Below are 70,001 nucleotides of genomic sequence, written 5' to 3'. Positions count from 1 at the left end.
GCTCTATTCCATGCCCTGCACACCCATGTTCAAGGCAGCTTCCAAAATACCCTGCAGGGAATAAACTGTTGGGAGAGGTCAGTAGGGAGGGAAGTATTTAGCAGGTCTCTCTAGATCCCTTCCAAATTCTGCAGTGCCTTCATGATGTTTGCAACCTGTGTGCACAATCAGGTAAGTGTCTAGGGCAGGCCTGCACAACTTGTAAAGCGGCGAGGGCCACATTACTCCAAAGAAAACAGCTGAAGGCCGAAACCTCCCGGCCCCGCAGAAACATCCCACCCCAGGGCTATCCAGCCCTGCAGAAACAAACTCTCCTTCCCCAGTGCCACCCCACCAAAACAGCTCTGGGCCAAAAAGGAAGGTTGGGGGTGGGGAGGTGATACTTTGTTTTAAATCAACCAGGGGCTCCCAGCTGAAGAGGTGGCTGGGAGTCCTCAGGGTCAAATTAGAGGGCCCAGGGCTCTGGCGGCTGGGGGAACCCGGCAGGGCCGGCTCTAGGTTTTTTGCTGCCCCAAGCAAAAAAAAAATTGGCTGCCCCTCGTCCCAGCCCTGGGCTCCCCCCTGTACCCTCCTGCTGCCCCAGTCCTGGGCTCTCCCCCAACCCACCCACACACACCCCCTGCCGCCCCAGCGCTGGGTCACTGGTAACTCGCTCCCAAGATGGGTCATTCAGCAGGAATTTTGGATGTGCACAAAACACAGACAGGACTGGTTCCCATATGGTTACAGAGCTGCAGTAAAGTGGAACAATTTTCAGCTTGTGTGATTGGAGGATATCTGGATGCATATTATAAGGCTGTCCTCCATAAATGAGGAAAAGTTGAGGTGCCTTTATTATTCTTTTGTTCCACTCTTTCTTTCTATGGGGTATTTGCCAATGCAATATCACTGTCTTCCTTTTAAACAAACAAAAAAGGCAATGGCTCTTGAAAATAGCAATTACAGTCCTAATAACCACTGGGAAACATTTCTTGCTCAATTTTACCCTACTTTTTCTATAGCAAGTTACAGGGGATCAGTATATTTGATTTGAGAGAAATGAAGTAACAGCTGCCCAAAATGAGCTTGAGCACTCCTGAATTTTGAGGTGTTCAAATCTGGAAGGCAGATGCAAGCATGGCAGCAACGTGTCTGGAGCTGCACAGAGCCAGACACGCTGGTCTGAGTGGCACGGTAAGGGGGCTGGGAGTTGGAGAAGGGGTAGGGGGTTCCAGGGGGCAGTCAAGGGACAGCGAGCAGAGGGGGTTGAATGGGGCAGAGGTTTGGGGGGGCAGTCAGAGTACAGGGAGCAGTTGGATAGGCATGGGAGTTCCAGGGGTTCAGAGGACAGGTAGGGGGTGAGGTCCTGGGGTGGACTTGGTGGGGGTCTCAGGAGGGGGCAGTTGGGGACAAGGACAAGGGAAGCTTAGATAAGGGCTGATGTCTCATGGGGCAGTTAGGGGCAGGGGTCTCAGGAGGGGGCAATTGGGGACAAGGAGCAGCGGCATTTAGATAGGGGATGGGGTCCTGGGGGACAGTTAGGGGCAGGGGTCTCAGGAGAGGGGTATCAGGGGACAAGGACCAGCAGTGCTTAGATAGGGGGTGGGGGTCCTGTGGGGCAGTTGGGGCAGGGGTCTGGGGAGGGGGCAATCAGTGGCCGCAGGCAGGGATTCAAAGGGCTCTGGGCTGCCAGTCGCTGCGGGGAGCCCTGAGCCCTTTAAATCCCAGCCGCGGCCCCGCCGCCAGAGCGGCGGCTGGGATTCAAAGGGCTCTGGGGTGCCCGAAGCCGCGGGGAGCTCTGAGCCCTTTAAATCCCTGCCTGCAGCCATGTGCGGGGGATTTAGAATCCCCCTGCAGGCTGCATAGTGAGGATCCGCAGGCCACTGTATGTTGTGCAGGCCTGGTCTAGGGGTTTCTTCCTTTGGCAACACCGGCTGCTGCCCCTTGCTGAGGGCAGGATGCCAGACCAACCAAACTGATGGTCTAAGCCAGCAAGGCAAATCTGAGGTCACTCCATTTCCCCTTTTAGCCTCTGAAAACAATTGGCCAGTGCAGAGCCACTGATGGGAATGAAGTTGAGATGTGACACTTTGGACAGGTTCCAAATGCTTGGAGGCAGCTCCAGGCAACAGCTGAGGCAACGCATCAACAGCAGCAGCAGCATTCAGCTGGCTGCATTGAGGAGGAAGGCAGCAAAGAAGAAAAATGTTCCCAGGGCTGAGGCTTTGTTATTGAGGCCCATATGGGTGAGACTGTCCTGGGAGGCTTGTTGTAGGTGTGAGAAAGGAGGCAGCATGGTCTTGCAGCTAGACCGCAGGACTGGGAGTCAGGTCTCTTGAGTTCTATTGCTTAGCAATAAAAGTCTCGTGCCCTATGATTAACGCCTCCCACCCCAAACCCAGAGCAGCCTCCAAGCTTTTCAAATGCAGCGGGGGGTTGCTGGACCAAGAGAGGTTAAGACAGCCTCTCCCTCCCATTAGACTGTTTTTATTGGTACATGACAGGATGATGCCCAGTGAGACCCCATGTGACACCATATGAAATCCTCCGCCTGCTTCTCCTCCCAGCCCCAGAGCCTGGCACCAGGCCCAGTGTCTTCACTGCCTGCCAGCTCCTCCAATCCTAGATTGGCACAGCCCGCTCTTGAGTTGGCATCGTGACTCTGGCAGCCAATGGCCTCTAGCCAGTTCAGAGGGAAGGCAGCAGCTTAGCTACTCCATCATCCCATAAATAGAAAGCCCTGGGTACTCTGGTCCTGCCAGTGTGGCACTGATCCAGCAGAGCAGAGCTGGAACGTTGCCCCTTTGCCATGAAAGGGGGTGCACAAGTGGGCTGAAGGCTTTGGTGACTCCACTTCTTCCTTTGCTTGGTTCACAGTGCTCTGGCCCCATTAAAATCTCCCCAAATGTGCCACCTTCCAGGAGGGAAGCCGATGATGTAGTGGCCCCTCCTACATTGGGAACCCATGGGCAGAGAGGGCTCTACATCTGCAGCTAGTTGTTCACATAGTCAGGTCGTTGGGAGGATCTGCAGGGCTGCTTTGAGGTATTCTGATGCACGACCAACTCACCCCAGTTCCAGTGGACCCAGGAGTCTCAGCCCAAAGCTGCTTGACCTGGGTCTCCCACTCAGGAAGAAGCAGCTAGATTTGTGTGTGAGGCAGGGAGTCTCTGAGCTGATTGCTTATCACTTGGGGAAGGGCTTGGCAATACTCCCATGCCAGGGTCACCTAATAGCATATCCACTATTTACAGGACGGGACCGTGGGTGACAGCAGCAGCAGTGTTATTGACCACTGGGATGCATCGTGGGTCTCAGGAGCTCCAATGGCTTTTATGTCCAGGTTCTCCAGAAGCAGCTCCAGGTCACCCAGCCGGGGGTCTCAGGAAGACACCAGCAACCACCCCATCCTCAGTGTCTTTGAGTTGGAGAGGCTGCTGTACACAGGGAAGACGGCCTGTAACCATGCAGATGAGGTCTGGCCAGGGCTCTACTTGGGAGACCAGTAAGTAAGGGTCCAGGGGATGGAGGCACAGGCCCCCAGGTCATGAGGGGAAGTGGGAATTGGTGGGAGTGGGAAGGAAGAGGGAAAGGGACTCAGTAGCATAATTGTGGAAAGGGGCACGGACTGGGGAGGAGGAGACTGCAGCGCCAGTGTGTGTGTCTATGTGTGTGTATGTGCGCACACGCGTGCAGTATTCCCAATGCCAAGCATTCAGGCAGCCCCCTTCCCCCCAACCCCCAAATCCTGAGCCATTTAAAATAATAAATTTGGGTCTCTTTTTATTAGCCTTCTGGTTTCCGAGCCTGTGTAGCACATTCAGATCACGTTTTCAAGCTTTTCTCTGCAGCCACAAGGGCTGAAAACTTACTTTTTGTTTTAATGAAAGCAGGGATTCCCCAGTAATAAGCTGATTCCAGGAGCAGGGGTTACAAGAAAAACAATGTGTGGGTGTCCCCATGCTTTCCATTTGGGATAGTGGCACTCAAAAATGGCTCCTGAGAGTAAAGGTATCCATGTAAAAAGACCCACCACACACAAACTGGACACAGCAAGCACCCTAGTTTGCAGCAAGGAAGATTTAGGTGGTATATTAGGAAAAACTTTCTCTAAGGTAAAACACTAGGTGATTTAATTATTAACCAGTTTAAATTATTAACTCATCAGTATGGTTTTACTATGTTATTAACCAGTTGTCATTGATAAAATAATAATACTTGGTCAGAATATCCAAGAAAAAAAATATAGTAAATGAAACAATGAATTCACACGACTGTGGCTCTTTTGGGTAATGTTGATTGCTAATTTGGCTCCTGAATCACTGAGGTCTGAGTATCATTGCTCTAAGGACAGTTAAGCATTGGAACAGATTATCTAAGGAGATTGTGGAATCCCCATCACTGGAGGTTTTTAAGAACAGGTTAGACAAACACCTGTCAACAAAGGTCTAGGTCAGGGGTCCCCAACGCGGTGCCTGGGGGCACAGTGGTGCCCACCAGAGCATCTAAGTGTGCCCGCGTACTGGCCGGCGGACGAGCATTCACTGAAATGCTGCTGAAATTCAGCGGCATTTCGGCGGCTACGCCCCTGGATGACATCGCTAGTCGGTGGCATTTCAGAGGATGCTCGTCCGCCACCACAGTCCTCCATGGCTCGTCGTCTGACGCCCGCCAGACAAAAAAGGTTGGGAACCACTAGTCTAGGTTTACTTGGTCCTGCCTCAGCATGGGGAGCTGGACTTGATGCTCTGGTCTACACTGGGTGGAGCTTGGCCTAAGATACGCAACTTCAGCTATGAAAATATGTATTTAGGTTGACTTACCGCAGTGTCTTCATGGCGCTGAGTCGACTGCTGCCGCTCCCCCGTCGACTCCACCTGTGCCTCTCATGGCGATGGAGTACCAAAGTCGATGGGAGAGCACTCAGGGATTGATTTATCGCATCTAGACTAGACACAATACATTGACCCCTAATAAATCGATCATTACCTGCCAATCCAGTGGATCATTACCTGCCCGATGATTTCTTGAGGTCCCACCCAGCCTGACATTTCTATGATTCTATGTTCAAGAGGTTTGGGATACCAAGGGTACATGATTAAGGGGCACTAGCGGACCTGTAAAGGGGTAAGGGGAACCCAGACTGGTATAGCAGGGAGGCCCATTGGCAGGAGCTGCGTGGGGAGCCCCAGGCTAGAATCACTTGGGAGTGAGAAAGTGAGAGAAATGTGTTTCAGAGTGGTAGCCGTGTTAGTCTGTATCAGCAAAAACAACGAGGAGTTCTTGTGGCACCTTAGAAACTAACACATTTATTTGGGCTTTCATGGGCTAAAACCCACTTCATCAGATGCATGGAGTAGAAAATAAAGTAGCAGGTGCCAATACACAACACATGAAAAGATGGGACTTGCCTTACTAAGTGGGAGGTCAGTCTAATGAGACAATTCAATTAACAGCAGGATACCAAGGGAGGAAAAATCACTTTTGTAGTGGTAATGAGAGTGGCCCATTTCAAACAGTTGACAAGAAGGTGTGAGTTACAGTAGGGGAAAATTAGGTTTAGGTTTAGGTTTTGTAATGACCCAACCACTCCCAGTCCAGAGAAATATGGGTTGCTAGCTGGGGAATGACAGATTTTCTTATTTTTTATTTTTTTTAGTGTACCCACCAGAGGACTGCTCCTCCCCCCTGGCCTGTTCCCTGCAAGCCAAAAATCCATGCTCACCTGGGCCAAGTAGCTCTCCCCTCCCTAGAACCAGTTCTAGCAGCCAATACTTGCACAGTCCACGGGCAAGAAACCCCCCCTGCTCAGCTGCCACCACATAAGATCCCCCATTTTAACCCTTTGCTCCCTTCTCTGCAGAGATATAGCAGCCAATCGGCGTGAACTGGCCCGCCTGCACATCACCCACATACTCAATGCCTCACACAGCAAGTGGAGAGGAGGTGCTGAGTACTATGAGGGCACTGGCATCCGCTACCTAGGCATCGAGGCCCACGACTCGCCCAGCTTTGACATGAGTCCCTACTTCCACCCCTCAGCTGACTTCATCCACCAGGCGCTGAGCGAGAGAGGAGGTGAGGGGCAGAGGAGGGTTTGGAGGAAAGGGAGCAGGGGTTGGGATGAGGAGCTTGGCTGGGCAAGAGGAGAGTCCGGGTCCAACACTCTCATCTCTAGTAGCCTTCTTTCCTTATAAGCACGCCACCCAGGGTTCTGTGCTGGAAGCAGTGGAGATACCATTAGCAAGACATGGGGATCTTCACTCTCACCTCCATGTGATTGGCTCAGAGAAACCTCCCAAATCCATCCACTTCTGGAGTCTACGAAACTGCCACCATAACACCAGGGTCACCATGTTGGACCAGCACAATGGTCCTTCTAGCTCAGTATCAGACCTCCTGCTGCACCAGAACAGAGCCACCGCCATCTACGCTGGGATCAGCTAGACTAGAGCAAGGGTCCAGCTAGCCCAGTATCCCAGCAGCCACCATTGTGGAAGGGAGCCAGGCCCCAATTATGGGCCATGGCCTGACCCTTTCATGCCACCCTGCTGCAACATATAGGCCAGATCTGAGGTGGATCCCTTCCTCTCACAACACTGGGAATTCCTGTGGTGCTAGAGGGTATAAGCAACCCCTAGCATAAGGGTAAACCAGGGCTGCGGGGTGGATCTAGAGCACGATGGGATGGATCTGGAGTCCTCAGATGAGACCAGGATTCAGGAGGTGCCTAGTGGGGTACAAGCATCTTTGGCCTCCCACACTCAGGAGACGCAGCTCAGACTCTGGCTCATAGGGACCGTGGAGTATGGCAGGTTGAAAATGTTGCTGTCAAAACTGTTGTTCATGAAAGATTGTTCATTGAAAGATTGTTCATTGAAAGATTCAAGGAAGATTGTATTTTTGACTAAACAACATTTTTCACTAAAACTAAAGTATCTGCTTTCCATGCAATGCTTCGTTTTCTCACTGAAAAAAAACAAACCCGGAAGTTTTTGATTTTCTACCAAAAACAGAACTATTTAGTCATACACTGGAATACATTGATTGGAAGTGCTGCAGCAGAGCCTCATGGGAGTTGTAGTTCAGTGGCCTTATGTTCCCATTCTCCTTGTTGGAGCTGGGCTACCTAGCCAGACATCATCTCCCATGATTCACTATGGCTGTGGGACTTTCATGATGCATCACCTCCCCTGCCCAAAATGAGAGACTGTGGTGCTGTTATGCTTATAAGAAGCACTACAGTGCATCCTGGCAGATGTTATCTGACCTGTCCACCCAGCTTAGAGAGGAAAATGAGGGCATGAACCATTCAAACGACCACTCTCACAAGGCACCACAGCAGTATGTCTGAATCAAGATAATTCAGATTTTGATTTTTCAATGAAAAGTCAACTTTTTCCAAGGGAACCCTCCTCCCCTGCCATTGTGTGACCATTTGTCCCATCTAGCCCTGTATCCTAACTCCTGCACTGGAGTGACCATCTCACCCACACTATTATAGGACTGTTTCCTGGACTTCCCTAACCCCAGGAAGTGGGGCCTTGAGGCTGTAGCCCCTCTGTGACACAGCTCCCCTTCTCCCCGCAGGAAGGATCCTCGTACACTGTGCTGTTGGGGTGAGCCGCTCAGCCACCTTGGTCCTTGCCTACCTCATGATCCGCCACCGTATGACCCTGGTGGAAGCCATAAAGACGGTCAAGGACCACCGCGGCATCATCCCCAACCGGGGTTTCCTGCACCAGCTGGTCTCCCTGGACAACTCCCTGAGGCTGAAGCGGCGAGCATGAACGGGGAGGGGAGAGGGCAATGTGCAGCGTCTGGTGCTCAGCCCAACCCTACTGCCAACTGAGCAGCAGACACAGGGCTTTCATCATGGACCAGGCACTTGGCAGGTGCAGCGGGACTCCCTTGGCCCATGTCCACCCTATCCAGGGAGGTCTTCAAGGAGTGGAAGCTATTCAGAGGGGCTCCCAACCTGAGGTCCTGTGGTCTATGGAGGCCTAACATGCAACCTCCTTCCAGGCTGCAAGACTTAGAGGTGTACCCTGGCTCTGGGAAGCCCACATGGGTTGGTTCTGCCAGAGGGCACACCCAGGTAGCAAGCCAGGCCTGCCTGTTGGTGCTGCGTGCATTTCTTGGTGGCAATGAGAATTAGGCATGGCCCATGGAGTCGTAGTCTAGGGGTGCCCTCAATGTAAAACATTTACCTGTCAGAATAAAGTTACTGCAGAGGAAAAACATATGTCCCCCCAACCCTTCTGTGTTTTGGATCATCTTTGCCCAGACCCCAAAGGAGGTTGAGAGATAGATTCTAGACTGTGTGTATTCAGGGATCACATCCCACCAAAAAGCTGAAATGCTGCTGGGGCAGTCAAAGGTCCAATCAGCCAGGGCTTAGAGATCTGAAAAAAGTGTGTGTGTGTGTAAGTAAGACAGTGCTTATAGTGCAGCCCTCAGCAACCCTACTCAGATTAGGGTAGGTTTTTTTGGGGGGAGAGGGTCTGCTACGCCTCTTGTGACCCTTCCCACTTTAAGCCTGCAATCAACTCTTCATGATCCTCTCCCAGCCCCTAGGCTGAGGTCAGGTTTGTGAGAAGGAAGCAAATCCCATCTGCCTAAAGCCGTGTACCTGACAGGATGGGGTGGGCTGGGGGAGGGAGTGTTGTCTCCCTCCTTATCTCTGCAGTGAAGGATATAAGAATTGTGCTAAGAGGCCCCTCCAGCCCTTTTCCTCACTGGGACATGGGGACCCCCCCACAGAGCTACTGGAGGGAATGAGCCAGCAAAGGACTAAGACTTAAACCGAGACCCTAGGGATGGGCCTGGAACAAAATGCTTGGGAGAGGTGGGATCCTGATCCAATGGCAACAGCCAGAGTACCCTGTATGTCCGAGGGACAGGCTCCATCTTTGAAGCTTGGGTTCATTTCTAGAACAGTGTTTATACATGGGCTTTGGAGGGAGGGGGGTTGAGTGCGATGACCTTTGAGGAGCGTCTGTCCCGTTTTTGGTGAGGGGCAGGTGGCCATATCTTAAAAAGTCTACTGACATCAGGGCAGTCACTAGCTAACTTCCAGAGCAGCAGACTCTGAGCAAAGACTAAGTGGGCACAGAGCCTGAGCGCCCCTCCGCCACTGGCACATCAAACCAGCCCAGCCTCTGCCATATTCCATATATGCCATATACTCTGCAGCATGGGGCATGGGTCACTTGCTGGAGGATTCTCTGCACCTTGAAGTCTTTAAACCATGATCTGAGGGCTTCAGGGTCTCAGACATAGGTCAGGGGTTTGTTGAGGGAGTGGGTGGGTGAGATTCTGTGGTCTGCGTTGTGAAGGAGGTCAGACTAGATGATCATAATGGTCCCTTCTGACCTTAAAGTTTATGATTCTATGACTCTATATTCCCAGGATTGCTGCCAGCTGCATTCATTGCTACCCTGCTAAAAAGTTTCCCTGCATAAAGAAGACTCAGGGAGCCATACTACCAATGACCACAAGGGAGCAGCACAAGATCAAAGAGTCATCCTCCCTCACCAGCATTTCAGGTGGCTTCACTGTGACACAGTTTTCCATCCCTGCAGGAACACATTTGAGATTCAACTCTCAAGATAACTAGGCTCCATATTTGGGCCCAGCTATCTCCCCATATTACTAACTTGAAGCTCCAGACTCCCATGTTGCAAAGGAACCGCTTCCCACCCCTCCCACTTTTAGGATTTTGGGATGGGGACTGGGAGTGGTACCAAGCAAAGGTGGGTGTAAAGTCCTCTCTTGAGGAGCTCCAATTCCCCCTCCAGATTCTATGCTTCACCCAGAGGTATTCTCCTCCCTGTGCCAGTGGGCTGGGTTTCAATGGTGCCAGCAAAGCTGGTGCCTTGGCATAGGAGTACCTGCATGAGGTTACCTTACCGCACAGCACCACTGGCCAGGTGCATTATCATGGGGGTTCTCCTTTTGCAGAGGCACCAGGTATTGTCCAGTTCTGGGCTGGAGGGGACCGACGGCCTGATCTGCCTTGCCAAATCCTAGCTCAGTGTGAATGGATGGGTGGCCAAGTAGGAGGCTGGCCATAAACTATGTAATGCATTGGGGGGGGGGTCCCTAATTTGGCATGTTTGTTTCAGTGTTACAAAATGTTACAAGGATAACATCTGGATCTCAATAATCACCCAAAAAGGGGTCATGTAATGGATGGACCAGTCCCATGGAGGCAGAAAGCAAAAGAGAAAGTCTTTTCCAACTGAAGGAAGAAAGCAGGTTAAAAAACCCATGAGATAAAAGGCCTGAGGCCCACAATCTACAGTGGAGCTGCTGGGGAGAATCAGCCCCAGGATATAATACAATACAATGGATTAGAACACAATACGAAGAAATGCTTAACCCACTGTCATGAATTGTATCAACCACCAGATGGTGATGTTGTTCTCTGCCAAAAGAAGGCAGGCCACGGAAACCAGGACGAGCAAAAGTTAGCTTCCCTGACAACTATGCAGAGACAAAAGTCTCCTTTTAACCTCTAGGAGCAGGCTGTACCCCTAAACACGCTGAAGGCCCACGCGGCAGCAACAGCAGCTCTGAGAGCATCAGGAGTCTGGGAAGGTCAAGGGGAGGTGTTTCTGGGTTGCTCTCCAAAGCACCTAAATTGGGTATGCCTGGCACATCCCAAGCAAGGATGTCAGTGCTGGTTCTGCGGCAGTCATCCTGTCTGGCTGCTGGTACTATGCGAGGGCAGCTCATATATCCACTAAGGAATCTCCTGCTTGGTTTGATCTGAGCCCAGCAACCAAGACAGACTATTACTGGTACATAAAGGACTCACCGAGTCCTCACCCTTCATAGCTCAGGGCATGTCTACACAGCATTTTGGGGACAAGCCTCCAGGCTGGGTTGACAGACTCAGAGGTTGGCACAGTCAGATCTTGAATTGGCAGACTCAGGCTAAGGGGACTCACACAAGCACTCTAAAATAGCTGTGTAGACAGAGCTTTGACATTGTGCTGCGGCTGGAGCTCATGCTCTGAAGAGCACCCACCTCCCTAGGCTTCAGACCCCAGGTTGCAACTTCAACGCACTGTTTGTACAGCTATTTCTGTCAACCCGGCCTGGGAGACTCACTCCAAAATGCCGTTTAGACGTACATGTGACTTGGGGACTAGAAAGAGACGAAGTGAAAAGCGGTCCCTTCTTACCCCTCATCTCTGATCCCTATAGGTCTCTAGTTCACACTTGCTGACCTCCCTGGCTCAGCCTTTGAACTATGCTTATGCTGAAACCTTTAGAACGATGGGCCTCTGTCCTAGCTCCTTGGAAAGCGGCCCTTCTGGGGTTCATCTAAGCAACTCAGGCTGGTCCCATCTGCAGTTATGTTCCACTTTGCTCCCAACAGTCGCAGGAGGGCACGCAAGAACAAATTTCCAATGAGCCAGGCAGGATTCAGAGTCAAGTTGTTCTTACCCAAGTACACTTGATCTGGAATTGTGGAAGTGGCCATGGTTGCCAGAAGCTTTATTGGGGTGCAGGGCCCTGTTTCTTCATGTCTGGGGTGAGGTCCCTTCTCCCCATGGCTGCCAAAGGGAGGGGTGGTGGTTTCAACCTATAATTAGAAATGAGGTCAAGCTGCAAGGTTTGGGTCCATATTCCCAGCCCCATTCAAGCCCCCAAGCCAGGTAACATGTGACCATTCTAACCACGTTTTCGCAGGTTGATCAAAGCTGAAACTCAAAACAGCCCCCATAGATCAGACAAGTCATGTGCTGGGAACCAGTCAGTTTGCATAGCTCCCAGTCAAAGCTGTCTGGGGGCTGGGTTAACCTTGCTACCTACACACATACAAGTGGGAGCTAGGGTGCTGCACAAGCCTGCAGTGTAGGAGTGGGGAAACTTGCATGAACGGCTATGACGCAGAGACCTGAGAGGTGCGACCCCACCTTATAACTGCAGCGGGCATTCTGCACTTATAAATATAACTGCACCCCAGCTAAGTATTCATCCTCGGACACCTGCTTCTAAAACCACATGCCTATAGTGCCTGAGCTAAAATGTCAGGTCCAGAGAGTAACAGCTCCAAGCTATTTATGAGTCAGTTACTAACAGGGGACAAAGACACACTTGGCCAATGTGTTACATGAGAATCGGGCCCAAGGTATTGTAAGTTGTGCCCAAAAATGGAGGATCCTGAAATCAGTGAAGGGTTTTGAAAACCCTTTGTGCCTCAGTTTTCCCATTATTTAAAATGGACATGATCATGCTTACTCGCCTCTGTAATGGGCTCTGAGGTCTATGGCTGAAAAGCACTATAGCAGGGCTAATTAGCGGTGGCTATATTATGACCCACAAACACATCACAGTTCAGACCATATTTAGCTGCATTGAACTGCCCTATTATGTTCCGGGGGTTGTTGTCCATCTGCTCCTAACATAGCTCCATTCTTCTTCCACTTCCTGACACACTAGCTGGCTGGCTAGGCAGCTCTGTGTATTTAGAACTTGAATCTTGTAAACATGTGTCATTGAGGGCTCTGATAGCCATGCAAGAGCGATTGGCTCTGTTTGGATGGTAGCCAGGTCATCTGGGACTCCATAACACACCTGGCCCAATGTCCTGGCAAGACTGAGGGCCCAGGCAAGCAGTGGGCTGGCAGGGTGCCCATCAGGCTCCCAGGGAAACATTGAGAAATGCTTCGCTCCCCCTTTGTCAATGAAAGAGATGTTTTTGAGAGGTGGGGGAGGAGAGGAGGACTAGGAATTGTGGCAAAGCCTCCTTAAAAAGGAGTTTGGAAAGGGAGTATTGCATCCCACTTCAAAGGCTTGTATTGTAGACTCTAGGTTGCTCAAGGCATGGTAGGACAACACATACAAACTGCCCAGAAAAGACACCAAGAGTATGAACAATAGAGGTGGCTCCAGGAAGCAAACCAAGGGATTTCTGGGTAACAGAGAATGTTGTGCTGGGTCTGGGCAGGGGCTCCATAGGCTCCTGGGTAACTGAGACTATGTAGTTGAACAGGACTCTGGTGATGTTCTGAAAAGTCCTTGCCTGATTTTGTAACTTCACTGCACGTGTTGTGGGCCCTGCTGATGTGTGGCTCCCGTTGTGGGTCCTGCTGCTAATTAAGCCTTTAACAGTGGGCATGGCCATTGTTCAATAAAGCTGGGGTCAGGGAGGTGAGGGACACAAGGGGAAATTTGTAGGATGGGGGATCAGCAAATGAATCCAGTGGGTGAAATCACAGATGCAGCTGTGATGGTGGAAGGTGGAGTGACAGGAGACAGGCCTCAGGACAAAGGGGATGCTGGGATTTTCAGCTGGTGGAAAGACAGAGAGGCTCAAATTCATGCCTGCTAAGCACAACAAAGGGCAGGGCCCATGGGGGAACAACAGCAACTTTACTTCATCCATTCTGCTCTCCTGTGTTAGGAGCTAGGGGATAGTTTGTCCCTGGTGTAAATTAGAGCAGCCCTAACTTGCAGCAGGGGATAGCTGCCTCCCTCCCTCCCCCGGGAATGCCCCTGACACCTGGGACTTCTGCAGGCAGGGGCGGCTGCAGGCACCAGCACGCCAAGCGCGTGCCTGGGGTGGCAAGCCACGAGGGGTGCTCTGCCGGTCGCCGCGAGGATGGAAGGCAGGTTGCCTTTGGCAGCATGCCTGCAGAGGGTCCGCTGGTCCCGTGGATTCAATGGACCTCCCGCAGGCATGCCGCCAAATCCACGGGAATGGGGACCTCCCCCAGGCAAGCCACCGAAGGCAGCCTGCTTACAGTGCTTGGGGCGGCAAAATACCTAGAGCCGCCCCTGCCTGCAGGAGATGGCATAGATCCAGTTACACTAACTGCCAAGGGCAATTCTGATATAATTGGGGGAACTCCCCAGGGGGAACCGTAGAGTGGCTTCACAGCCCCTTTGACCTTAGCTCTACAAGCCTGAGGTGGCCCTGGGTCAATGGAGGAAGCAGATTGAGAGTTATTTTGATGTTGAGCCTCTGTAGCTTCCGACAGGCCCTAGGTGTGTTGCCCACATGCCATCCAGAGGAATAGCTTTGAGGGATGGTGCAGCAAGAAGTCCCCATTGCTGCGCCTTGCCTTCAAATCTCTCTACAGCAAGGGGAGCCTTTGCCACTCCAGGAGAGGAGGTGCTGGCTCTGTTGGGTGACTACCAGACTTTCTAAGGTATGGAACGTATCAAGCTATGAGCAGATGTGGTTCCTCTAAACCGCTAGTGGTACCCAGAGCAACTGACTTCTTAGAATCGCTGCCTGGGGGTGAGGGTGACTGATCTGAGAGCCAAGAGTGTACAATAGAAAAGACAGAAGCCCAAACATAATGACACAAGGAAAGTCAGGAGGGGTAGAAATGGGAAACTCTGGTGTTATTGTTGTAGCACCTAGAGGTCCCACTCGGGGATCACCGTTGTGCTGAGCACTGTACACATATTCTGAACGTTCAGCCCTGACCCAAAGAACTTCCAGTCTAAGTAACTGTTCTCTTTTGCATTATAAAAACACTTGATGTCATCTTAGTTCCATGAGCCAGCATTTCTGGGGTTGCTAATTTAGAGCAGAGAAGCTGAGATAATACCAGGCAAGTGTGAGATGGGGAGGAAAATTTGGGTCTGAAATGGACCGTTGAGAAAGATGATTCATTGCTTTGAGTAAGCACTCCCTCTCTCTCTCTCTCTTTCTCACACACACACACACATGCTTGGTAAAGTGGACATGGGCTACAAAACCTTTCAAGTGTAGGGAATGAGTACAAATTCAGCTGACTAGTAGCAAGCAAGTAATGTTAGTATTGCCATTTTGGTAGCCCATATTAAATGTATTTGGCAGGTCTCAGGGCTTGTCTACAGGCAGAGTTGAACCAGTTTAACTTTTAGTATGTTGTTAAACTAGTGGAAAAGGCTATGTGACATTCTTATTTCAGTTTAAACTGGATTTATTTCAGTTTAAGTCAATTACAAACAGGTTTAAGCTAAATCTAAATAAGCCTCTCTTAAACTGACATTGGAGTGTCCACACTGTGGGTTTGCATTGGTTTAGCTAAACTGGTTAAATTAAACTGATACAAGTTTGTGTGTAGAAAGGCTGGGGCCTCAGTGGATGGATACCGCTCACGGCGGAAAGACTAATTTATATACTGACTTCTGCCTATTTTTCTGTTTGAAAATTATCCAGGAACAGTTTACAATTGCCTCAGATTTATTAATTATTGAAATTATTCCCTGAACAATTTTTCAAATGGGCCCACCATGAGCAAACTGATGAGGTTCAGAGAGCCACAAACTGAGCTGTTCTGGTTAGTATGGATTAGACACATAGATCACATGGCATTGTTTCTTTCCCTGATTGGATGAGTGTAACTATTAAAATCAGGTTTCTGTTGCTGAGATTCATGTTGACAAATATGTCAAATTTGGTTTGCACAGATTATTAAACATAAGAACAGCCATACTGGGTCAGACCAAAGGTCCATCCAGCCCAGTAGCCTGTCTACCAACAATGGCCAATGCCAGGTGCTCCAGAAGGAGTGAACCTAACAGGTAACAATCAAGTGATCTCTCTCCTGCCATCCATCTCCACCCTCTGACAAACAGAGGCCAGGGACACCGTTCCTTGCCCATCCTAGCTAACAGCCACTAATGGACTTAACCTCCATGAATTTATCATGTATTCTCTGAGACTCTCTTAAAACCATTTATTTCCAGGACCATTCTGGCCAATAAGCATGTTTGCTGGAATATCAGCGAAAGCAAACACTAATGGATGTGAGTGCCACCACAGCCAATTCATTTATAAGTGGAGATGGGCAGATTTTTTTTTTTTTTTTTAGGTATTTATCCACCACTACTGTAAAACCATACCATAAAACCATAAGGAAATAGAGAGAGATGAACATAAGAACTTGCAGACTGGATCAGACCTGTTGTCCACCGAGCCCATTATCCTGTCTCCAATAATGGCTGGTACCAATTGATTCAGCGTGATGGACAAGAAACCCCATAGTGGATTATTGTAACATATGAGTCTTTTGCTATCCACCATCAGTTAGAGATTAGATTACTCCCTGAAGCATGACGTTCACGGTTCACGTCCTTTCAAACTTTTTCTTCCTCTGCCTGTAGCTATGGCTATGCACATTAAATGGCCTGTGGGTGTGATTGGCCTGGATTCAAATCCTGAAGGAGGCCTGGCAATGGATGTGAAACACAAATCTGTGAGCTACATAAAGATTTCTGGGGCTCGAGAGAGAGAATATATTTATTATTTATAGGAGAGCTTTCCACCACAGTGAAGTTACTTTGAGTGTGGGCAAACGGCCTCATCCCAAGATAGGGAGACTGGGATTCCTGAATTCTAATTCAAGCTCTACCTCTGATTTCATGAGCATGGACCTGGACAAGTAACTTCCATTATACCCCAAGCCTTGATCTCCCAATCGCTATATATTAGGGTACACTGAGGTCTAATTAGTGTCATGTTAGCACAATGTTGTGACAATATAAAGCCCGGTGTAAATGCTAAGAAGTATTGTAATTTGTCAAGTAGCGGTGGTAGCCCTTTAGTCTGTATCCACAAAAACAACAAGGAGTCCTGTGGCATCTTAAAGACTGACGGATTTATTTGGGCATAAGCTTTCGTGGGTAAAAAACCTCACTTCTTCTCCATGCATCTGAAGAAGTGAGGTTTTTTACCCACGAAAGCTTATGCCCAAATAATTCTATTAGTCTTTAAGGTTTCACCAGATTCTTTGTTGTTATTGTAATTTGTGATCTTCAAAGGGAATAAGAGGAACTATCCTATTTTTTAGGATGTATATGCCCTAAAAAACGGACTAGCTCCCTTGTAGAAGAATGCATCTTTAATCATTAACTCTTAGAGGACTCTTTGATGACCCTCACACCTAAGAAAGACAAACCCATCTGTGCCTGAGTTCACGAAAAGGCTTTCAAAAATAAATTTAAAGTTACATTGTATTAGCTAAGTACATATGCAGAAAAGCACACCTTGCCTGTTGTCTGAAAGCCATAGGCTGGAAAGACACTTCAAAGCCAGCCTATCACACTCAACCTTTAAAAGGAAAGTATGTTAATAAGGCAAGCAGCTCAGGCTGTGATTGGTTATGTGTGTGGCTACCAAGCTAGAGGGGAGAGGCTGCTTCTTGTCACTCTGAGCCTTATAGAAATGTATCAGAGTAGGAGACAATCCCTGAGCAGGAGCTGCTTGTAAATTTCAATTGTAGGATCTAGCAAACTAACAGGCTCTGTTACCCAAACCATCAACTTTCTTGCTCAGCAGTTCTACCATTATTTGCTCTGGGATTTTTCTTTTGTCACTTACAAGTCCATCAAGCCTGTTTTCTGGACTGCTGGTAGTGAGAAGAGAGCTCTTTTTCGAGTGCTGCTAAACTCCCCATCCCTGAAAGTGAAAGGATCCTCTTCTCTATTTCTCTTTTCCTTGCAGGACTTTGGGACTCATTGATGCACCCATTTCAGTGGTGTAACGGTGAGTAGCTGTGTGTGTGTGCGTGTGCTGGTTGTGTGTGTGTGCACGCAAAGTCTCCTTGTATTGAGAGAAAGTGGTTCCCCTCCCCACATGGACACCAGCTTTGCCCAAGTTCATTGTGTTACATTGGTGGGGCGGGAAGCTGTTCCTATTTATAAAGGCAGACTGACTCTATAACCAAAATCCAAAGATATTTTAAAGAGATAAAAAAGTCTGTCATTTCCTTAGAGATCCGGAGTGGGAGAGATCTGCTGAAGTATGTGAGATGCAAGCTCAGGCTTTGTTCCCACTTTCCTCTTTGTGTGTGTGTTTAAAGCTGGCCTTGCTGGTGATCCTTGATGAAGTCAAAGCAAGGTGAACCACTATCCAAAAGGGATTCATTTTTCCAGCTTTATTAAGTTTATATGTATATATTTCCCCCCTCACAGTGTTACATTTAATTATTCATGTCGATCTGAGATTTTTTTTTCCCCCTTCATCCATTTGTGACTGGAGTCGATAGTAAGAATTTGAATCTGGTTAATTTTAATATTGTTAAACAATTACTAGGCTTTGTTCAATACTAGCTGTGTGTATGAGCCAATTCATTCACACAGCTTCCATTAAAAACAAAGCTGAACTTAGTGTTGCTCTTGAAGCGTTTCGCTTCTGTTGTGGCTAATAGAGATCAGCAAACCTTTGGGATCCAGTTCCCCCAACCGCCAAATTACATTTGCTTATACTGCTGCTTTTTATTTTCCTTTACCAAAAAAAAAAAAGTATGGGGGGAGGATCTTAGTTGTCTTTAAATATCAAAGTACCTTTAATACAATTCTAAACAATTTTATAGAAATCTTTTCAGTGTATTTTTTATTTCTTTTCTGCTGTTCTCCTAGTCTGATTCCCGCCCCCCCGCATCTCTCTCTTTTTTTTCCTTTTTTCTTTTCTTGCAAGAGATGTTGTGGTTTTAATAGCTAGCAGATGGTAAATGCTCTTTGTATGTAATGTGGTTAATTATAAGAAGAATCCTTTCTTGGACCTACTCAGGCTGAGCTTGGATCAATTATTTCAAGAGGCTTTTGTTCTAAACCTAGTTTGCATTGCATTTCCCCCTCCCTTAATTGTATATAGTTTCATTAAATTTAACTAACACATGTCACATACACAGTCGATTGGCCATGTGCTTAAAGACAATGGAAGGGAAAAGGAAGGGGAGTGGGGAAGGGAATCAGTTTATTTCAAGCACTGTGAATCCTGCTTAGCTCCAGTGAATAGAAGCCAATTACTAAATTAATTTGCCATGTATTCATTTCTGATGCTGCTTATAATGAAAATCCCTCTTTCCAGGGGCCACAGAATGGGAATAAACCTGTTCAAAAAGGACTCAAGACAGGGCCTTGTATCTCCATTGTATTGTGCTAAACATACAAAAGGGACACAAAGACAAAATCAAGTATATTTGTGAGTTTTTTGTAAAAATAATAAAACCTTTTTTTATGACTAAGTAGTTCAAAATTGTACTGGGGATTCTATCATTAAGCCATAGTTGAGTAACAAAGGTCAGTTTATTTTAATTTCTGAAAGAGCTGCAGGCTTTGAAGTGAAATATAATGCAACCAGTGGCTTCCTCTTCTATAATACCTCTTCATATACTGCCTGTTCTCATGCAGCTTTGGGGACAGGAAGCCAATGATCTTGCCATATGTTGAGTGCTAACTTGTTCTGAATGCATGCATTCTCTTTAAAATAAGATACATATAAAGACATCAGAGAAAAATGTTCAAACCTGGGTGCATAAAGTTAGCCTCCTAAATCCGTATCTAGGCTCCTAAATAATAGAGATTGAGTAATAGAGGTTCTGAGCACCCCCAGCTCCATTGGCTTCAGAGGCTGTGAGTATGCTTGGAAACGCTGAAAACTAGACCACTCTTATTCAGGACTCTAAGCATGGATTTAGGAGACTAACCTTAGGCACCTTGCTTTGTGAATTTTGGGACTACTCACATGCTTAAAGTTAACCATGACCATAAGTGTTGGCAGGATTGGGGCCTTGGTGTGTTAAGCCTAAACCCGATAGACAAACTGACCTTTCACATAAATAAGGTTTGTTGAATATTTTGTAGCAGGTAGTGCATGCTACAGTTAAGTTTTGAGTTCCAACTTCCATTATTTATTTATAAGTATATCAAATATTCTGCTTCTTGTTGAACTATTTGCAGAATACTGAATTATATTTCTGTCACATAGAGAGATACCAGTGGGTAAATGCAAGTCAAATGAGCCACCTACCTGTCGAGCCACCTACTTGTCGCTTTATGTGGAGCAAGCCATGACCCCCGTTGTGGACTTCTGGTTTGGGGGAATGCATGTGTTTAGAAGTCTTCTAGCATCAGAGCAAGAACTGCAATGGATGTTGCATTCCATTTACAGATGCGAAGCGTGTACCTTTTTCATTGGGGGGGTGGGAGTGATGTTTATTTAATGACCTGCTGAGTTTCTGATTCATCTTATTAAACAGTAAGTGGGGTGAGGCTAGCTCAAAGGCCTGCACTTGCTCAAAGCCCTGATTCTGATCAGTGTGACTGGACCCTGGCATCTGTACTGATCCGGATGGGCCGTGAATGCAGACTCTTGCACCCAGCAAAGTCAATGGAAACCCGGCCATACCACTATAACTACAAACATAGGCCCCCAATCCTGCAATGGTTCTGCTGTCCATTTCTCATCCTCAGGCCTATACATGTTTGGGGCTAAAATCATTCTCACTGGGATTGCTCAGGAGTGAATCTGGCACTTAGACTCTGTATGATCTCATGTCTAAATCCGTGCTAGCAAATGCAAATCTTGTCCTTGACAAGTAACTTTGAAGGAACAGGGTCAAGTGCTGTTTTTTCTCCATTGTTTCCCTCTAAGAACCTCTTGGGAAAAAAAGAAAACTTCTCACCTGTGCTAACAAGTTTGGTCGCCTCTACCTCAGCAAACAATTTTTTATTTTTCAAAAAGACCTTGTGTTGCTTTTAAACTTTGATAATTAACATGGCTTGTCTCATTGCATTCTGGTTTGTGAGCCCAGGATCTGTCCACACAGCTCTGGGAAATAGATTAGATTGTTGCTGTCTGCTCATTGTTTTCGTTGTGGCCCCATACAAATGTAAGCTTTTCCTCAGCAAAATGGAGCAGTGGTTTCTACATCATGAGGGGAGCTTTCCTCATCAGAGGATGATTGGTTAAAAAACTTCAGATCTGTGTATACACAAACATGCACTATTTTGCTTAAACCGATACAAACCCCTACATGGATATTCTTATTTCAATTAAGAAGAGTTTTGTTAATTTAATCTTAACCTAAACCTGATCCCAATTGATTTAAAATAAACCTAAATAAATCACTCTTAAACTGAAATAGGAGTCCTACACAGGGGTTTGCACCAATTCATCTAAATTGCTTTTAAATTGGATTTATGTGAACCGACCCAGTTGTCCATGTGGACCAAGGTCTTTATCTAGGCTAGAATTTAAAGGCATGTTGTTTGAATTAGGAGGAGCCTCAGTGATTATTCGACTAGTTTAGCATGTGTTAAAACTTATGCTGCCTCATCTAGGCTACACTTTTAGAACTTTACCTAACATGCTCCAACAACACACCTTTAAAATCAGAGTCTAGATGAAGCCTAGTTTGCTGTTGGAAAGGGACACTACCTCCAAGTCTGGCTGGCTTTTCTAACTGGATCTCTTGGGTTCTACATGCCTGTTTTTAATGCTACCTGCAAAGTGGGTGCATTTAAAATTAGCTGTGTTGTGGCTGGAGAGCACGCTGGAGAGCAAGGTCCCATGCTTCCTTCAGAAGAAGAGTGGGGGATAATCACTAAGGTTTTATTCTTTTTCCTTTCTTCTCTTTCTCCTAAAATTTCCCACTGTTGCTATTGTAGATTCGACTGCCACTGCTAGTTCCAGTGAGAATTTTAGTTTAGAATCATGTGTTCCAACTACTGTGTCACTAATCCTGCTTGGAGCAGGTCTTGATGGCAAGGTGGTTAAGTGCCAGCTGCTAGTGGTGCCTTTTGCAAACTAGTATTCCCACTGCTGCTGCCACCAGTGGGAAATGTTTAGGAAAATAGTCAGTAGCCAGAGCACGATTCTCCTATGCTTGTCCCCAAACATGGGGCCAGACTGGAGCCAGAGAAATGTACTCCCAGAAGCAGAGATTCTGTGCAAGGGTGTGTGTTTACGGGATGTCCAAACAGAAGAAAGGCAAGGTCCCATTTAGACTACACATTGGAACAATGTTCATATCAGGTCCCCTGACTCAGTTAGAACTAGTGTAGGAGAAGGCCTGCTGGGAAGCTCACTCTGACACCATTAATACTTAAGAACTCTCTGAGGTCCACTGGGCTTCATAAATAAGAAGCCAGGCACTACTATTATTATATGGACTGTCCTTGCATAGCTCACCCTGTCTTTCTATGCATATAATCAAGATTCCCTGTAGTTGGCTTTCCTTTCTCTTTTCTCTCATGTTTTGAGTCCTGCTCTAGGCACACTTATTTATGATGGGGATTTTCCACCCATTATAAATGGGTGATCAATTAACTACTCAAGATGCTTGCTTATAAGTCCAGATCATCTTTAGATGACTAGTGATAACCTGCCATACAACGAGGCTGCTTGCAACTGCCCCAGGTGTTTGTTTTTCATTGTCCAGATGCAAAAAAAACCCTTTAAAGTCACCGATTTCAGGGTTCAAGGCAAGAGAAGCCACGAGCTGGGAATTTAATTCCCCCTCCCCCCCCCCGAGCCAGAGGGGAGTCCAAACTCTTTGAAGTCTGTCTGGAAGCATGGCAACAGGAGCTGAACACATGGCCTGATGTCACTTGCCGGAGACCACACAGTGAGTCCATGACAGATCAGAGACTTGAACCCAGATCACCTGCTTTCTAGTCTAGTGATGAAACCATATCCTTTCTCTGAGTCGCTAATAGATCTCAGATTGCCAGAGAGAAAGACTTCATATAACTGGGTAGCAAATTGTGTCTGAAAATCTTTGTGCAGAGACACAGCTAGAGTTTAGTGGTTAGCACTTTGCAATAGGTGCTAAAAATAGCTCACTGCTTCAAAGTAGACTTCTCCTGGGTTGTGTACTTTTATTTTTTTTATCCTATTTCTTATGTATGCCTGGCCCATTATTACCATCATTAGTCATCACTTTTTTGTATCCAGTAACAGCTGTTCCACTGCCTGCATCCCAAATGAGGACTCTAAGTTAAATATGGCAGCAATGGATACCACCATTGTGTCATTATTTTTAAGGTGATTTAATGATGTTTTGATCATTTCTGAGTAGTTTTGTTCAGAACAGTGAGAAGAGACCACTTCTCTCCAATCTCTTTTCCTGTCCCTGATGATCTGGAGATTAGGATGCTGGCAAATGTGGAGTATTGCTCTATTCCAGTATGGCAAGAGAAGGAATACAGGACTTTGTGGGCCTATGATCTTTTTCAGTCCAACAGGAAGTGGCATAGGAGACTAGATAGATCATGTATTTTCTTCTGATACAAAAAGAGGCAGGATATTGAGTTAGATGGGCCTGTCCCCATATCATAAATGCTGTTGCCTATTGTAGTGGACCAGATCATTAATCTATACAGTATCCTGTCCCCTCCCATACAGGAACAGACCACTGGTCCATACAGTCAAGTACCCTGCCTCCTGTCATACCAGATTTGATCACTGCTCCATCAGGTTCAGTGAATACCCAATGCTTCAAAACAGTGCAAAAAAGATGCCCTATAAAGCTCTTAGCTAGCAGTACACAGAGGTGATGGTATGTGGAGTTTCATTCCTGACTCCTGGAAGGATCAGTTTACACCCTGAAGCATGAACTTTGACAGCCCTTGTCTTGATTTGTATAATTACAAATTTCAGTACCAGACATATAATTATCCATCCAGCTATAGTATTTGGCTCTGACCCTCCCTGAAGCAGTAATGTGAGTAGGGGTTGCAGAATCTGGCCTTTGAAGGTAAGATCTTTAGGATAGGAACCTTGTGTTCATGTGTTTACAAGCATGGTGCACGCTTACTGTGCTACAGAACTAATAAATACCTCCTATTGGGCCATGTCTGGGACTTCAAATGAGAAGAGCTGAATGTTGTTGAATAACTACTATTTATTAATTAATAATACTTCCATAGCACTTTTCATCCCAGGATTGTCCAACGCTTTATAACTGTTGATTACATAACCCCACAATCCTCCTCCACAGATAGGAAAGCAGCATCATCCCTATTTAATGGATGGATAAAACAAGAGGTGAAGTGCCATGCCCAAGTTCATACAGTGAATGCGTAGAAAAACGGGAGTAGATTCCAAGGGTGACAGCCTGGTTTCACTGAAGTCAGCTGCCATTTTGCCATTGAATTCAAGGGGGCCAGGATTTCACTTCAGCAGCTCCGGCTTCCAATCGCCATCTGTACTCACATTCCCTCCAAGAGATAGAATTAGAACTCAGGAGACCCAGCTCCCAGACCCCTCCCTATTCACTGGACCTCCTGCTTTGCTCCTATGGGAGTCTGGTTAGGAGGGAGATGGTCCTGCTTTAGGAGTATGCAAAGCATCTCTCCTGTGACTTCCTTGCTCATGCACCACTGTCCACAACTCCACCAATTGCCCTGCCCCTCTCTGTTCCTAATGGCAAAGGGGAAATTTCACCTTGTTACCAGAAGCTCCGGGGAGGGAAGGAGGATTTAATTGGCTGTAATTAAAGCCTTAAGTGTTTCTCTAGGAGGATTTTAATGAGATTCAGCAGACCAGAGACACGGGGTGCTGGAGCGGAAAAGGGAGAGGAAAAGGCACTTGAGAACACAGATGGGGCCTCAGTTCAGAGACTGCTTTCCTTTTAAATTCCTATTTGAGCATGATCTAAAGTGAAATCAAAGCTCCCCTTTTCATTAAGTCAGCATTATTTTGATGTACAAAGACGGTGCCTTTTCATGGCAGAGTCTTGCTTTGCAACAGCTTCCTGGGGAGTCAGTCTGCACTGGCGTTGGTTTTTTTTCCCCCTGCATTCTTCTCTTTGTTTGAACTGCGTCTCTCTCCTCACTCCTTGAGATGGTTGGGTTTATAATCCCCTGCTTTACCATTACCCTCCTACCAGAGTCTGCTGTGCCCGTTTAGGACTCCAGGGCTGATGCCTCTGGAATAGTAGCTGTGATTTTGCCATTGGCTCTAGTCCCAAATTAAGATGCATCCCTGGTGGGTCCTGTGAGTTTCCAAAACCTAAGGAACAAGCTTATGATGTAGAGAAGTAAAATCCCACCCTACCCTCTAGCACCAGATGACCTGCAAGAGGAGTGCATTGGTGAGTGCGTCTGGGTACACATGGGCATATCGGGCCTAATTCAAAGCGCACTGAAGACAATTGACAAAAAAATCTCCTGATTTCAGTTGGTTTGGAGAAGGCCATTGAGTGTGTCACCACTTCAGACTTGGAAGCAGGAATCTAGTGAAGGATCTAGTCCAGGGGTAGGCATCTATGGCACGTGTGCTGAGGCGGCATGCAAGCTGATTTTCAGTGGCACTCACACTGGCCACTGGTCCGGGGGCCTCTGCATTTTAATTAATTTTAATGAAGCTTTTAAAACATTTGAAAAACCTTGTTTACTTACATACAACAGTAGTTTAGTTATATGATAGACTTATAGAAAGAGACCTTCTAAAATGTTAAAATATATTACTGGGATGTGAAACCTTAAATCAGAGTGAATAATGAAGACTCGGCACACCACTTCTGAAAGGTTGCTGACCTCTGATCTAGTCCATTTCAGTTTCTGGCTCTTGTGCGCTAGCACATGGCTGGAATGACGCATGCCAACTGTCCCTGTTTTTCAAGCATTTTTCTACTGTACCCTTACATTGGACTAGGAAGGGAGTTTGTGTATTTCTACGGAGATAGAGAGTATGCGCTTGTCTTTCTTCCAAATGCCTGGCTTCCTGGCTGTGGTGCTTTTAGTCCAAGATGCTGGAGGAGGATGATCATTTTGATTAAAATCAGTTCCCCTTGGGACTGAGAAAAGCATAGATCAAAAGCAAACAGACCGTGTCCCCTTTGATCCTCTTTTGACAGCACCTATAACAGAGATGTACTCACCATGCTGCAGAACTGCATTGTAGCGTCTCCACTGTTGATGCAAAACTAAGGCCTTCTCTACACAAGAGGTTTGCATTGATTCTAGACATTTGTGTAGCTGCACCAGGGTGAACCATTCGTATAGACAAGCAAAGCTGCTGTTTAGCTTATAAACTCTTTGGGATATGGGCTGTCTCTTTTTTGTTCTGTTTGTACAGCACCTAGCATGGTGGAGCCCAGGTCTATGACTGGGCTCACTAGGCATTGCTGCAATACAGATAACAATTAACAATAATATTTGCATGGTGCTGCTAATCTTTACTTGGAACTAAAGTGAGTTGCATCAGTGCAAACTGGCTTTTAGCAGTTTATCCCATCTAAGCTGGGGGGTTTCACCAGCTCCTGAAATCAGGGCAAGTCTCCAGTGCAGACAAACCCAAAGATTGACTTGCGGAACTGAAATCTCTGGCCCTGGGGGTCAGGAGAAACGTGCTAAGAACGATGTCACAGTAAGAATCCCATTGAAGTAGAACAAAGGTGGCCTTCAGCTAAGGCAATCCCCAAGGAGCCCTAACAAGTCTCAAGTCTCCCAAGGGAAGATCTCTGGGAGATAAAGGCATTGCATTGAAGATGTGGCAATGGTCATAAAAGAGACTTTGTAAAGAGGATATAGCAAGGCTATGTCTTCTCTCTCTCTCTCTCTCTCTCTCTCTCTCACTCACAGCTCCAGAGCAGGGTCCTTCACTCTACAAGCCACAATAAAGTTTCTGCAGTTGGACTGGATCCTCTCTAGTGGATGCATGGGTCAGAACAAGACTCCAGTTTGCTCTCCTGTGACTGTGTTGGGCCCATAGGACTAATGGGAGTGGAAGCATGCTTTGAGGCAGTGAAGTCAGCAGTGTGGACTCAGACTAACAGGGAGCAGAGAGATGCTGTAGGAGCAGAGGCCATTCGTACACAGACTATGTCTGCACTTAGGCTTGGCAGAATTTGATGTTTATTTGTTTACAATTTTGACAGATAATAATCAATGGCTGATTTTTAAGCCTTTTTTTACCCATTTTAAATGTTCACAATTGGGGGGAATTATGGTGGGGGGGTGCCAGACCATTATTTAATGACTGTAGATGTTAAGATTCAAAACGTTAAAACTTTATAAACTGTTAAAACATAAATTGTCAACCCCACATGCCAAAATATACAAAGTAAATCTCTTTAAGTCAACTCTGACCCATTTTTACTATTCATTCACTAGTCCATTGGTAAACAGCCTAATTCAAAAGTCTAGGTCACTGGATTTTAACAAAGTAAGAAAATCCTGTTTATCTGAATTTGTATTATTATTGATGGAAATAATTTTTCTTTGGTTTGCATGTGTGCAATGAAATCAGTGTTTACCGATTTTTAAACAAATCGAATCCTTCCAAACCTGTGCACACCGCAAAAAAGGCGTGTTCTTAACTCGGGTTAGCTAATTCAGGTTAAAATAGCAGTGGAGACATGACAACTCAGATTAGCAACTCAGGATCAACTCCAGGTTGCCCTATAGGCTTAACTTGAACTGGTATACTGGTAAACTTGAATACTGCATACAGATATACTGGTAAATTTGAATACTGCATACAGATGCAGTCTCCTCATCTCAGAAAAGATATACTGGCATTAGAAAAGGTTCAGAGACGGACAATTAAATAATTAGGGGTTTGGAACAGGTCCCATATGAGGAGCGATTAAAGAGGCTAGGACTTTTCAACTTGGAAAAAAGGAGACTAAGGGGGGATATGATAGAGGTACAAATCGAGAGTGGTGTGGAGAAAGTGAATAAAGAAAAGTTATTTACTTGTTCCCATAATATAAGAACTAGGAGTCACCAAATGAAATGAATGGGCAGCAGGTTTAAAACAAATAAAAGGAAGTTCTTCACACAGCACAGAGTCAACCTGTGGAACTCCTTGCCTGAGGAGATTGTGAAGGCTAGGTATAGCGGGATGGTCACCCACTCCTTCCCTAAGGGCTTAAAAGCTAGCCCTTGGAGAGTGCTGGGGCTGGGAGCCTTAAGATGGGCTGATTGGGAGGCAGACTCAGCTATGGCCATGCCCCAGATTCAGCTGGCCCTATAAAGGCAGGGAAGCCAGGGGCAGACACACACTCTGTCTCTGTGTTCAGAGCTTTACTAGGTACCTGGAGGAGAACAGGGTTGGGGGCAGGCCTGGTGAGTCCTATTAGGTACTGGGGTTGCAAAGGGGCAGCCCACGAGCAGGCAAAGGCAGCAGGTCCAACCCTCCTTGCCTATGATGAGTGGCTGATATACTGCAGTCTGCCCCAGTGAACGGGAGCTAAGTGGTGACTGGCAGTAGCCAAGACTGAGGCAAGGTGGGGATAGGGGGTGGGAGTTCCCCTGGGAGGGGAGACCCTGAGATTGGGGGTTACTGCCAGAGGGGCAGCACCCTAGAGAAAGGGGCACCGGGGTCCTGGGAGGGACATGGGGCCAGTGGTGAGGCGGATCACTGGCCTGCAGAGGGTGCTCCAATGGCTGGAGAGCTAATTCCCAACAGAGACCAGCAGGAGGTGCCGCAGGGGTGAGTCCACTCACTTACACTAGGACTATAACAGGGTTTAAAAGAGAACTAGATAAACTCATACAGATAAGTCCAATAATGGCTATTAGCCAGGATAGGTAAGGAATGGTGTCCTTAGCCTCTGTTTGTCAGAGGGTGGAGATGGATGGCAGGAGAGAAATCACTTGATCATTACCTGTTAGGTTCACTCCCTCTGGGACACCTGGCGTTGGTCACTGTTGATAGACAGGATACTGGGCTGGATGGACCCCTTGGTCTGACCCGGTATGGCTATTCTTATGTTCTTATGGTAATCTGCTTTGCTGTGTCTTCACTACTATTCACTATCCCAAATTAAGAACACCCCTCCTTTTGCAGTATACCCCTCCTCTTAGTCACTTTCTTCTGCATAGCTACCCATTATGGTGCATGATGTGCCTGAGGAGAATCCAAGGGGGATCTGTTCAGTGCCTGGAGCCTGGATTAGTCAGGTTCCCTTCCTTCCCACTAAGGATTAAAGCCATAACTATAGTGTGATGGCCAACACCCCAGGAACCGAAAGGGGATCTCCAAAGCTAGAAGCACCAGTCTTTACATCTTCAGTTAAAGAGCCAGGCTATCTAGCTAGGGGATATAACAAGAGAAGACTACAACAAATGCTGCAGTGGGTTACAATTGTGCTGTCTGCCACAAGCAGAGAATTTGGGAAGGGAAAGTTGCATTTCTCTAAGAAGGGTAAATTTGATCATCTTCCATTTTCTCTCTTCCATTCTTCATTCTAAAGGCTGTTTCTCTCTCCCCAAAGGATGCTTCTGTGGTTTGGGGCTGATTTATACCAATAAATCGTGCACAATGCCTCCCATCACCTTCCAGGATCTACCGCTGAATATCTACATGGTCATTTTCGGCACCGGCATCTTTGTCTTTGTGCTCAGCCTCATCTTCTGCTGCTACTTCATCAGGTGAGCTAGGGACCCAATGGGCTCTGCATGCATGTGGCATGGAGGATACAGGGGAGCCTATCAGCTGACCTCAGGGCTCCAGCCTGGGAAAGTTTCACCCCAGCTGCTTTTTGGGAGGTCTAAGGACACTAGTGTCCAGGGGACCAATTGGAATTTTTTTAGGTGAAAGCTGAGAGTCTCATATAATCACATGACTCCAGGAGCTGGATCTTGAAGAAAATCCTGAGACTTGTGATAAAATCCATGATAGTTGGCAACCCTGACTCAGACTAACTTACCCTTGTTTTAAAAAGAGGAGTACTTGTGGCATCTTAATGACTAACAAATTTATTTGAGCATAAGCTTTTTAAGAACTCACATAAAGAATCCTAGCAACCTCAGACTCTCACTGATCGCTGAGCCTAGTGGGATCCCACTGGGGTGAATCCCAGACAAACCCACTGAACAGCCCCACTATATTTTATACGTATAATACAAAGATCTATATGTTCCTTTCACTTTCTGCTTGGCTACAACAAATGCCTTAAATGTTGCCTTAGCAAATTTTTCCTCCAGCACACACACACATACAGGAGTTTGTTGTTGTAGGGTTGCTTATGAGGGCTGGGCTGTTGCAACTGTTTTTTTTTTTTTCTTTAAAGAGCCCTCAAATGTGTGGTTTGAATAAGACAAGTGAAGAGCTTCATGGGCTTTGCAGACCTTTGTGAGAGGGGAAGTACACCATTGGTTCTGCTGACCTCCAAGTCCCTTTAAGGAAACAGAATGAACAAGCTTCCCATTGCAAATTATAATTGGAGGCTGTCATATACCTCATTCATACTGCAATCATACAATCATTCTACCACAGTGCTTTTTAGTAGTGACACCTTAAAAAGATAACCATCCCTCCTTCCCCCCATACGCCCTGTAATCTGCTGGGGACCATTTGCCAAGAGCAGTCTCTCCCCATCAAGGAGCAAACAATCAACTGCTTGCCAGGCGCAGAGCTGATTTGTGTTTGGGATTACAGAGCCAGGGAAAGAGGAAGAGATCTGCTGCAAACCTGACCCCTGTGTTGACACGCACCAGGGGAATTCGCAGATGGCATCATCAGAGGATCTGGGACTATTTTTAGAAGCTTTGACTAGCCTCCCAGAAGCTGCCTGTCGCCTCCATTCCTAGTCTGAGATTTATTATTTTTATTAAACCTATTAGAATAATTTCATCTCTTCTGTGTCGCTAGAGCTCATCCATCTGCCTTGAGCTTCACAGCTGGTCATGGTCACAAATCCATGAGCATTATCCCCATGTTTACCCAGGCCAGGCACTGTTGGGAAAACTCTCCACTGGAGAGGGATGGAGTTTGGGATGAGGGCTGGGAGAGGACAGAGTGAAAATAATCTGGCAGGATTGAGGGGTTTTTTGCCCCAGCAAATCAAGTATCAAAAGCAACTTCTGAGCAGCCATTTCCCTTCCGCATTTGGAGGCTTCAGCTGTCATCTGACACCTGGTCCCTCCATGTGTCACCTTTTGGAACAGCAGCTGTTAATTGGCCCAGCACAGTATACTCTATATGTACCATGCATAGGGCTATAAGTTAGCAGCTTCTCCTGCTTGAAATAAAGCCCTCCCCTCCCCCCGAGTAATACGTTGGGGAGACAGCAGAAGGGAAGGGGCGTTTTCCAGTGTTAGAGACTACCAGGCAAACTCACGGACAGAACAGCATGGACAAAGGCTGGGTTCGTGGTCTCTGTCCAGGCCTGGGAATCAAAGACATCTGGGTTCTTTTCTGGACTTTGCCACTGTTAGACCTTGGGTAAGTTATTTAGGCCATTCCCCCCCAAAAAAGCAGCCTCTGATTTTAGGTGCCCCCATTTTGGCAGCCTATTAAGCCGCTCTGTGCTGGCAAAAATGGGACAAGGAACTTGCCCCCTTCTTCGCCTGCTGTCGTACCTACACCCAGGGTAACAACAGCAGAAGCTGGAATGTAGGCGGCCTTGGGCATTTTCAGCACCATGTTGTCTAGCCTTGCTCTGAGCAAACTGCTTGCCGCTGCCTCTGCTGTTTATTTCCGTAGCCTGCTGGGAACTATTGCCAAGAGCACTCGCCCGTTTCCCTAAGGAGCAAACAATTGACTCCCTGCAAGGGCTCCAAGCCAAGCCAGGATCCTGGTCTCCACAGGGCTCCATCTAAGTAAGGGACTGGGACTGAGCAGAGCAGGAAGTGGCAGGAAGGCAGGGGGTATTATTCAGGTGACCGAGCTAGACTGATGCATTGTTTACAGGGGAAGGGGGGAGGATGTGTCTTTTCATTACCCTTCCCTGTTGAAGAAGGCTATTTTTAAACTCTCGAGTTTAGCAGCAACTGGGATGTCTAGAAAAGTTCCAGTGGATTGGGAAAAATTGAATTCATTACCCCACTGCAGGGCCCACCCAGCTCTGCTAATGCACTTCACTTCTGCCCGGCAGCAGCCCCTAATGTTCCAGTCCTGAGACCTTGTCCAGCTTGCCTTTGCACCTTTATCCTGATCTGCAGCCCTTCCATCATGCTGTTGCCATCCTGGGATCCCCCCTCAGCTTCTCCAGCTCTGCTAGTGCCCCTCAGCCGTGCAATTGTAATTTGCTGCATGGGATGGATCTGAAAGAGTTTGTCCTTTGCAAGGGAACTATCAAACCTTCAGGAAACCCAGAGGTCCCTGATAGGAGAGGGGGAGTCAGTCCCCTCCCAGTACCCTGTGACCTAACTCTGCAGCCTTTGGCAGAGGAATATCTGCCTTTTTGCCATGTCCCATAGCTTGTGGATTCTGCAGTGGGATCTTCTGCAGCTGCCTCTCACACGCTCAGATCTGATGCCCCACGCTACCAGAGAGACTGCTGTGGATACAGTACCCTGGCCTGGTTCTAGCTCATGCCAAGCGGCCGTTCAGTGCCCTGCTCTGGAAACAACTTCTCCCCCACCCTCTGCTGCTCCCTTGCTCCAGTGATTTAGTTAATATTATTAATTAAAAAAAATAAGCTGTTGGGTCTGGAGGAGGCACTCAGTGACCTGGGTTTTTTACAGCTTGGAATAATGAGACTGGTTGTCTTTTTGGCTTGCGTGCGTGGGGGCAGTGAGGAGGCAGGCTGCCCAGGAAATTGTTCTGGTTGATAGTAAGCCATTCCTGCAGCTGTTACTCCACTCCTGTTTACAGCACATAAAGGATGCTCTGTGTGTGTGAGGGGCCCTTCTCAGGCCTCTGCTGTCTAACATTCACTCAGAGGCTGGGAGTGAACTGAGATTCTGAGAGAGAGAGATGACTACAGTGAGAGGCACCACAGAGATAAATGTACATCCTCATGCGAGCCCCAGCCCCCAGCTTACCAGTCATACACACAGGAGATGGCTCAGTAAGAACCCCACAGCATTTTGCTTTTCCACACCCATGTGTAACGCACTGGCAAAATATGTGCTGTGTTCCATCCCTCCACCCCATGTCTGAGCCACTAGAGGATAACAGCCTACAACTGCTACCCACTAAATTATTCCTTTAGCCTGTGCTGGATGGCATTGGGTTCAAGCCCTGCTGTTGACCATGGGGAGGGGTGGCTGTTGCACATGTAGGGATGTGGGGGTTTATTTTCATTTTGTCAGCGGTGATTATTCAGCACGTGGAGGCCAGGACAAGCCACATAGTCCTGGCTTCTGTTTCCAGTTAGAGCAGTGGATGGGTGATCCTGTCACTCTGGCTCCCTGAACAGCTTGAGGAAAGCAGCTTCACTGACTTCCTGGGTTCAAAGGAGGACTGCAGATGTGGGCAATGCACTATGGCTGAAGAGCAATGAGAAAGCTCTGGGTGGCCAACTGTGAGGTAACCCAGTCCAGTTGTAATACAAACAGGTGCGAAACAGAATCTTGTGGAGGACCAGGTGCTGCATCCGGTCCTGTCTCGTGGAGAGTAAAATCCCTCTCCATAAATCAAAGCAAGAGAGGAACACATGGGAAAATAAAACTAAAATAAAAATAAAAGTTTCTGTGTAAGCTAGGAGGAGCTCTTTGTCCTTATGGGGCTGGGGCACGTGTCTTATCTGGCCCTATCACACATTCTCACCCACCCACCCTCCATCCTTTCTTTCAGGGTGTCTATAAACCAGGTCCTCCCCAACCATAGCTGGGCACAGCAGGCAAACAGCTTGCAAGATGCTGGCAGTGCTCAGGGAAGAGAAGCACAGATTATAGACACAGCTCAGTTGCTGGGGTAACAGATTTCCCAGGCTCCTGCGATGCTCAGCATAGATAGCAGAAGGGTATTCCTCAGCCAAGAGGCTTTTCCATGAGTGCTTCATAGCGGTGGGACCGGGAGTGATGTTTCCTGAGCCTGGGGTGCAGGAGAAACGAACAAAGCCATCTGTTGCCTGCACGGGGTCAGGAATCTCTTTTGTCACCACCCTGTATAATGTCCCACTGGAGTTTTGGGAAAGTGCTGTCTCCCCCTTCCCTGCTCCCTCATCAGACCGAGGTTGGACCAGGCCGAGCTGCTGTTGATGGGTCAGTGGAACTCTGGAAATACAGTGCTTCCTGGAACACTCACGACTTCCTAAGTGAAACAATTGCAGCCGCAGGCTGCATGATCTTATCGGGCCCCATCCTCTGATTCCTGCTGGTATTTCGGGAGACGCTGTGCTCTGTTTAGCAATGAACTTGCTGCCTTTGGACAACAGCAGACTAGTGTCCTGAATAAATACCCTCCCTGCAGCAGTGTGTGCCAGCTGCTTTCACTTGCAGAGGAGTGAAGGGAGGGAGGTTGTCTCAGTTTCATTTGGATCATGGACAGGCCTGGCATAATGGTCCAAGCACAAATCTGGGAGCTGGGTATGCATGAATTCTAGTCCCACCTCAGAAATGGCTTCTTGTCTGTGACCTTGGACAAGACACTAAGATCAAAATTCTCCAAAACAACCATTGTCTTCAGCAGTCTGTTATCAGCTCTAACAGCTCTAGCTGAAGTCAATGGAAGATGCAGGTGCTCAGTGTGTCAGAAAGGCACACGACATCTCAAACTGGGGTCCCCAACATGGGAACTCCACAAATCAGAGGAACCTTTTGAAAATCTGTGTCCAGCTTTATCAAAAGAGCTGGGTTCCCATTATGAATGCTCCACACTCTACGACACCCATATGTCTCACTGTTCCTACCTGATGCTTCTTCCCTTAGAGCGGTTATTAAGTACCAGGGTGAATGTCTGAAGCACTTCAGAAATGCTACTTAATTGTTAAATATGAATGCTGAAAATCTGATGTGATTTTTTAAACTGATTTAAAGAAATGTAGAAATTCTTTTTAAAATATAGTGTCAGTGAAAAGTTCTGGGCTGACTGCCCTAGAGTCCCTTATGAAAAGGCCCATTCACTTTGACTGCAATGTATTTTGTACTATGAATAAATCTCTGTGGGTTGGTGTCCCTTAATAATAAGCTTTGTCCTATAGTTTTCATATAATTGCCCTTTATTTCCTTGGTCGCCCTTCCAGGAGGAGCTGGAAGAAGGGAGCTCATTCTCCTTGGCTTATTCAGTCCTTGGCTTCTCTGCTGAAACCAGAAGCAAGGGGGCCATTTAGTGAGAAACAGGCAGTGTTTCTTTTTGATAAAGGCACCTCTCAGATATAAACTGGACAAAGATCACCTCTTAGAGGATCCCAAAGAGCCTTCAGGAGGTGATGACTTTCAGTTGCTGATGGTCATGATTGTCTCTAATTCTATCCAATTATAGACCTTCAAACCAAGCTCCCCTCATGCAGTTAAGTCAGATTTGCATCGACAATATAGCTCAGCAGAGAAAGCAAACTCGTCTCCGCCCTTCTCATTGTCCTGCTCAGGCTTTGATGACCTTTCCTGGTCCTCTCCAACTGAAAATTCCCATATCCCACAGGATCACTGGAATCAAATGAAGGGCAGAGTAAAGGTGGTTTGAGTGTGATCTTGGACCCACTCCTCAAAGGTATTTAAGCATCTGACTCCCAAAATCAATGGGAGTCAAGCACCTAAATATCTCTGAGGATTTGTGTCTGAGGGGGGATGGATGGTGTGTGTCTGTAGAGATTTCTGTGTGAGAAGATGTATGTAGGCTTTACAATGCATTTCCTTAGTTTTATGAGCTTGAGTTTTGCATTTGAGTCCCTTATCAGCCTCAACCGGCTTTCATAAAGCGTGTTTTATGACAGAATATATTATTTTTCCTTCACCAGCAAACTTCGGCATCAGGCACAGAGTGAAAGATTTGGATACAAGGAGGTAAAGTGTGGCTAATTTCTAAATATTTCTGTATGGTTTCACAGCAGGCCTGTGATATTTACAAGCATGTAGATTAGTGCCAGTGAGGGGAGGGAGTTGTGAGCCATTCACTTTTCTATGAGGAACTGGACTGACACCTAAAAAAGCCATCGATGGAACTAACTTGAGGTCAGTGCTGACCCAGAGCTGGATTTGAATGGATAGCTCGACGATGATTTCTAGAGGCATGGTCTCAATGCCGCTCTATTGTTCACAAGAGAGTGAAATTCACCCCTGCGCAGTAGACCAGTGCAGGACCTGTGAGTTTACCTACCAGGCCTTCAGAGTAGAGACACAAGTGGTGCATAGGACCTGAGAACCTACAGAGAACAGTGCTGAGGCATGGCTGTGTATTGGGTCTGACGGGGAATGCCCAGGGTGGTTTAGTGCTGGGCTGTCAGCTTTGAGAATGCCACTGAACTGAATAAAGAGCCAAAGCAAAGCCAGTGCTGGGGAAAAGCCAGTCGGGATTACAATGGGAATCATATACAATAGGGGAATAGGTCCCGGGCAGTCAGCGGCTGCCCTCTGCAGGGGAAAGACCAACCACTGCAGAGGCTCTTTGTCCAAGGTCAAATGTCCCAAAGGATTTTATTTGTGGGGAGGAGAGGGAAGGACTATCAGTGCTGGCTGAAGTCAGGAATGGCGTGGTCACATACAGGGCAGGCCTCTCCACAGAGTTCTGCCAATGCCCCTCAATCCTGATTTGCAGCTCTCTGACATTCCAGCCCGGAGTCTTAGTGCTCCTAAGTCCTTGCCTTTCTGTTCCACAATGGGGCTTCCCACACACCGCTCTGTCGATGCACTTCAGTCCTGACCTGCTGCTTGCCATGCTCTCCCAGTCCTGGGGTTATCCAGAGTCGATTTGTGTGCCAGTTATTAGTTAGCACTGCTACTGCTTGTGCGCTGCCTGCTGTCTGGATAAACAGAGGCCTTCTGTCTCCAGCACTGTCAGGCTGACAACTTTCACAAGCACAACATTTGCTTAGTTAAAAATAACCCCCGTCATTCTGATAACTGCTTCTGATCCTCATCTGCTTGCTTCTTTTCCTTTTTCTCCCACAGGTGGTCTTGAAAGGTGATGCCAGGAAGTTAAATTTGCATGGGGTAAGGACAGCCTCCACTCTGATTTTTACCCTGAACTTTGAGAGCAGGCCTCATGGGATTGCTGCCCCCCCCCCCCGAGCCTCTTTTCCTTCTGCTTTTGTTACCTGAAGGATAAGAGAGGGGTCCAGCAGGACCTGAGTCCTCATGCTGCTTTCGCTGCCTAGGAGCAGATGCCTTTTAACAAAACTCGTATCTTGTAACAAGATGGGGTTTTGAAGTCAGATGAACATTCACAAGCCCAGAGCACTCAGCTTACCCACCTGGAACTACCACTGACTCAGTGTGTGACCCTGCATAAGGCCTGTGTCACGATGAGATGCTTTTTGAGGGTAACTTGGGTGGCTCTGGGAAACAGAGATGCTAGGTAGGCCCCTACCTGTGCAGATGCAGCCTGTATCAGTGAACAGCTCCCCTTCCGAGGGCAGTTTATTGGCTGTGTGAAATGAGCTCCCGAGGGAGCAAAAGACAAGCGGTGCTCGTGATAGTGTGAGGCTGGTTCTGTCTGGGATCTCTGGTGCCTGTGGGTGTGATGCTTTGTTCTCCAGGCTCATTCCTCCCCTCCCCTCCTCTCTGTCTCCCCACAGCAGACCTGTGCCGTCTGCCTGGAAGACTTTAAAGTGAAAGATGAGCTGGGAGTGTTGCCATGCCAACATGCCTTCCACAGAAAGTGAGTAGCTGCCAAGGACAGCCCAGAGCCTGCTCCATGCCCCCAGCTTGGCACGAGGCCCAGCGTTCAGTTATGCCTCTCATGCCCTTGATTGGAGAGAGGCCCGGCCTATGCCTCATACAGCTCCTGGGTGGTAAGAGGCCCCATGTCTGGTCCTTTCCCCTCTCAGGATGGCAAAGATGCCCAGAGCAGCTCTAAACAAGCTGGATAATAATGTGCACAAGTCACCTGGCTACACTCCTTTGCCTTCTAGCCATATGCTAAGCCATCTGGGGAGCTAGGACAGGCTTACTCCCATCAATAAGCTTCAGCTTTGGGGATTCACATCTTGGTTGGGTGTAAACTGGCCAGGAATAAATTTAGTCTGGACATGAGAAGATGGTTTCTAGCCACCAGAGGAGCGAGGCTCTGGACCACCCTCCTACTAGGAGCAGTGGGGATAAACAGTGGGGGGCTTGTTTTAAGATGTTGGTAAATTTGAATGGGATTACATGGTAGGGTTGCCTGCGATAGCAAAGGACTGGACTTTGAAGACATGGGGGGGTCCCGTACAGGCCTTAGGACTGAGTTCCTAAATCAGCACTTGATTTCTGCAGCCCCCTCCGCTGCATGAGCGGGCAGGGCTGCCCAGAGGATTCAAGGGGTCTGGGGCAAAGCAATTTCAGGAGCCCCTTCCATAAAAAAAGTTGCAATACTATAGAATACTATATTCTTGTGGGGGCCCCTGTGGGGCCTGGGGCAAATTGCCCCACTTCCCCCACCCCCCGGGCAGCCCTGTGAGCGGAAGTAGGGAATCCAGACTCCAGGAAGGGACAGATTCCCCGTTGGAACATAGATTCACTGCTGCATCCATAGCATTCCCGTCTCTATGCAAAGGCTGTGTTCAGAGAGAAGCACTGTCTAGAGAAGGGTGAGGTGGGAGATCTGCTTGGGATTGTCCCACTCCTGAGCGCCAGGGAGGGACAGAGGTAAAGCTCTCTCCTTCCGCTGGAGCCTTCTCACGCTCACATGCTTTGGGATCCCTGGATGAGGCGGCCGGGCATCAGAGTAACATACAGAAGCATGTTGATAAGCAAGGGAGAGAATGGGAGGTGTGTGGACAGCTGGGCATAGAGAGGAGAAATGACTCTCTTCCCATCTGGGTGGGTGGGTGTGTGCCAGGTGCAGGAACCTGCTGGGTTGTGTGGGCCCATGACATCACACTTGGGAGGGCAGGAGTGAGGAGGGTAATGGGCTCAGGGAGCTGGGGAAGGACATGTTTGTCCTAAATTCACCCCCTCCATCTCTCTGTTTCTTGGCTGCAGGTGTCTAGTGAAATGGCTGGAGGTTCGCTGCGTCTGTCCCATGTGCAACAAGCCCATCACAGGCCCCACGGAGCCCCACCAAGGCATTGGGACACTCCTGGATGAGTTGGTGTGAGGGCCTCTTTTCTCTCCCATGAAGCCAAACAGCCATCCAGACAGACCATTTCCTGGTGATCTCTGCACTTAACCCCTCCACCCACCTCCCCTGGGGATTGCTAAGCAGCCTGTGATACCTCCTGCCATGGGCATATGGCCCCCTCATAACACTTGGGACAGATCCACTGCCATTAGTGCAGGAGGAAAACAAGCTGCGTCCCCCGTGAAGCACACAGAGGAGGAGGTGTTGGCCCAACTCTGGGGTCATTGGGACCTGAGCGTCAAACTGCTGATGCATGAAGGGCCTGGGAAACTTAATTGTGCCCCTTCCTAGCTAATCTTGCAGGGACGTCTGATATCTTGGCACCAGGCATCTGAAACTGGATATTCCTTGCAGAAACCACCCAGTTCAGGGTGGGAAGCAAGACAGGAGCCTCACCCCCAACCCCACGGGGACTGTGGTTCAAACCCATCTACCACTGCTGTTCTTAATAGGTTTACTATAACCCTCTTTCAAAACCCGAACTTACGTTTAGGGCCTTAACTCTTCCATAGGTCCCTTGTAAAGGCCAAAGCTTTAGCTCTGCTACAGCCAGCCAGGTATTGTCCCCTGACTGCTGGAACCATAGCGCTGATTCTTATCTATGGCCCATTGATGGGATCTCTTTGTCTTAAAAAAGAATAGTCAGTGTTTACATAGGGCCTGAACAAAAACAGAAGCTGCAGAGGGCATGTCATAACTGATTAGATCCTGCTGGCAGAGCTGGACTGTTGCAAGAGTGGGAGCGGTGTTTAGGGAACCACAGCGGAGGGGCAGGGGAATGCCCCATGTTGGACATTAATATTCCTTTCTTGTATCAGGCTAGCAAGACCTTTTAGCAGCTGATGGAGATAGTTTGGAGATGTTTCAAATACAAAGCAGGTTTTTCTTTTGAATTATTTTTAATTTAAACTTGGAGGCTGTTTTTTTTTTTATTTTGTTTTTAAAGTCACCTCTCAGAATTTCCTTCCAGCTCAGAGACTGTGCAAATTAGTAAAAGCACTCTGAGATATTCTGTTTTGTACCTTGAAAGTGAACTGTCACTGTCTGCATAAGGCAGAAAGTTTGGGGAGAGGGAGGGGCTGATGGGTGGAAAATCCAGTCTGGATTCCCCCACCTCCTCCTCCCTATGTTGCCCTGTAAATAATATTTTTGTATGTATTACTTTCCTGACTGTCTCAGGCTTCCTACACACTCCCGAGGATGGGGGATGTACAGTTTTATGTAAAACAATAATTAAACTGAAGGCATCTTAGGCTAAATTGTGAATATTTGTTTCTAGCAAGGGGTATCTACCAGTAAATTCTCAAAGCACAAAGAAATGTATTTTCTTAGGGGACACACACAAAGATGTGTGATTGGAGGGTGCTCCAAAAACATTAACGCTGGAACTGGAACTAAGCCTAGGAATATTTCAGAGTGTTGAGGGAATCAAATTAAGAAGTTGGAATGGAGCAGAGAGTGATCAGCACAAGAAACCGGGAATCAGGGTTCAGGGGTTCTGTTTCTAGCTCTACCTCTACTACTAGATCTTGGGCAATCCACAACCTTTTTATGTCCGTTTCTTCTTCTGTAAACTGGCAATAATACTTATCTCACAGGGGCACATGAAGTACAATTTGTTAATTGCATTGAGTTTGCAGATGGGAGGTGCTTTACGAAAGCCAAGTATTATCCTCCTGTATTTTATTGGTTTTGGTGGTTGTAGCAACAGGGGTAAGTAACAATAAGGTACACTGCTGTAGGGCTCTTGATGTATTTACCATCATGTCATATAGATCTGCTCTAAGCAGCATTAAATGACAGTGATCAACACACCCATAACCAGTTGTCTTCAGGAGCAGCCCCACACTAGTGAGCAACTGGTGGGTCTGCATCATGGCTGGTGGCACCGAACATGGTTACCGTAGTAGTTCAGATGTTGAAAATAAGTTAACATCTAGAGCTGGTCAGGAACTTTTTAATGTTTTCACAATCGTTTTCACAAAAAAATTCCAATTTGTCAAAACGAAAATGGTTTGCAAAACTGTTGGATTTGACAAGGCACTTGACTCAAAAAAATTGTTTTTTTTTAAATTGAGATTAATAAGATCTAAAATGGGACATTTAGACAAACTGAAATTTTCATTTTGAGTCAATTACTTTCCATTTAGAAATTTTAGTAAGATTACAATAAAAGTCAAAAATTGAAATTAAATCTGTCAATTATTGAAATATTTTAACTGACCAGATCTAAAAAAGATTTTGGGGTTTCAGTTTGCAGAAATTTGAGATCGACTTTTTGTCCCAATTCAGCAGAAGAAAATTTTTCAAAATATTAGATTTTCATGGAACAGGAAAACGGTTTCCTGCCCAGCCCTATTAACATCTCCGTCACAGGTAAAACTTACTGCTGCAGGATATTTAATATCTTAGGATGATCTAGACATTAATTGGACATTTATATGAATAAAAGTTCATTGGATAAGATAGAGGTGTATAAAATCATGACTGGTTTGGAGAAGGTAAATAAGGAGGAGATGTTATTTATTCCTTCTCATAACACAAGAATTTGGAGTCAACAAATGAAATGAATAGGTAGCGGGTTTAAAACAAACAAAAGAAGTCTTTCTTCACACAACACACAGTCAACCTGTGGAACTCTTTGCCAGAGGATGTTGTGAAGGCCAAGACTATATAACAGGGTTCAAAAAAGAACTAGATAAGTTCATGGAGGATAGGTCCATCAATAACTATTAGCCAAGATGGGCAGGGATGATGTCCCTAGCCTCTGTTTGCCAAAAGCTGGGAATGGGCAACAGGGGATGGATTACTTGATGATTACCTATTCTGTTCATTCCTTCTGGGGCACCTGGCATTGGCCACTGTCAGAAGACAAGACACTAGGCTAGATAGACCTTTGGTCTGGCCGCTCTTATGTTCTTAAGATGCAGTGACAGTGGGATGGACAAAAATGCATGGGCTATTAATCCTCATTCTTCAGACCACAAGGTGAATACCACTAAGGATCAGGAAGAAAACAGTGTTTAAGCACAACTACTTATTTCCAGCCCCACCAAAGGATGTTTAAGTCTTGCAATTCATGAGCTTGCGTAGGTCATCTGCTCATACAGACATACACAAATATAGCCATAGCATGAGAAGAATGGAAGTGTAAAGGGACATCTCATCTGCCAGCCACCCAGTGAGTGTTATGTTTTGATCAAACAAAACTGTATTATTTCTCAGGAAGAACTGTTTCCTTGAACCATGCAATTAAAGCCTGACACATGCTTCTCTAGCTTTGAGTCCTTAAGCGTTTTTTGGGCCCTTTCTCTCAGGCTAGTAAAATCAGAGTTCAGTGGCTGATGGATAAATTGCAGGGACATAACATCTGTGCCGCTATCCCAGCTCTTCCTGTAGCAGCTCTGTATTCCATCTTTGTTCTCTGCGGGCCTGTGTGACAGGAGAGAACAAGGGAGTCATGGGGCAGAAATCATTTAGTCCTTGATGTACAAAGCATTCAAAATACAACTCTGTAAATTTATTGTTGTGAGATATCTGGCAATTTTAAGAACATTTGCTTCATACATTCCCTACTGCCATCTGTTGGTTGCAACAGGAAAGTCGCTCAACATCAGACACATGGAAGGAAATCCGGTCAGCTCAGAAACTACGCCATTTCCTTGGGATTTCTCAGTTGCCTTGCACGGTCCCAAAAACCTATCCAGTAATTAGATACTATAGTATTCCCCCTTACATCATCCATTGATATCAAAGCATCTCTATTGAGGAAAGTAAGTATTGTTATTTTCACTTTACATAAGGGAAACTTGGCTACAGAGAGGGAAAGTTACTTGCCCAGTCACAAGGCAGGTCATTGTGAGAGCCAGCAATAGAAGCTACCAATACAGAGTCACGGTAAAAATTTCAAAGTGCCTAAATCACAATTTGCTAAAATAAGTCACCTTTGAAAATGGAGTTTAGGCACTTTGAAGTTTTACACTTGGTCTGGTAGAGTGGAGGCAGGATTCCTGAGTTCTAGTCCCAACTCTGCAGCTGGCTTTTGAGACTTCGGCCAGGTCATGTCTCCTGTCTATAATAGTTTCATAATTAGCAAAGAAGAGTACATAGCCACCTACATAAAGTTTTGAAGTGAATAAGCAGAGACTGTGCTAATATATTATTTTCTGCTCTCACTTCACGGGAAACAAGGGGGAATTCTGTAAATTAAATAAAAAGATGAAGAGTGTCCTGATAAAATACGACTTCTTACCTCAAGGCATAGAGTTATTGTCAGCCCTAAAATGAATTCTGCAAATCCAGGGCATGATTTTTAAAAACAACTAGTCATTTTGTGCCCAAATGTAGGCATCCTAAATACACTTGATTTCCCCAAAAGTGATAAGCACTCACCCCCTGAAAATCAGCCCCTTTAAAGTATGTCAAGCTAGGTACCCAAAATTAGGAATCACACTTGAAAATATTGTGCAAAGAACACAATATACATACAAACAGCATTACCAGCAAAGAATATTTCTAGAGCACCCCCTAGCACCCAGGCCACACACACACAGAAACAAAATCGTATCAAAACCTTGCCTTTGTATAACATTTAACCATTGCAAACACAACTGTATTCAGGAGATCAATTTACAGTCTGCAAACCGACCTAAAACGAAACTAACAAAACACAGCAGACGCGTATACCCAACCTCACAACATAGCTTCCTTATTTTTCCCAAAACACCCCCACCCCGCAACACTCGCGGCCCCCAGGTTCTGGTCAGATGGGTACTGTGCCCCGTCGTAACAGAGAAGGACGGCACATATCACACAGCCGTGTGCAAACCCCATTCATCATGCTTTAGAACCAGAAGGATCAGCGCACGATCGCTGCGCTCGGGGGGGCCAAGCCACGCCAATGACATCCAAGTCAGGGCGAGCGGACCGCGCCCGGCCCCAGTCGAGCTGCCCCTGGATTCCCCTCCGCCCCCAACGAGACGCGACTTGTAGCCATACCCCGCTCCAGCTGGCCCTTATTTCCCATCTGGGCCGCCATTGAGAGGCAGGATCGGAGCCTGAGCCGCCGTCTCTTTACGCATGCTAATTTATGCAAATCTAGACCCCGCCTCCCCCTACTCTGGCGAGCGCCGCTCACTCTCCGCCTTTACGGCAGCGCGATGCCCACGTGGAAGGGAGCAGGGGGGTTGCGACAGTGCTGGGAAAGGCAGGGAGCGCAGCTTGGTTTCCGGCAGTTGGGGGAAGGGGTTTCCTGGGGAGGGTGGATCTACCTGTGGGCTGGAGGGATCGGGGAGTCTGGGCGTTTTGCACCCCCGGTGGGAGCTGGGTCTTCCGCTCACACCCCTGGGGGGCTGCACAGGGGAGGGGACCCCTTGCCTTGGAGAAGGGGGGGCCCTGGGACCCCCACCCTGCTGAAGGGAGCTTGCACATCCCCCTTCTCAGGAGGAGAGTCAGTGCCCTGGGCGGGGAGGGGGGGTTCTAGCACCCCCCACACAAAGACGGGGGCCAGGACTGGTGATTATAACCCCCCTCCCCGTAGCTTTTCTATACCCAGGGGCAGGGCTGGGCACGAGGGCCCGGAGGGGCATTGGGCGTGGGGGAGTCTCCCCCCTCCCCGCTGTTAAAGACATTTCCTGGGGGCTTCCAGGCTGACCTGGGCGAGTGAGGGTGCAGGATTAGGGTCAATGTAGGAGAGGGAGTGGCGTCACGGTTTAAGGGTGGGGATTACAGTTGGGGGCAGTGTAAATATAGCGGGTGGAGCAGGGCGTCTGTATTGGGGGGTCAGGGTGTCGGGTCTATCCGTGAGGGAGAGATGTGGGAGGTGGTTGTGGTCAGGACTTAGGATCAGTGTAGGAAGGGCGGTGGGCCGGGTGGGAGTGTCTCTGCAATCAGCACCATGGAGCTCAGCAGCCTGCTGAAATCCCTGCAGTTGGAGAGCCCATCAGACAGGGGAGACCCCGAATGCCCAGCTGCCGCTGCCCCACCAGCAGAGCAGGTTCTCTCCCAAGTCTTGTTGCTTTTCTCAGCGGAGGGAGTCAGCGGCAGTGCCAAGGCAGGGATGGTCAGAGACCTGCGTGTGCTCTTCGAGGCTGCAGACTGCCAGTGGCTGTTTGGGGGCTGCCACCCCAATGTCACCCCCAAGTTGCTGGAGGACTTGGTGTCTGTGCTGTGCCACTATGCAGCATTGCCAAAGCAGGATTCAGACATTGGGGGCCCACCCAGTAATGATGACTTTTACACCACAGTGGCCGATAGAACAGCAGACATTGGCTTGGTGTTTCTTAGCCTCCTTGCTAAAGTGGAAGCTATCAAGGGATCCAGGTCTCTTGGTGACGTGATGGTGAGGCAGGTCCTGCCACGTTGCCTAGGACTGATCTACATCTTTGCTGCAACACACCATGCAGAGAAGCCGTGGACCAGCTCGAGGTCTCGGTCAATAGCACAGGAACTGCTGACCTTGCTGGTTCAGGTTACAGGCTGTGGGTCAGTGGCTGAATTCCTCCAGGGAGGAAGCAAAGATGAAGAAGGGAGGTTTGCTGCTGTGATGGGACTCCTGAAGCCAGAGCTGACTAAGTAAGTAAGATCACTTGCCGGGAGGGGTTTGCTTGGTGAGGCTTGGCACTAGTAGGTCAAAGGACTGGAGATACTGCTGAGCATTGCAGTGAGGTAAGGGGCGGACTGTGGTCAAGTTCTGAATCTATTGGAACACTTGTGTTTTCAGGAATAAATAGTTCACTGAACAAACTTTACTGAGAAGATAGAGTAGGTAGCTGGGATCAGTGCCGGTGCCTGGGTTGGGGAGAATCAATTAGCCAAACATGGGATCCCCCAAAAAGGTTGTATGCAATTGGTTGACTGCCCCTGTGGCCTGGTCATTGTTCAGCACCTTACTGAAATAAACAATGTGCCTCTTTGGGGCCTGTTCTTGCAGTTGTTCTCCTTGAAGTTAATGGCAGCTCTGTAGAAAATCAGGCCCAAGGGATTTCAGAGGTGTGCCCTCAAAACTAAGGCACCCAAAACCAGTGGCTACAGAAACAATGGGTCATAGGTAGTATAAAGATGCTGACTTTGTAATGTGGTAACACGGTTAAATAGAGAGAACGGATGAGTATATTACTGTATAATGTTTCTCGAGTCTAAACAAAAGTCACTGTTGCAATGATTGATTATTGTTATGTCTCTGATATTTACACGGCAAAGATTTGTAAACCTGTTAAAACTTCCTAAACTTGTAAATAGCTAAAATAATAACAATAATTTGTGGTTACTTGTGAAAATGTTACTGTTAATGTTTTGTTTACTTGGAATCTACTTTCTGCTGCTAGTTGCCTTGTCACCTTTTTGCTGGTTAAAGTGTCAAAGACTTTTTACAGAGCAAGAAACTATTTGATTTAAAGGGGGAAAAGGTTTGCATATAAAAAAAGAACAGAAGTCTGCCCTAATCACGGGCTAGTCCTGGTCTGTGACCTGAATCTTGTGGTGTGATGCTGCAGTGAAACCACTAGGGTCATGTTTGCTTTGTGCATTTTTCCAGAGAAACTTGGAAGCGCAACCCTGCCACAAAGCATGTGTTCTCCTGGACGCTGCGTCAAGTCACCTGGCCATGGCTTAGCCCTCACCTGGAGAGTGTCCTCGCACCATCACTGCTCTTCTCGGATGACTACCAGGAGGAGAATAAAATCCTGGGTGTGTGCTGCCTGCATCATATCATTCTCAATGTGGTAAGGAAAGATTACTGCTGGGAGGAGGAGGGACCATGTTGCCATAGGTGAACATACGAAGGAACTGTGGTCTAATGGTTAGAGCAGAGGACTCGAGTCAGGATTCCTGGCTCTGCTGTTAACTCCCAAGCTGACACTGGACATGGCACACCACTTCTCAGCTTCATTTTTCTACAGTGTTATAGTATACTGCAGTAATAGTGGCAGCTGGAAAATATCCATGTCCATCAGTGTGTGACTCATAAAAAGATGGATGCTAATCGGGGCTATTTATAAAATGCTGGGCAAATCTTGAAGTATTTCCACATATGTTCTCAGTTACTTTAAAGTTAGTTTTGTGGGGGTTTTCTGGCAGTGCTGCTGTGTACTTTAAGCAGGAGTAGGAACTCAGTTTAATAATAACAACACTTTTGCTTTTCTCTAGACCTTTCACCTAATATCTCTTTATAGACACAAATACATTTACCATCTCCCCCTCCCGCAAGGTTGGTGAATATTCACCTATCTATAAAAGATGGTAAAAAAAAGGTACACACTTATGGCCACATGGTGAGTAATGGAAATAGAACTCAAGTTTCCTGTTTCCCAGTTCCCCCTAAGCATTAAACAAAAAGCACTCCTTGCTTGCTGTTTGTCATTTGGAGGAGTATTTTAATAGCCCTGGTTTGTAAAGCGCAGATGTGCTGTTACATTCCCCATGTACTGTGAAGTGTAGCAGAGCTGTTCTAGCAGAGCTGAGGTGATCAGCTTTGTACAGAACTGCTGAATCTTCCATCACATTGAATTACACACAGATGTTTCTATGTTGTTGCAGCCAGCTGCTGATTTGAACCAGTTTAACAGGGCACAGGTTGTCTACCATGCACTGTACCATCACCTCTATGTACGGGAGGCACAGCTCATTCAGGTAAGCCACGGTGGTTTACTCTAAACCTTGATCAATCCTACTGGGATTTTAATTAATATAATGGATAGCTCAGAGGATTGGGCTATAGAACCTCCATTTTCTAGGTCACCATTTCTAATCTAGCCTTAAATTATTAGTATCTGACCATGGATTAGTGGCCCCCATATGAAATGAATTTGGATCTCAGTTAGGTCTTAATGAACAGGGAAAAGGACCCCACCTCCTGCCCCCCCATTTGCAGTCTATGTAGAGAGGCCAGAGATGTGAAAGGCCATGAAAGAATGATACACATTCCTGTGCCTTAAGACAGTGGTTCTCAACTAAGGGTATGTATACCTGTGGGAGTACACACAGGTTTTCTAGGGGGTACATCAGCTCATCTAGATATCTGCCTAGTTTTACAAGCTACATAAAGAGCACTGAGTCAGTGCAAACTAAAATTTCATATGACTTGTTTATAGTACTCTCTATATACTATGCACTGACATATAAGTACAGTATTTATATTCCAATCAGTTTTATTTTATAATTATATGGTAAAAATGAGAAAGCAATTTTTCAGTAATATTGTGGCTGTGACACTTTTGTATTTTTGTCTGATTTTGAAAGCAAGTAGTTTTTAAGAGAAGTGAAAGTTGGGGGTACGCAAGACAAATCAGACTCCTGAAAGGGGCACAGTAGGCTGGAAAGGTTGAGAGCACTGCCCTCAGACTACCGAAGAAGCTGTATAGTGACTCCTTTCCTGCCAGGTGGTGCTGCTATGCTTGTTGGACCTGCTGCTGGTTCTGGAGAAATCCCCACAGCGGCTGTCTCAGGAACTCAGAGCAGCAACTCCCTGTCATGAGGTCCTGCAGCTAGTTCTGACTCACATGGAAGCAGAACACCGGCTCCCACTCCGGAGAGTGTATGCCAGGAACTTGCCTGCCTTTGTGAAGAGGTAAGAACTGTGCATTAGCCTTTCGGTGATTACTTACTGGCCACGGTAACTTCCCTCCATGACTCTTCTTGTCTTGGCAGACTTGGCATCCTGATAGCACAGCACCTGAAGAGGCTGGAGCGGGTGATTGTGGGATACCTGGAGATCTGTGATGGTCCAGATGAAGTAGCCAGATTGGGAATATTAGAGACACTGAAGTGCACCATACAGCATGTCTGGCCAAGGTACCTTTAGGAGAAATGGCTACAACAGGAAGCAAAACCTGAATGCTCTCACCCTTACTGAGCTACACTTGTCTGTGGATTTGAGGAAGACACCTTGGACTGAGTGAGAAATGGATCTCTAATCTTGAGTTCTGTGTCAACAGGAGTCAGTCCTATCAGAGCACTGAAATCCCCTCTACAGCGATGTTAGTTGAGAGAAAGTCCCACAGCTAGACCAATCCTCATTTTGGCATCATTTGGCAACTGTGGAAGAATTACCACACAGAGGAACGAAAGCTGTTTTTCCTGCATGTAGATCTTAGGATAAATTAAGCAGCACTTTATATAGACTTTAGTCCTATATATGCAATCTTTAATACTGTTTCCTTTGCATTCAGGGAATATGGACACCCCCTGGTGGTCATTCAGCCTCATGGCCACAGTATTTGCCTGCATTTTAGGAGAGTTCAAATCAGAAGGGTGGCCCCAGACAGCAGGTTACTGTGCAATGAGCCAAGCTGTGAATTGACAGCCCACCAGCTTGTTGTGTGGTAACATCTCACGTGGACACTGCTGCAGCACCATCCAAGTCCCAGAGTGCAGCTTGGCCCACTTGAGTAAGCCAAGCCGTACTCTGGGGCTTTCACTGTGCTGTAGCAATGTCCGTAGGGGATGTTACCACACAGCAGGCTACCACGCTAGAGATTCAAGCCCTGGCTTGAATAAGTGATTAATTGGGGGAGACTTAATAGAAGTGGGAGGGGGAACACATTGTATAAGCCCTGTGCTGTCAGGCAGTATTTCCTAGCCTTTGGGCTTTAAGGCAAATGCTAAACTACTGTTGCTGCTTTAAAAATGAGCCTCTTGCCCCTGAAGTGTTTTCTAACGTAGCATGTAGTTTAGGCTGCTGTCCTGATCACGACTGAGACCAATGGCAGTCTAGAGCAATGCACAGTTGAATGGCACACATCCTGCAGCGGTTAGGACAGGCTTTCCCCTATTCTCCACCATCCTAGAGACAGGCTCAGGAAGAGGTTCTTCAAAGTGTCTGTTTTCCATCACAGAATGGCGTGCAGGCTCGCTGTGCTCCTCAAGGCCCTGCTGAAGATGATTTGGGGTGTATCTACTGATGGAGGCCTGACACCACAGCCAGTGAAAACAGCCCTGCTCCATGGGGCCACAGAGTGCCTGATCCTGCTGGATCACTGCTCTCAGGGGCAAGTGAAGGTGAGCCAGGGACTCCAAATCCCATTCTGTAAATTTGTTTCTTTAAAGGGGAAAACAAAACAAAACAAATGTACTGGTGACTTTTTAGGACAGAATATCACATAGAAGGGCTCTGGGCATGTGGGGCTTTTTTTGTCTTTCGCTTAGCAAAGTTGTGGAGTCCACAGCACCATCTGTAGTTAAGGGAGACAGCTAAACACATCACTCTTATGGAATTGTAAGGCTCTCTGGCCTAGCATGTAGCCATAAAGGCATATAGACAGATACAGTCAGGTGTCGTCTTCTCTAGGTGATGCAAAAGGTGCCTCAGGAGGTAACTCAGATACACACATACACACGGAAATTGTGGAGATATAAAAATGACCCATTGAAGTACAAGGACACTCCCCCCCCATAGTGCCTCAGTGTTTGCAGTATCCTTCTCCAGTTGCTACAACGTAATTAAGGTGGGTAACAGGAGAGTAGTAACATCTGAGGTCAAACAGTACTGAAAGTGAGGTGTTTGTGCTTTTCCCCTTGCAGATCCTGCTTGAAGGAATCTACCACAACTGTGACAACTGTAGCCTTCGGGCCTGCATCCGACAAGTGCAAGAGAACACCTGAGACACAGCTACTAATAGCCAGAACCTGCTTTTGTTTTTTTATTACATTAAAATATTTAAATTTGTGATTCTGCACCTGTCAAAATGCCCCCTGCTAAAGTCACACTGTCAGGTACTCCTCCAGCTATACAGTCCCACTGTCCAGCACACAGCTCAAGTTTATACCCTCCTTCAAAGGAGTCAGGTTGTTTTCTGTTTGGATGTAGGTTCTGTTTCCTGTTCATACTCTATTTCAATGTAGGCTCGTTTTATCCTTGCTGGTCCTTTCACAGGAGTTTTGCCCTTGGATTTGGAGTGATAGGTCCTCTCCGCCATCTCTTTCTCCTCTTCCTCGCTGGAGGATTTGTTGTCCTGCTCCTCCTCACTGCTTGTTGCCAGCTTTTCCATGTCCTGGACAGGAGGGAAGGCAGGAGGGTTAATACAGATACTGACTTGAAAGTGCTGTATTTTAAGTAAGCCTCCGCTCCTCTGCAAATGCATTACTCCTAGCATGTAGGTCCTGGCTCCCTGTTGTCTATTCCATGCTGCCTTTGAAGGGAATAGAACAGATACGCTGCAGTCTGATATAACAACATGTGAATCCAATTGTTCAGGCACTAATCCCATGAACACAGCTCTGACCACAGACAGAGGGGAGGATGTTTGGGATTAAAAGGAGTTAAACTGGGCAGTTGTAGGAGGACTGAAAATGGCAGGATGATCAGGGCTGCATTCCATTGATTTAATATTCTGGCATTTATGCCAGTCACATTATATGGCACTTCAGGACTGAGGCTCAGAGCCAAATACAACTATGAACAAGTACAGAGCCAGTGACCAATAATTCTGTCCTCGTAATATTGCGAGCTCATGCTCTAAGTGTAGCTATAACCCTTCAGCCAGTTTAGTGTAATCGTCAAGCAAGATCAGGGCCAGAACTCTTGGTGGCTGTATCACTGCACACGCATTATACCCCTTGCCATTTGATGCGTAGATGGAGCAGGCTTATCTGGATGTTTCACATACCTCAAAGTCACTGAGGTCGCTCTCATCTTCTTCTACAAACTCCCGCTTGTCAGCATCCTGTAAGAAATCAGGTCAGAAGTTGAGCATCTAGATGGGATACACCGCATTAGGATTGGAGGGTAGGGGGGAGTGTCATTGTCGGAGGGGTGTGCACAACCCACTCAGATACTGGGAGTCAGGGTCCTGGACCATCCTTTACAGAACAGGATTTACAGGGGAGCCTGTAGCCCTGTCCCCCATTTCCTAAGTAGAAGACTCAAAACTGTAAATGATGAATTTATAGCAACACACTCTCCCCACCACACAGCATTCACAAAGAACAAATTTCAGAAGCAAGTGATGCATTTGCCTGGTGTCTCTGCTGAGCAGGGAACACTACTAACTGCAGCAGTGGCATACAGCAGGCTGCCTTCTGCAAGCTATAGTGGTATCTCTATAATTTGACTGTTTTCTGGACTAAATCCCCTAATTATTGGCACTGATTCTCAAGTAAGGGATTTTAACACTCGTGGCAAGTTACAGACAGTGGAGTTATCTGTAAAGGACTTTGGGGTCGGAGGAAGTGATTAGGAACAGAGCTACAAGCCAGACTCCTATTGTACTTGGCAAACAATAGGAGAGAGGAGAATGGAGATGTGAGTGAATATTAATATGCAGTTGTCTACATATACACCCCTCTTCTGCAAAATTCATACAACCCCATGTGCATATATATAGTGGGTCCAGCACTACTGCAGTCATGGTTTAACTTAAGTTAATCAGTACTTCGTCCTGCTAGTGAAAGTGGGGGGCTGGACTCGATGACTTGTCGGGGTCCCTTCCAGTTCTATGAGATAGGTATATCTCCATATATATTTTGGGGGGGAGGGATAGCTCAGTGGTTTGAGCATTGGCCTGCTAAACCCAGGGTTGTGAATTCAATCCTTGAGGGGGCCATTTAGGGATCTAGGGCAAAAATCTGTCTGGAGATTGTTCCTGCTTTGAGCAGGGGGTTGGGCTAGATGACCTCCTGAGGTCCCTTCCAACCCTGATATTCTATGATCTTTTCAACTGCCCCACTCTGATGAAAGAATTTAAAAAAAACGTTACCTCGTCTTCCTCCTCCTCCTCCGTGTCAGACTCTGCTTTGCTCTCTGCATCCTGCTGTTCCAGAGCCTTGTCAAAGGCATGTATGGGGAAGTTATAGATATCTCCGTACTGAAAGGAAAACAAGCACCTGCTTTAAATCATACCAGGAAGATAGATCAGCTAGGAACTGACTCCTCTTGGCTATGGTTCCCACCATTCTGGGGGCTAAGAACACGAGTTATACCAAACTAGATTAGACTAACGGGCCACAAAATCCATCCCACATTTTATACTGGCCCTTAAGGAATCTGCCCTGACTAGCAGTGTGCACCAGGAAGGGAGAGATACAACTTACTTTCTTGATCTCTGCATTGGTCACCTAAAGCCCTGAAGCATGAGTCTGCTCGTCCATACTCACCCCCTTATTTCAGCCTGCACAGATCTGTTGATCATCAAGTCATTGAAAGGACTTCAGTGTTACACTGCAGCCAAACCTTATGTGCGCCCTCCAGAAGTGAAGTGCAGCAGGTGCAAAGTGACCCAGCTATGTGAAATCCACAGCCTACGCACAATATATCCTGTTTCTGGTTTGGCAGGTGGGGCTAAATCTCAGCGCATAGGTACAGTTTGCTGGATTTGCTATGTGAAGCTACCAAGCTGTCTCGCCCATTGGGCACAGAGAACGCGGATTGTTAGGACTGGTAGAAAAGACTGAACTTCTGAATATTTTAAGATGATAAAAAAGGACAAATTTCAGTGATTGCCCTTTCTCCCATGTGCCTTTTTTTTAAATCAGCTCTCCTCATTGGCCCTTGCTAAAGGCTGCACTGCTACCCTGGCCAAGAGAGCCTCTCTCTGCTGACACTGCTGCAGGTGGCCAGAGGCCTTGCCCAGATGGAGATGCTGAGGAAGTAAAGGGTTTGACTCTAGCAGGCGGGCGAGACTAGTCAGTTATTCACTGGTTTATAGCATTGGTTTATTATGCGTTTTATGCCAGTCACATTATACAGCACTTCAGGACTCAGAGCCTGAACAAGTACAGAGCCAGTGACCAATAATTCTGTCCTTGTAATATTAGAGAGCTCATCTTCCCAACAGCACTCCCCAATGTCAGAAGAGTGGCTGTGTAAGAAGAACCCCCTCTTAGCCTCTCCCATCTCAGCCGAGCTAATGATCACAAGCAAGTGTGAACTCCTGTTAGCAAACATGGTGCCAACACAGCAATGGGAGAGCAGGCTGGATTCTATTCTACCTCATGCATCGCTGTTCGAATGAGCATGGTAAACACTCCCTACCTTAGCAGAGGGACACATTTTTGTGCTAGGAGATGTTAGTGGTAACCCTTACCGTTTCCTGCTTTAGTCTCTCCAGTAACTCCTTCTCAATGGCATTGTCCAGCTGAGCAGCAATCAGGGCTTTTTCCTAGTACCAGGGGAAAGAGGAGTTGGCATCAATTCATTTCCAAGATGAAAAAAAAAACAAAAACAGGAGCAGTGGAATCAGGACTGCACCAGAGCCACACTACCTCTCTCCTTTTCTCTCGCCTTTCAACCTTTTTGCTTAAAGGAACAATCTTCCTCCTGTGATAGGGGAAGAGAGAAGGGCAGTTAGTGAAGATTTCAGTCTACCAGCCACTGATGCCCATCAAGTGAGTGAATGTTTATTCAAGTCTCTCCCCAACCCCCGATACAGGATGCTCCCTGCTCCCCACCTGGCACAAACTGGCCTGTCAAAGGAAACTTAGGCTAAGCTTTTAAAAGTGCAGTTTTAATCAGTTTAAGTGCATCTACATTAGGGTTGTAACTAAATAAATTTCAAACTGATTCAGTTAGATGGGCACAAGGATTTATTTATTTATTTTAAACTATAGACCAGCCCTGAGAGAGACAGGCAGGCTGATGGAATGGAGCAGAAGGAAGGAAGAAGGAAGTGAACCACCATCACTTACTGTCGCTTGAGCGTCAGCTTCCGAATGCGGATCAGATATTGTGTGATCTTGGTGAAGCGCTGCTTGCATTTGTGACGGATGAAGCGTGGCCAGTAGATGAGGTTCTCATCTATCTCCTCCAAAGCTTTCTCATAGTTCTTGCTCAGTCGGACCTGATGGCGAGAGGGAGGGTAAAAAGCTTTGGAGCAGAAGCAATTTTGGGACATCCTCACAAAGGGGAGTGGAGTTTAAGGTGGTTGTGGTGCTACACCACTTACGCTCCTGTTTTTTTTTTCCCCCTAAAACCCAGCTGTCAAGAAGAAGGATGTTCTTGCAGTTAAGACACTGGACTGGGACTCAGAAGATCTGGCTTCTAATCCCAGCTCTGCTACAGACTCCCTGTGTGACCTTGGGAAGTCATTTAATCTCTCTGGCCCTTATATCGTCTTCTATAAAATGGGAAAATTCCCTTTCTACCCTTTTGTCTGCCTTGCCTATTTAAACTGTAAGCTCTTTGGGGCAGGAACAGTCTCTTATTATGAGTGTGTTCTAACACAAAAGGGATTCAGTCTGTAGCCCATCTATCCAATCCTTGGTCTCTCTGCTGATGCTACATACAAAGGAGCCAGCTGTGGTGATGGCTTTTGAGGCATGGACACTTGCGAATGGAATTATGTCCCAGCATCTCAATTTACAGATTGACAGCTGTTCATTGGCCTATCAGATGAGAACTGAGGATCAGACCAACTCAGATCAGATTAGAAAAAAAGAGGTTCAAGTCTATGTATTAACAATCCCCAGAGCCAACCAGACCAGACACATTCAAAGAAAAAAATTCCTTGGCCATTACTTCAAAGGAACACTTTAAAAGTTCCTTGTTTCGGATTCTATTGATCATAGGTTAGATTACAAATGAAAGCCTAGCAATTTGGTCAGTGATTCATCCATTCTGTGTTCTACCTAGTGTCTTATACAGCATCCATCTCCTTGGTATCTTCACATCTCCCCAAGTCCTATCCCAGTTATACAGCTGAGGCACTGAGAGATTCACAGACTGTCTGTGGCAGAACTGAGAACTGAACTCAAATCTCCCAAGACCCAGTCTTGAGCTCTAACACAGCATGCCCTGGCTTTCTAAAGAAAGAATCAGTGTCAAATGACAGAGCTAATAGTCTGTGAAAAGCAGAGACTACGCTGCCGTTGGATATTTTCTTGGCATAAGACATTTCATTAGGAGGTTAAGTGCCATTAACTGCAGTGACACAAGGGTTCTGCAGGTCCAGTATACAAATAATATACTGCATTCATGCTCAGCAATAGAGGATATGTTCTCTTCAGAACAGCTGATGCTTTTATTTTCAAACATATGTTGAAGAAAAATTAAAATAGTGTGAACTAGAACAATGCCAAGGTGGAAGTGTCTGTATCCCATTGCCAGTCCTGAGCTGTTTCCCCATGTCAGAACCTGCTCGTTATACTGCCTGTCACGGAGTGTGGAGGAGTTTGGCCCTGCTCCCCTCTTCCTGGGACTCACAATGACTCTCAGCCAGCCAGTAAAACAGAAGGTTTATTGGACAACAGGAACGCAGGTTTCAGCAGAGCCTGGAGGCCCAACCAGGACCCCCCAATTGAGTCCTTCTCGGGGTTCAGGGTGCTTGGATCCAGCATGGAATCCCCTGAATTCCCCTCACCCAGCCCAAAACCAAAACTGAACTGCCCCTCCTCCAGCCGGCCGATTCCTTTGTCCAGCTTCCCAGGCCAAGGTGCTAACCCCCTCCCTCCTACCTGGTTCAGGTTACAGGCTTAAAGATCCTGTCCCTCACCTAAAGTCCTCCCCGGCTCTCCCATCCCCCCCACACACAGCCCCTACTCCATCACATCTCTCCCCCTTCTAGACTGAACTGATCGGGGTCACTCTGCCCAGTGACCTGGGGAAGTTCAGCGCCCCCTTTCCGGGACAACACATCCGCTATCAGGTTGGCACTTCCCTTCACATGGACCACGTCCATGTCATAGTCCTGCAGGAGCAGGCTCCACCTCAGGAGCTTGGCGTTGGCTCCTTTCATCTGGTGCAGCCAGGTCAGGGGAGAGTGGTCGGTGTACATGGTGAAGTGTCGCCCAAAGAGATATGGCTCCAGTTTCTTAAGGGCCCACACCATGGCCAGGCATTCCTTCTCGATGGCCGCGTAGTTCTGCTCCCAGGGTAGCAATTTCTTGCTCAGGTACACGATGGGGTGTCTCTCCCCCTTTTCATCCTCCTGCATTAACACCGCCCCCAGTCCCGTGTCTGAGGCGTCAGTGAACACCATAAAGGGCTTGTCAAAATCTGTGTTTGCCAGAACTGGGCCACTAACCAGAGCCTCCTTCAGCGCCCGGAGAGCCTGCTGGCACTGCTCGGTCCAGACCACATTATCTAGCTTCCCCTTCTTGCACAGCTCAGTGATGGGGGCGGCTATGGAGCTAAAGTGGGGCACGAACCTTCGATAGTACCCCGCCATCCCAATAAAGGACCTGCTTTTTGGTTTGGGGAGTGGGCCAGTCTCTGATCTCCTCCACCTTGGCTGGTTCCAGCTTTAGGCAGCCGCTCCCCACCCGATGGCCCAGGTAAGATACTTCAGCCATCCCCACCTTGCACTTCTCAGCCTTTATGGTTAACCTAGCCTCCCGGAGTCGGTTCAGCACTTGTTTAACCTGGGACACGTGGTCCTCCCAGATCTGGCTGAAGACGCAGATGTCGTCAATATACGCCACGGCAAAACTCTCCATCCCTCTCAGTAGCTGATCTACCAGGCGCTGGAAGGTGGCCGGCACTCCCTTGAGGCCGAAGGGCAGGGTCAGAAACTCGTAGAGCCCCAGAGGGGTGATAAAGGCCGATTTCAGCCTGGCATCTGCATCCAGCGGCACTTGCCAGTAGCCCTTTGTAAGATCCATGGTGGTGAGGTACCAAGCACCTCCCAGCTTGTCTAGGAGCTTGTCAGGCCTGGGCATGGGGTACCAGACACGGTGATAGCATTGAGCTTTCGATAGTCCACACAGAACCGGATTGACCCATCCTTTTTTGGGACCAGCACCACAGGCGAGGCCCAAGGGCTGGAAGACGGCTGGATCACCCCCAGAGCCAGCATGTCCCTGACCTCTCTTTCTAGGCCCTGGGCAGTTTTCCCAGTGACCTGAAAAGGGGAGCATCTTATAGGGGGATGTGATCCGGTCTCCACCCAGTGGACAGTCAAATTAGTGCGTCCAGGCTGGTTGGAAAACAGCTGTCGGTACAGATGCAGCACCCCTCTGATCTCAGCGTGCTGGGCCAGGGTCAGCTGATCAGAGAGGGGAATTGTCTCCAGGGGGGAACCAGCTTTTGTCCCAGGGAATAGGTCCACTAAAGGTCATCTCCTTGCTCCTCCCAATGTCCACACACGGCCAACACTACATTCCCCCTGTCATAGTATGGCTTCATCATATTCACATGGTACACCTGGTGGTGATGAGCCTGGTTTGACCGCTCCACCACATAGTTTACCTTATTTAGTTGCTTGACAACCTTGAAGGGCCCTTCCCAGGCAGCCTGGAGTTTGTTTTTCCTCATGGGGATGAGAATCATCACCTGATCCCCGGTGGCGAAGGCATGGGCCCGCGCAGTGCGATCATACCAGACCTTCTGCTTCCTCTGGGCTTGGGCCAGATTCTCCCTGGCCAGGCCCATGAGCTCAGCAAGTCTTTCCCAGAAGATCAGGACATACTCCACCACCGACTCTCCATCGGGAATGGCCTTCCCCTCCCATTCGTCTCTCATCAGGTCCAGGGGCTCCCTTACCCGCCTTCCATATAACAATTCGAAAAGCGAAAACCCAGTAGACTCCTGGGGTACCTCCCTGTACATGAACAGCAGGTGAGGTAAGTACTTGTCCCAGTCCTGCGGGTGCTGGTTCATAAATGTTTTTAGCATCATCTTTAGCGTCCCGTTGAATCTTTCCACTAGCCCGTTGGACTGGGGATGATACGCTGAGGCCCAGTTGTGCTGGACCCCACATTTCTCCCACAAGCACCAGAGCAGGGTCGACATGAAGTTGGACCCCTGGTCCGTTAAGACTTCCTTGGGGAACCCCACCCGGCTGAAAATGGTCAGCAGCACATCTGCCACGGTGTCTGCTTCGATAGAGGACAAGGCCACCGCCTCGGGGTAGCGAGTGGCAAAATCTACCACCACCAGGATGTATTTCTTCCCCGACCGGGTCGCGCTGCTGAGAGGTCCCACTATGTCCATGGCCACCTTCTGGAAAGGTTCTTCTATGATGGGTAAAGGCCTTAAAGCCGCTTTCCGCTTGTCCCGGGCCTTCCCCACCCTCAGGCAGGGGTCACAGGATTGGCAGTACTGTCGGACCTGGGTAAAGACCCCAGGCCAGTAAAAGTTCTGTAGCAGCCTCTGCCTGGTGCGCTGGATTTCCTGGTGCTCTGCGAGAGGAATGTCATGGGCCAGGTACAGTAGCTTGTGGCGAAACTTCTGGGGAACCACCAGCTGCCTCCTGATCCCCCATGACTCCACTTCCCCTGGGGGAGCCCATTCTCGGTACAGGAACCACTTCTCCCACAGGAACCTCTCCTCGCAACCTCTCCTCATGATCTGTACCACACTGAGGTTAGCCAGGTCCCTTGGACTCCGCAAGGAGGGATCTTTCTGCAACTCGGCCTGGAACCCAGCAGCTGGGACAGGGATGGGGACCTGCTCTCTCTCATCGGCTGGGTCTGAGGCCGCAGCCTCTCTGAGCCGTGTCCCTGGGCGTTCCCTCCCCACCAGGTTAGGATCCTGCGCCTCGGGCAGAGTATCTTCCCCGTTGTCAGGGCGCAGTACCCTGCGCTGACTCTGACTACGGGTCACGACCAGGGCACCCCGGGCGTTGCTTGGCCAGTCCTTGAGGTCCCCCCCATTAACATCTCTGTGGGCAAATGCCCCCCACTTTAGGTGTATCCTTGCCACTGGCACTTTGAATGGGGTCCCGCCCATGCTCCTCAGGGTCAGGTAGTTGTCGGGCACCATCCGATCTGAGGCTACCACCTCAGGCCGGGCCAGCGTCACCTCTGTGCCCGCGTCCCAGTACCCAGTGACCTTCCTTCCATCTATCTCCAGGGAAACCAGGCACTCTCTCCAGAGGGGCAGCCCTGCGCCCACCCTGTAAACCAAAAACTCGGAGCCTGGCGCATCCAGGCCCCTAGAGGAGCTGACCTGGGGCCCTCCTCCCTCCTTCGCAAGTGATACACGGTCAGCCCCCCTTTTCTGCGAATGCTGCCTCTCATCCGGCTGGGTCTCTACCAAGTTAACCCAGTGTGGGGTTGGTCTGCTCAGTCTGTCCTTGAGTCTGGGGCATTGGGACCGTATGTGGCCCCTCTGGCCACACTGATAGCAGCTCATGTCCCGTTGGTCCCCTCGAACCGATCAGTTGTCCCTGATGCTGGGCGTTCCCCTTGGGAGGGGGTCCTCCCTATTCCCCCTTTGGGAGGTCCCAGGATGACACTCTCCCTGCATCGCAGCGGGCCTGTTCCTTTGAGACTCCTCCCTGCCACCCCCCGACCAGCTCTTCACAAACTCATCAGCCAGCCGCCCTACATGTCACGGGTTCTCTGGCTTTTGGTCCCTCAACCACAGCCTCAGGTCGGATGGGCACTGCTCATACAGTTGCTCCAGTACCAGCAGTTTAACCATGTCCCCCTTCGTCTGGGCCCCATCTGCCCACTTGCTGGCGTATCCCTCCATGCGGATGGCTAGCTGCAGATATGAGACCTCAGCGGTTTTATACTGACTCCGGAACCTCTCCTGGCACATCTCAGGAGTTAGCCCAAACTCACACAGCAGGGCCTGCTTGAATAGATCGTAGTTCCCTTTTTCCTCCTCTCCCAGTTGGCAGTACAATGCCACGGCCTTGGGGTCCAGTAAGGGGGTGAGAACCTGGAGCCTGTCTGCCGGAGCTACCTGGTGCAGCTCGCAGGCCGTCTCAAAGTCATCCAGGAAGTCATCCATGTCCTCCCACTCCTTACGCTGGGCCAGGATGCACTTCTCAAAGCTCCACGCAGTCCTGGGCCCCCCCTCACTCACTGCAGCCAGGGGCCCACTGCCCCTCTGCTTCGCCAGTTCCAGCTCATGATGACGCTGTCTCTCTTTCTCCTCCCGGTCATGTTCTCTGTTTCTCACGATCCTCCAGCTCTCTCAGTTTTAGCTCTCTCCCCCATTCCAGCTGCTCACGCTCCACGGATGCCAAGTGTCGCCTGGACGATCCCCTGCTAGGAGGTGAGCTTCGCCGGGAGGATCCCCTGCTGGCCAGGGGGGTCATGGTGCCCTCGGTAGCCACTGGACTCCTCCCCGCCCTTCCCCTAGGCATAGGAAAGGGGAGTCTTGGGAAGCCCTCAGCCGCCGGCTGACCATTCCCAGTGGGGACAGATACTGGTGTCTGTGCTGCATCTGCCAGGCTGCTTCCCTCAGAGACAGGACTCCGTTCACTCAAGCGGTCTCCCTCCTCCAGCTGGGCAATCAGCTGGTCTTTGGTGAGCCTCCCTCTGCACAGCCCCCTCTGCTTGCACAGCTCCACCAGGTCGCACTTGCGCCACTTGGCATACATCTTCCTGCTGGCCACTCACAGACCGGGGTGCTCGCCGCTCCCCACAGCTTCCAGGGAGACCTCCTAGTGCACTAGTCCTTCTTGAGGTCACCACCTCTCTGCCAGGGTCGAGCTGCAGACTCCTCCACCCCTGGGACCACTTGCTGCAATCCGCCGGGGGACCCTGTTACTGCAAAGTCCTTCTCACTGGGCACACACTCCCAGAGGTTAATCACCCCTGAAATCGTCCCTTCGTTTTACTGCTCCCCAGTCACTTACGGCAGGAAGCGTTGTCCACGGGGTGCAGTATCTCCCGCCGCTGCCACCAGTTGTCACGGAGTATGAGGGAGTCCGGCCCTGCACCCCTATTCCTGGGACTCACAGTGACTCTCAGCCAGCCAGTAAAACAGGTTTATTAGATAACAGGAACGCAGGTTTCAGCAGAGCCTGGAGGCCCAACCAGGACCCCCCAATTGAGTCCTTCTCGGAGTTCAGGGCACTTGGATCCAGCATAGGATCCCCTGAATTCCCCTCACCCAGCCCAAAACCGAAACTGAACTGCCCCTCCTCCAGCCGGCCGATTCCTTTGTCCAGCTTCCCTGGCCAAGGGGCTAACCCCCTCCCGCCTACCTGGCTCAGGTTACAGGCTTAAAGATCCTGTCCCTCACCTAAAAGTCCTCCCCGGCTCTCCCATCCCCCACACGGACAGCCCCTACTGCATCACACCGCCCACACCTAGGGACAAAAACACTAGGGTTGATTTAGGTGGGTTTAAACAGAAACGCTTTGGATATGTGGTAAATAGTGGAACTTTTTTTCAAAACAACAGTGTCATCTGTCAGCTTGCTGGATTAAGTTTCAGGCTCGGTATGGGATTTAACTCACCCGCTCCCAGAGTCGACTGGGGAAAGCCGCCCGCTCTATTGTCTTCATGTACAGATAACACTGACCTAAGGGAAAGAGGAATAACATGAACTCACCCAAACCACCATTAGGCACCCAGGAGACAGGCTTAGCTCATCCCAGTCACTGCAAAACACTCCAGCACTGGGACACTTGCTCAGATCTCCAATCTGCTGTACTAAGTCTCAGTGAAGGCTACCACTGACAGACACAGAGCATCTTTCCCCACAAAGAGCATCACAGACAGCCCTACGGAGATGCAGCCACCTTCAATGTGGAGAGCAGCAGCAATCTGTTGCACAACAGCTGTAGAAGCAAGGGGGAGCAGGAGGCCACAGTCCTCAAGGCTGACCAGCTCTTACAGGAAAGTCCACAGGGAGCTTTCACATCCACACAAGGCAGAGGTCTCATACAACTGAACTGCACAGTGGGGCAACAGGCTGAGCCCACTCTGTGGCTCCAGAGGGTCTGTCTACATTGTAGTATAAACCCAGGGTCGAACTCAGGCTCAAACCTAACCCTCCTTCTGTCTACACACAAACCACGCTAACTTAGGGTTTCCTGAGGGTGGTGGGTCCAAGCCTGAGTCAAGCTGACACGCAGGGTTCAAGTCCTAATGCGTTGCAGTTTGGATGCAGCCCCACTGGACTTGTGCTATAGGAGTATCCCACAATCCAATGAGCTGACTTTCTTTGTCCTCTGCACAGTCCAGCTTGGTGGGTTTTCCCACCTTGCACCACAAACAAAGGGCTAGAGTGGCCACATTTTGGGAGGGCACAAGGAAGTCTGGGATATGGGCAGTTGGACTTGAGCCTGTATAATGCAATGTAGATGCAGGAACCCCAGGTTGGGACTCAGGTTTCAACAATTTGTAATCTAGGATTACAAATGAGGGTAGATGCTCAACCCCTAGGTTAACAGACCCAGGGCCTGCTAACTTGAGTTCTACTAACCCAGGGCTTACACTGCAGTGTAGACATACTCAGAGAGTCTAGGGGCTTCAAACTTGAGGCTTAGAACCCTGAGCCATTCCCTCTGTCTTATAGTTGGCTTACAGTTGGCTTACTGGGGAGGTGAAAAGAAAAGAAGAACATAAAAGAAAATTCCTGAAAGCACACAGCTGAGCAATTCAACCCACTGGAGAGAGCCTTAAAAAGAACAAAAGTACTTGTGGCACCTTAGAGACTAACAAATTTAATTCAGCACGAGCTTTCGTGAGCTACAGCCCACTTCTTCAGATGCACAGAATGGAACACACAGACAGGAGATATTTATACATACAGAGAACATGAAAAAGTGGAAGTATGCATACCAACAGGAAGAGTCTAATCAATTGAGATGAGCTATCGTCAGCAGGGGGGAAAAACTTTTGAAGTGATAATTAAGATGACCCATAGAAGGTGTGAGGAGAACTTAACATAGGGAAATAGATTCAATTAGTGTAACGACCCAGCCATTCCCAGTCTCTGTTAAGGCCTGAGTTAATTGTGTCTAATTTGCATATTAATTTGAGTTCAGCAGTCTCTCTTTGGAGTCTGTTTTTGAAGTTTTTTGTTGCAAAACTGCCACCTTCAAGTCTGTCACCAAGTGGTTAGAGAGGTTGAAGTGTTCTCCCACTGGTTTTTGAATGTTATGATTCCTGATGTCAGATTTGTGTCCGTTTATTCTTTGGCCAAACCAGACAGTCTCTTTGCAAATGTACATGGCAGAGAGGCATTGCTGGCACATGATGGCATATATCACGTTGGTAGATGTGCAGGTGAACGAACCCCTGATGGCGTGGCTGATGTGATTAGGTCCTATGATAGTGTCACTTGAATCGATATGTGGACAGAGCTGGCATCGGGCTTTGTTGCAAGGATAGGTTCCTGGGTTAGTGTTTATGTTGTATGGTGTACGGCTGCTGGTGAGTATTTGTTTCAGGTTGGGAGGCTGTCTATAAGCGAGGATTGGCCTGTCTCCCAGGATCTGTGAGAGTGAGGGATCATCTTTAAGGATAGGTTGTAGATCTTTGATGATGCGCTGGAGAGGTTTTAGTTGGGGGCTGTAGGTGATGGCTAGTGGCGTTCTGTTATTTTCTTTGTTGGGCCTGTCTTGTAGTAGGTGGCTTATGGGTACTCTTCTGGCTCTGTCAGTCTGGTTTTTTTACTTCAGCAGGTGGGTATTGTAGTTTTAAGAATGCTTGATAGAGATCTTGTAGGTGTTTATCTCTGTCTGAGGGACTGGAGCAAATACGGTTGTATCTTAGAGCTTGGCTGTACACAATGGATCATGTGGTGTGTCCTGGATGGAAGCTGGAGGCATATAGGTAAGTACAGCAGTCAGTGGGTTTCCGGTATAGGGTGGTGTTTATGTGACCATCGCTTATTAGCACAGTAGTGTCTAGGAAATGGACGCTTGTGTGAATTGATCTAGGCTGAGGTTGATGGTGGGATGGAAATTGTTAAAATCATGGTGGAATTCCTCGAGGGCTCCTTTTCCATGAGTCCAGATGATGAAGATGTCATCAATGTAGCGCAAGTAGAGTAGGGGCGTTAGGGAACGAGAACTGAGGAAGCATTGTTCTAAGTCAGCCATAAAGATGTTGGCATACTGTGGGGCCACCTACTACAGGACAGGCCCAACAAAGAAAATAACAGAACGCCACTAGCCATCACCTACAGCCCCCTACTAAAACCTCTCCAGTGCATCATCAAAGATCTACAACCTATTCTTAAAGATGATCCCTCACTCTCACAGATCCTGGGAGACAGGCCAGTCCTCGCTTATAGACAGCCTCCCAACCTGAAACATATACTCACCAGCAGCCGCACACCATACAACATAAACACTAACCCAGGAACCTATCCTTGCAACAAAGCCCGATGCCAGCTCTGTCCACATATCAATTCAAGAGACACCATCATAGGACCTAATTACATCAGCCACGCCATCAGGAGTTCGTTCACCTGCACATCTACCAACGTGATATATGCCATCATGTGCCAGCAATGCCTCTCTGCCATGTACATTTGCAAAGAGACTGTCTGGTTTGGCCAAAGAATAAACGGACACAAATCTGACATCAGGAATCATAACATTCAAAAACCAGTGAGAGAACACTTCAACCTCTCTAACCACTTGGTGACAGACTTGAAGGTGGCAGTTTTGCACAAAAAACTTCAAAAACAGATTCCAAAGAGAGACTGCTGAACTCAAATTAATATGCAAATTAGACACAATTAACTCAGGCCTTAACAGAGACTGGGAATGGCTGGGTCGTTACACTAATTGAATCTATTTCCCTATGTTAAGTTCTCCTCACACCTTCTATGGGTCATCTTAATTATCACTTCAAAAGTTTTTTCCCCCCTGCTGACGATAGCTCATCTCGATTAGACTCTTCCTATTGGTATGCATACTTCCACCTTTTCATGTTCTCTATATGTATAGATATCTCCTGTCTGTGTGTTCCATTCTGTGCATCTGAAGACTGGAGCTGTAGCTCACGAAAGCTCGTGCTGAATTAAATTTGTTAGTCCCTAAGATGACACAAGTACTCTTGTTCTTTTTGCGGATACAGACTGACACGGCTGCTACTCTGACACCAGCCTTAATGCATGGCATATGTCTGGCTGGATATTTTACCAATGTGCATTTGAGACACAAAGAAGCCTTAAAGGGACGCTGTCAGCTGGAGGAAAGAGCAATAGCTGCCCGTGATTCCAGTGAGAGAGAGAAGGGGAAGTGCCGTGCAAGGTTGCAAGGCCCTTGCTGGAGCACTGCAGAAGTCTCACCTTTCTCCTCTTTGATAGTCGCATATTGGCTGTTTGCCAGGGGACAGGATGATCGGTTGCACAGACCTGTCAGGTTATACTCATTGCGGCAAAAGTTGTGTGTCTTTGTCCTGGAAAGAAGAGACTTTAGATGAGTTGCTAACAGTAACACTGAGGATTCCATCCGAGAATCTCACACTGTACAAGTACTCATGCATTAAGCTTCACAACTGCTACTGTCAGGTAGAGGATTATTATCTCCATTTTATAGATGGAACTGAGTCACAGAGACACTCAGGATACATCTACATTGCAGTAAAACATCCTATCAGTTGATGTGGGCTCACAGGGCTATACATTTGCTCTGTAGATGTTTGGGATCAGGCAGGGGCCCAAGCTTTGGGACCACACAAGCGGGGAGGGTCCCAGAGTCCAGGTTCCAGCATGAACCCAAACAACTACACAGCAATTTTTAGCCCTGCAGCCGGTTAGCTGATCTGAACCAGCCACGGCCATGCTGTGGGTCTTTTATTCCAGATATACCCTGAGTTTCCTAACCTTTTAATTCCAAACTATTGGTTCCACCCCACCCTTTGAAATGTGCAGCATTCCTGAAGCAGTCAAATTAAAGCGCTAAGGGACACCCTATTTGAAACAGATAGCACATGACCCCGGCAGCCAGGAAGTCATCCTCCCAGTAGCAACTTGGATCTCAAATCAGAATCTGAAGAGCAATATGCAGAGCTGGATCCTGAAATACTCACTTTATTTTGTATGAGCAGAACTGTTTGTTTCCAAGACTGTCCCAGACAATCTGAATAAACAAGAGGTCAGTTAGTACATTTCATAGTGTAGCACCTGCATTTCTAGAGGAGCCAGTCATCCAGGACTCTCTCAGCACTTTACAAACATTCGTTAACAACAGAGGGAAGATCTGGATTATAATTTCCATTTTGCAGATGGTAACATTGAGGCACAGAGCAGTAAACTGTCTGGGTCAAAGTCAGACAAGTCAGCAGAAGATCCTGGAATAAAACCCAGGAGCCGAGACTCACGTGGTTCTACTACAGCACATTGCAGGCAAGGAAACCAAGCTTGGAGTCTGATGCTTTGCGCAGTGTATGTATCCATACTTCCTCTTAATTTTTGTTTGTTTGTTTGTTTTGGGGGGTGGGTTCATCAGCAAGCAAGGATGCACTGTTGCTGACACAAAGTTATACGTTTTCATAATGTAAAACTACAAAAACTCAAACAAAATATTAAAACCCACTAAAATGGATGCATGGTTCTCTAAACCAGCATGTGAACTTCCTGTAATCTACTACCCAATCCCCTGTGGGTCTCTCACATTTTCATTTTAACCCAAAGCTCTTTAGAATAGAGACCATGTCTCCCATGCAGTCTGTAAAGCCTTGAGGCATTCCAAGCTCTATGGTTATAATAGTGTTGGGCACAGTGATAATCACACGCAGTATTTAAACAAACACACACGCACACCAGCAATGTAACTGGCTGCATTATATGCCAAAGCAGCAGCCAACTGCTAGCACATGAGCATCACAGATGAAGCCACAGCTGCTTGGACAAGCCTGCAAACCAAAGCACAGGCACTTGTCGGGCTCCTGTCCTGACCATGTTCTTTAACTCCCAAGACAGTCCTGGGGGTGACCCTATAGTTACCTGCCATGCAGGAAATACAGTTTCCAAGCCTCGGAGGGGAGACCCTATAACTAGGGATTCTGTACATTCATTCAGGAGACCTGGTTGCACATCACCACAGCCATCTCCCACCCCCCAGAGGCAAGGAAGCAGGGGGTGGGAGTAAAGAGGCACCCAGGTGCTGCCCCACTCCATGTGCTGAGCTGCCACATGGGAGATCTGGGTCTCCATTCCCCGTTTAGGGCAAACAGCCCCATGTACTGCCGGGGAGGGTGGCACATTCCCCTGCTCCAGCATGGCCAGCGCCCCATGGCAGCCAGTGGGTCTGTAGGTTACACATGCTCTGCACCCTTCTGATTTCCACGTGGGCAAGACGAAGGGAAGCGGCGGCCGGACGCAACCGAACGAACCCTTCCTTGGGGGCGCTGATTAGCTAGGACGCAGCTGCCTGGAGCCAGCGGACGCAGCCGAACCAACCCCACCACGGACTCACATCGTCTGAATGCATCTCGGCTCCGCCGCTCGCCTGCTCCGGGCTTCGCAGAGAACTCCACGCCGGGCTGGGGCTGGGGCTGGTAGGCTTCAGGGAGTCGCCATGACAGTGGGAGGGCACAGGGCAGAGCCAGTGCTTGGCTCTCGCGAGATCGGGGGAGGGGGGAGGTGGAGAGGGGGCAGGAAGGAGGAATTGGGGAGTAGGATTTGAGGGGGAGGTAATGGGGAGAAGGGGATGATGGGAGGGAAGGGGGTATGGGAGCTGGAGGGGCAAGGGAGGGAGGAGTCGGGGTGCTGTGGAGAGGAGGGGGAGTGATGCAGAGAAGGGGGGATTCGGGGTGACGGGGATGGACTATGTGTGGACACCCCAGTATCTACGGTTTCCAAGACCATCTTCTTCCTTCTGCTCCTGCCTAAGAGCTTTGGGCGGGTGAAAAACACCAGGGATCGCTCTGAGTAATAAGACGAAAGAGTATCCTGAATATCAAAACGTGGGGTGTAGTGCGCACCTACCGCCAGCTGATGGCAGCAAGAAACCTCTAACAGCGGTTCATTGACTCTAACTGCGTTACTAGGGATTTTTCGGGGTTTATTAATTTCGCTTGCGGGGTGGGGGGTATTTTTAGCAGTGCATGAATTCTGTGTCCAAAGTGGAGTTTTGGGGGCTCTCTCTTTGATACTGTAATGAGAAGGGTGGGTTTTTTTCCAGATATTTCCCAAAAGTCTTGTCTAAATGGGATCTACTTTAATTTCTGTTTTGCCTATAACACTTCCTTACATGTTAGTTTAAACTTTGTACCTTGGTGGCAGAGACCTTGGTTTAGCATTTAGTGTGTTTGTTCCCTGGTGCACTTTAACCCAGTACTGTTTCCAGAAGCGCTGTATTAAAGCGCACTGGGGAACTGTTAGTGCACACCAGCAGGGTCTGCATGGACCGGTTAATACATAGCATGTAAGTGTGCTTTAAAAATCACACTCCCGTAGTCTGCATGGCTGCTGTGAGTCGACCAGCCCTTAGGGCTTTTCTACACAAACATTGAGTTTGTGGCAAGCTGGGGTGTGAATCTACCCCACGCTAGCCTGCCACGGTGTGTCTGTCTCCACCCTGCTGATGGACACGCTTTGATCTTGTCCTCTTTGAAACCATCTCTCAGGTGCCTGCCTTTCTATCTGTCTCTGAATCCCTCATACACCAGTGATTTAAAACCCTCTAAAGTTCCAGGCTGGCAGGAACAGTTCACTGCTGAGTTCAATCTGGGCACGGAATAGGGGCACGAATGTGACACTGATTCGTGCCGATGCCTTTTCCTTCTCACGGAGGCCAGAGGCTGTCACTCTCTTTAATAACTACAGTTCTGACATCAGAGGAAGATGTACGTGCACCTCTGAACTAGCCTCCCAGAGGAGCCATGTTCCAGTAGGCTCCTCCTCCAGGTCCAGCTACCTCTCTATCATTGTTCTCTTGCTCCAACAGAGCCCATGTCCCTCTCTGCTGGCTAATAATAATAATAACCCACTTTATCAGATGAAAGCAGCCACTCTGTGCCTGCTGCAGGGAGCTCAATGAAAAGCAGGAGGAAGTCTGGTCTTTAATGTCTATAGGTTGTGGGCCAGATTAAAGCCAAGGTCTCAGCTGATTGTATTCAGTGGCTCTGGATGATTCATGGAGTCAATTAGAGAAGGCCAAATAAAGGGATTGTAATGTCTTATCAGCTAGGAGCTTGTTATTTAAACTGGCTGCTATAATGCACTGAAATGAATGTTAAATGCGCAATGGAACATTTAGCATGAATGTTAAATGGCAAAGTTTCTAAGAGACCATGAAATCATCCCCCTAAGAGAACCAGTGGGAGCCTCCTCACTTGGGACTATTAAAACCAGATGGGACAGAGCCCTGACAAATAAATTGTAAGAAACAATTCTGTACTGGGCACAGGTGAGGTTGAACTAGACAGGGCCTAGCAGGTCTTTTACAGCCTTGAATTCTCTAAATCAGTGAAACGCCTCCTTGATCCTCAGCTCTCTTGCGTGTCACTATCCCAAAGCTAAGGAGAATTAAGATCTTTGGATTCATATCCAGGTCATTATGGAGTCTCCAGCAAACTTTGGGCCAAAGTTATAATTAGATCATGGATCTATTATCCCACTAACAGGGATTTCACTTTACAGAAAAGCTGCCCGTAGAATCTCCTCTTCAAGGGAGTAGTAGGTGGAGACATTAATGCACCCAATGATGTGTCCAAGTTAGAGGGCTCAGACTCTGCCCTGTTTGGTGCCCATGGGTAGTGGCAGGGACAAGTTTGTAGTGACATTGTGCCTGTGAGCAACCATTTTACCTCAGTGCCCACTTGTTCACAGTCCCATCCTGTTTCCAAGAATGTTTTTCCACCTACAGACTTGCAGGCATTT

The 70,001-nt window shown here is 47.9% G+C and overlaps 4 protein-coding genes and 1 non-coding gene across 5 annotated transcripts in view; 3 read left to right on the top strand and 2 right to left on the bottom strand.

The window, feature by feature from the left end:
* The window catches only part of DUSP26 (dual specificity phosphatase 26), a 10,534-nt gene extending 2,299 nt beyond the window's left edge, over positions 1-8,235 (top strand). The window contains exons 2-4 of the mRNA XM_030549525.1: positions 3,234-3,484; positions 5,843-6,057; positions 7,570-8,235. Of these exons, the coding sequence (XP_030405385.1) occupies positions 3,306-3,484; positions 5,843-6,057; positions 7,570-7,769 (594 nt within the window). The 5' untranslated portion in view covers positions 3,234-3,305 and the 3' untranslated portion in view covers positions 7,770-8,235. The remainder of the gene's footprint in view (positions 1-3,233; positions 3,485-5,842; positions 6,058-7,569) is intronic.
* Positions 8,236-17,159: 8,924 nt separating this feature from the next.
* On the top strand, positions 17,160-41,115 carry RNF122 (ring finger protein 122). The gene is made up of 6 exons (XM_030552138.1): positions 17,160-17,479; positions 28,947-29,103; positions 35,301-35,346; positions 36,451-36,492; positions 37,077-37,159; positions 38,464-41,115. Exons 1-6 carry the CDS (start codon positions 17,455-17,457, stop codon positions 38,576-38,578), a joined length of 468 nt encoding a protein of 155 aa, XP_030407998.1. The 5' UTR covers positions 17,160-17,454; the 3' UTR covers positions 38,579-41,115.
* Positions 41,116-43,362: 2,247 nt separating this feature from the next.
* LOC115647334 lies at positions 43,363-43,461 on the bottom strand. The gene has a single exon (XR_003999289.1). It is a non-coding gene; the product is annotated as a small nucleolar RNA U13 (small nucleolar RNA).
* A 411-nt stretch (positions 43,462-43,872) lies between these two features.
* TTI2 (TELO2 interacting protein 2) lies at positions 43,873-50,265 on the top strand. The gene is made up of 7 exons (XM_030552136.1): positions 43,873-45,175; positions 46,137-46,323; positions 47,138-47,230; positions 47,980-48,167; positions 48,248-48,391; positions 49,435-49,597; positions 50,120-50,265. Exons 1-7 carry the CDS (start codon positions 44,499-44,501, stop codon positions 50,198-50,200), a joined length of 1,533 nt encoding a protein of 510 aa, XP_030407996.1. The 5' UTR covers positions 43,873-44,498; the 3' UTR covers positions 50,201-50,265.
* Positions 50,212-67,717, bottom strand: MAK16 (MAK16 homolog). The gene is made up of 10 exons (XM_030552137.1): positions 67,594-67,717; positions 66,206-66,255; positions 65,463-65,572; positions 61,669-61,733; positions 54,221-54,372; positions 53,798-53,852; positions 53,620-53,694; positions 52,294-52,401; positions 51,205-51,261; positions 50,212-50,589 (listed from the first exon to the last, which is right to left on the bottom strand). The coding sequence occupies exons 1-10, from the start codon at positions 67,606-67,608 to the stop codon at positions 50,380-50,382; spliced, it is 897 nt and encodes a 298-aa protein (XP_030407997.1). The 5' UTR covers positions 67,609-67,717; the 3' UTR covers positions 50,212-50,379.
* Between the last annotated feature and the right edge of the window lie 2,284 nt (positions 67,718-70,001).

This window comes from Gopherus evgoodei, chromosome 2 (assembly GCF_007399415.2).
Source record: "Gopherus evgoodei ecotype Sinaloan lineage chromosome 2, rGopEvg1_v1.p, whole genome shotgun sequence".
NCBI classification, from domain to species: domain Eukaryota; kingdom Metazoa; phylum Chordata; order Testudines; family Testudinidae; genus Gopherus; species Gopherus evgoodei.
This window is presented reverse-complemented; position numbering and strand designations above follow the sequence as displayed.

Excerpts from the sequence above, each read along its gene's own strand:
- RNF122 (XM_030552138.1), top strand. The coding sequence starts at position 17,455 with ATGCACCCATTTCAGTGGTGTAACG. Across the intron at positions 36,493-37,076 it reads GGAAGTTAAATTTGCATGGG|CAGACCTGTGCCGTCTGCCT; the intron begins GTAAGGACAGCC and ends GTCTCCCCACAG. Across the intron at positions 37,160-38,463 it reads CAACATGCCTTCCACAGAAA|GTGTCTAGTGAAATGGCTGG; the intron begins GTGAGTAGCTGC and ends TCTTGGCTGCAG.
- MAK16 (XM_030552137.1), bottom strand. Across the intron at positions 65,573-66,205 it reads TTCTGCTCATACAAAATAAA|GACAAAGACACACAACTTTT; the intron begins GTGAGTATTTCA and ends TCTTCTTTCCAG. Across the intron at positions 61,734-65,462 it reads GACTATCAAAGAGGAGAAAG|GTCAGTGTTATCTGTACATG; the intron begins GTGAGACTTCTG and ends TCTTTCCCTTAG.
- TTI2 (XM_030552136.1), top strand. The coding sequence starts at position 44,499 with ATGGAGCTCAGCAGCCTGCTGAAATCCCTGCAGTTGGAGAGCCCATCA. Across the intron at positions 46,324-47,137 it reads ATCATATCATTCTCAATGTG|CCAGCTGCTGATTTGAACCA; the intron begins GTAAGGAAAGAT and ends ATGTTGTTGCAG. Across the intron at positions 49,598-50,119 it reads GCTCTCAGGGGCAAGTGAAG|ATCCTGCTTGAAGGAATCTA; the intron begins GTGAGCCAGGGA and ends TTCCCCTTGCAG.